Here is a 70,645-nt window from a genome sequence, read left to right as displayed (position 1 = left end):
GTGGAAAACATATTCATGTACGAAGGGGGACATGTGATGGAAAGAGAAAGGGTAAGAGGTGTGAGGAGGGAGAAAACATGTCATCAAGAGTTGGTTGCCCTCCAGGAATCCAGAAGCTTCTGCCAACCTTTGATCCGAGCGGAGAGAAGAGAATGTACTGACATGGTCGCACACTGTTGGTGTACAAATGTTTGTTTGTGTGTGTGTGGAAACACTCAATCAAAATAAGCTAGGAAAATCGTAATCATTTTTATTGTCTGAGACGCATTCTTTGTTGATTTACAGCTCATTCAAATTTTTAATATATGATCAGCCACAGTTTGCAGTGAGCAAGTTTGGACATGGGAATGATATAGAATTTGTGTAATGTGTTGTTTTTTTCTTAGAGATGTATTATTTTTAATATCAAAAATTAAAGTTTATTATTATTCCATATGCACAGAAACAAATAAAACTTTAAAATACTTTGCTACCTCATGTGTTTTTTCCGTCCAACAATTTCAAACAGGACCAACAACAACACCTGTGATATAGTAATAAAAGGGGAAAAAAAGAAAAACATTGAATATAGCTCCCTTGAGCAGAGGTGTTTACATATAAAATAAATAATAATACTACTCCTTCACCTTTAAGAAACACAAATATGGATGTTTTAGGAAAAATATGGTTGTTAAACATATGGACAGTCAGGAAAACTGAGGAGTGCTACTCACTGTTATTATTATTTGGCTAAAGCTGTCTAAAACTGCAGGTGGCGTGTCCCCACAGCTGTCAACCACAGGCTTTTCAAGAGCCAACAGCAAACAGCCAACTGAGCTGCCAGTATAAACTTGTTAGAGCTGTGTTTCTCTTTAAGTAGCAGAATGGGGAAAATAATATTTTCCACCCTGAGCACATAATAACTACTTATAAGTATAAAGTATTACTATTTCAAATGTAGCAGAAATAGCTTTAATGTTTAAAAGAAAAATAGTTACATCATGTACATTTATTGTTTTAAATCATTGTGTTAAAAGCGTGATACCATGAAACTGGTACTCTTGTAAAGATTGTATCTCAGCCCGTCTCATAAACCACAGTAAACAAAGGTATGTTTTAAATAAATAAGTGACGCATAAGCAGAATCTTGCTGTGAAATATGAGAATCAAACAAACTTCAATCAATATGAACTTGATACTTTTCTCTGCTTTTATCATTAGCTGCACCTTCTGGCTGACTTTCAGTCCCTCCTCTGAACATATTTATTTGTCTATTTTATCTCTTCTGACTCAAGGGCCTCATCACTCCTTTGTCACTCTGTTGTTTCTCTGCAAGGAACAATGTATGGTGTTTCGATTTGATATTAATAGCTGCCCTGGAGACAGCCATGTTGACTGAATCCACCCACTAGAGCCCTTAATCCTAGTGTTTTATCAGAGATTCAGACACGCTGCCTTCACTCCCTATCTTTAAAATTTACCCTCCCACTCTGCTGCCTGCTAAAATACTGCTCTTCTCACTCTGTATTGTCACTGTACCATCCAGTCTTCAAACTGCAAATGAACCCTGAAACTATTTCCAGTGTATGCGTTGGAATGCTGGAATTGAGATCAGCTGTTCTGTAACAGACAAGTTGACATGCTGCTGCTATGCCAGCAGCATGGAGCTCATTGCGTCGGCAAGCTCATCATGTCTGTCGCTACAAGTTAATTGGGACCCAACAGACATAGATCATCTTTAATAGTACTGATGTGGAATGTTATATGAGCTTACTTTGGCATTATTTGAAGACATAAATCCAGTTTACACCAGTCATTTTGATGCACATTTATTCCCAGGCTTGGTTAATGCATCTACTGGGTACATCACTGTGGCTCTAAAAGTTGTTTTTGGGAACAATGTCTCCCTGTTTAAATCCATCTTGTGTCAGATCAGTTTATGAAACATGCTGCTGCCCCCTACTGGATAGTTTGGGTATTAGATATGGATGAATAAAACTAAAACTAAGATGGAAATAATTGGCTATTTGCTTGTTTTATCCACTTAAAAACATTAAGGAGTGAACTGAACCAACTTACAAGGCTACTGCAAAGACTTTAATGAAACATTTAATGGTGGTGATACTTGGCTGAAGATGGATGTGTGGTGAAATTCACGGCAGTCATAGTGTAGAAACAACATTAGACTCACGAAGAATAAAACATTCCTTTCTCAAAATACATTAATTTGGATGAGTAGAAACCATATTTTGGATTTTATATTTGTTTATGTAACACAAAACTTGATGCTACATTTATTTATTACATTGATTAGCCTATTAAAAGCTGCATGGATGCATTTCCCATTAGTGCTCAATTACATTTTCTACTGAAAAACATTTGAAAAGAAAAGCTGAAGCAAAAATAATTAATCACATCTTAAATGTTTAGACAAATACAATATAATCAAGAAATGTTGTTTTATTGTAATGTTTTTCTCATCTGATAGCATAACAGGCTACCAGATGTAGCAAATATTACTTCAACAAAAGTTAAAACCCCCAGAAAAACCAAGGCTAGGATCATTGTGCAAGCAAATATGGCAGATTTGAGTCAGCATTATTAAAATTGTACTTTCTTAAAAACTGAAATATTTTAATTTTACCATTTATGCAAAAACTATGTTTACAAAAAACATCTTTTGAAACCTTTTTTCCAATTAGCAGATGTCACCTCTGATAAAACATACTGTTCAAGGATATTCACTTCAATAACATCCTGTTGAAACTCCAGCAATTATTGTTAAATGGTAATTTTCCACCAATATTTTAAAGTAGCTTTTAATTTCCGGTTTTTAATTAAAAAACAACAGGAAATTACACTTATACTTTTTAAAAATCTTCCACAAAATAAATGCACCCCCCTCTTTTCCATTTCAAAACAACAGATTTGACCTTTTACTTATTTGACACCCAATACATTGCATCAACCATAATGAGTTGTCACTTGAAATGTAATAAAAAAGCTCAAGATCAGATTGTTTGTGTCTTCAAAGTGGCAGGATTGTAACCGTTTCAATAATGGATGTAGCTTAATGCAGGAAATCTGTTGAACTGGACACATAGAGGACAGGCTTCAAATATCGATGTACTAGTGGGTCACCATCATTGTATTTAATGACATGTGGGTCTGTGAGGACTTGACTTAATGACGGAAAATCCTATAAAACTTCCTGTTTCTTGGGCGCTGGGTAGCTCAATTATTAGAGTGTACACCCCATGTGCAGAGGCTGTTGTCCTTGATGCAGCTGTCCTGGTTTCGATTCTCGATCTTTCCTGATTCCACTCAATAAAGGCAACTATATATATATATATATATATATATATATATATATATATATATATATATATATATATATATATATATATATATACAGTATATACAGTATATATATACATTTTCTATGGTTTTTTTTCTCTTTAGGTTTTAAAATTTAATTGTAGAGTCAACCTGCCTTACCTTATCCCAAATGTGTACCACTAGATGTAGTCACACTCTAAACTGAATAAATTAATATTTTAAAAAGGGAGACTGTAAACATTAATCTTTTGTGTAGAATATAAACATAAAACAAAAAGCAATGCAACACAGCGATGAAGGAACAACTTCAACGACTTGTTTTCTGTTTGACTTTGTTCATCTCACATTGTTGAGTTCGTTGAAGTTTGCAGACATTTTGCTTCTGGGAGTCTCTTCTAAGGCCCCAATACAGCAGCACAGTCAGGCTGGGGTCTTTGATTGGATCAGTGCAACTTCCTTGATTTATTTTTTCTCCCCCGACAACAAATCTGTTGTAGATTTGCTGCTGTGTTTTGTTATGATCTGTGCTTTGGGTTTCATTTATATGTTTCAGCATTGATCGTTCTTTCTTGTTTATTTACTTTGATCTTCCTATTTTAATTTATTCCCTTGTGTTAGTTCATTTGTTCATTTGTTTTGCCTCTTGTGCCTTGGATTGAGTTCTCTGAGATTGGTGCTATTATTTAAAAAAAAAAAAAAAAAAACACTTCATAAGATCCAAAACTCTCTTTCCAATGATTTTCTCAATATGTTTTGCAAAGAAATATTTGCAGTTCAAAGTATGAAATCAACTTTAAATTAAAAACTTATCTGATACTGGGTGGGATCATTTGCAGGGCGCAAGCAAGATTCCCATCAAAAGAGATCAAATGACTACCTGTAACTCACAGGTACACAAATAAAAATGTATCAAATTGTGCAGCTGGTCTGATTATCTTATCTGTGTCATCAGCTTGCTATTCTGACCCCGTCCCTTAGGGCAGCTCCAGGTGATTAACACACTTTGTGAATGTTGGAGGTAGACATTGTGAAGTGCCAAGATCAATTTTCTCACCGCCCTGTCACTCAATGTTTGTTCGGCAGTGACTCACATCGCTAAATAATTTAACTCCTTCCCAGCAATATAAATAGGCTTTGTGCCTCAGATATAAGTCAGTCTGATCCGCTCCCTGCACTCCTAGTGACATTTAAAAACTCATTTTAAACATGTAGCTAACCAATGTTATTTAATTCCATCTGTCTTTGTTTATTTTATGCTTGCTAGGGAAAAGCTACGTATATTTCAACTGTTTTTCTTCTTCTTTTATACATAAAATAAAACTGTCATTGACATTAAGCTTAGAATCGGAGCTAAATTTAGAAGTGCTAATTTTCTCCATGAGGGGAAAAAAAACAAACTGAATTGTTGCCGGAGTTGCCATGGTAGCTAGTGTGGTGATAATATTGATGTTAAAAGTAGAAAATACAAAAAAATGTAAGAAAAAGAAGAATCTTCTCATTTCTCCAATAACAAAGCCTTACATTTGCCTTAATGAATATGTCAAGATGAAATGGGAAGAATGGAAAAGTTTTTCCCATATCCATCCAATTTCACATCTCAGGGATGAGAGGTGGTGTGATGTGTATGTGGAATGCTGACAAATCCTTCAGGATACAGAAATCCTTTGCTGTGATCCTTAAAACTCTTAAAAAGAGTTTGAACTGCTCCCATTAGCAGTCGGTGAATCCCTCCTCTCCCCTCCCAAAATGCACATATTCTCCAAGACATTTTGTTGAACACTGCCTTTAAAATACGAAGACACAACTTAAACAAGAATTTATTAAACACTCACCCAAACAAAACTCATGCACATATGTTTTATATAGTTCTCCATGCTTCTGAGTTTACCATTAATAAAATATCTGAGCCTTTGCAAACATGCTGGCAGTGTGACAGGCAGGCAGGAAATGCTGTTAGTGTGAAATCCTGAGGTTTAGTTTGTGCGTGGTGACAGTTTGCCATTCTCCTCTTGACGGGACCACTGGGCCCTAATTGAAGTAGCAGAGCTGGGAATCATGACCGTCGCTGGGAGATGTTGCAGGACAGTGATGGGCTACCCGGAAAGGAGCCATCGGACGGTAATGAGGCTCTCTGCCTGCAGGCGCACAGAGAGTAAAGGTAAAATGTAAAAATCATTTCATATAAGAAGTAAATTTTCACTCCAGGAAAGAAGGAACGAATGAAGAATCATCTACTTAAAGATACAAAGTATTAAAAACGTAACTCATCTTAATGGGAAGCTGGATTTACAGCTATTACAAGGATTGAGAGTTTTAATTCTGTTCCAGACAAGTCTAAATTTGAATAAAGCACCTAAGGATTTTTACAGCCTGAAATGTGGATAAATATCTTCCATCCTCACCATATGTGCCAGCTTTAGCTAAAATTATTTACGAGATACTGAGGGTGTGATTCTAACCTGTTTTCTGAAGTACTGAGACACTCACAGTTGCTGCTAATCGAGGTGCCAAAAAATAAGAAACAGTCTGCAGGCACATATGCGCAAGCATTTACCCACACAACAATAAACACACTCTGCCTCCATCTGTGATCACTACGCTGACCCTCTGTACCAATTGGTAATTAAACTCAATTTGGGAGCCAAAAAATGGATAAGATACTTAAGGGAAATAAAAATGCAGTGACAACTATAAAAAAAAAACATCAACCCACTACAAAGTTCTGTAATGCTTTGTGAATTACAGTGGGTGTAATTTGCTTTTCAAGATACAGATAATGATGAAAATGCCATGAATGTTAAGAGGGATGCATTAAAGTTAAAAAAAAGGAATGCATTAAACTTTAAAACATGTGGTCTGGAGTTTTCAAGTACAAATTAGCTGCCACATGAGTTTAGAAATTAAATTTAAAGAGATTAGTCTTCCATGATGTTATTGCTTTGTCATCGCTGTGGAGACAAGTAGGGAAACAGAGCGATGTGTGGAGATGTCTGCAGGTGTTTTAATGATGCTTTCAGATTCGTTTCCACCTCCTTCAGGACGGCTTGTTGTGCTCTCGATGTGATCTCTGCAGGATGCCAACTCCTGCTGAGTGAAACTAGCAGAAATTTCCTCGGTCGGTTGAAAGTTTGTCTTGCAGCAGTTTAATGGGTTTGCTTCCAAAAACAGCCTGTGAGAGTTGCCTCAGGTCATAATGTGCCGCTAACAACCTGGTTGGGATGAGCAAACAGTTCTAGTTACCAGATTTTATACACTAAGAGCCAGATCAACCCAAAACTTTTAATAATATTTTAGTAGCTACTTTGTAATGAAACCAATACTTTTTATTGCGATAACTGGAAATACAGTGTGCTTGATTACATCGAGTTACTCAAAAGATTTGCTCCGAGTTATGGTGGGAAACAACTTTTCAAGGGTCCACTGTGAAAAAATTCAGTAACAATATTTTTGCATGTCCTCACCTTTCACAGGCATCAGCCCTCTATTTGCAACAGCAGCAGCTCCAATGCTAAGATCCAGGGTTGTTGAGTTGTTTTAGTTTGATTTGCTTCTAGTTTCATTATTATTTTGTGTTCTTACTTTGGTTATATCTGTCTTGTTCCTGTTTTTCTTTAGAGCAGTTCTTCTTAGTGTTCCTAGATAAGTTTATTTCTTGTTTATAGTCAGTCTTTGTTTCTTAATTTCATTATGCTTTTTTAGTCCAGTTGTTCTTTAGTGTTAGATTTATTTCCTGTTTCCCTGTGGACTCTCTCTCTTTCTCCCTCTCTCTCTCTCTCCTCAGTCTGCCAACTGCTCTCCCCTCACACCTGTAATCATTTCACTAATCAGCCCAGGTCTTTTGTTCAGCATTCACCCTCCCCAGTATTTAAGCTCCTCTATCTCAGTCACTCCTCCCCGGTTCCTCATGTCTACTCCTGTCACTTCACTGTTGCCTCCCTGGTTTCCCTGCATTCTCCTTGTATCTCCAGCGTTTTACTCTTGGATTACTTTGTGTTCAACTTCTGGCTTCCAGAATTTTTGTAAGTTTTGTTCTTCATTTTTTCATTAAATTTACCATTGACCCTGTGTGATCTTCTAAGTAAACTGATTAGAAAAACATCTACATCATAAAATATTGAGCTTTTAAATATCAGTTTCCACAAGTATGGACTCATAATTCTCCAACACAGCTTGATTTTTTTTTTTTTGCTGTACATAGTCTTGCATACACGATCTGATACCTGCTGTATCATTTCTTTTTGGACCTTTATGCAGTGTTTAGTCTTCATTTATTATCTTTTGGGTTTTATGGCTCAAGTGTCTTTACTGTTAAATGTTAAATGCTCAGAAAATGTTTGGAAAAGGTTTTTTGTGATGCTGCCTATTGTGGCCAGGACTCTCTTGCAGAAGAGATATCTAACCTCAATAAGTTTTCTTGTTAAATAAAGGATTTAAAACAATATATAAATAGAAGTTTTGTTTGCTCCAATAGAAGTGGCTTTTTTCTACACCATGCAGTTTCAGAACGGATAAATCATGGATCTAAGAAGTATTTGGATTACTTCTGAAACAGTTACTCACAGTTAAATTGCTACTTTTCTTACATCCTGTAGCAGGTCGTTGTGCTACAGTGGTATCAGCTTGTGCATAAAATTGGACAGATTTTAGGGAGCATTACTAAAGTGCCTCTTTTGTTTTTCAAAATAATCTAAAATATTTGTTCCGAATCCAATCTGGTGGAGATAACCTCTCATGGTGGGGGAGGACAGCCACAATTTTTCAATAACTGAGTGATATAATTTATCTATAACCAAACTTTTTCACTCTGTATGATTACTGATAGCATTTGCTAGCAATTGTTAACATTGCTCAACATCATAGTTTTTCCAGCTTAGTGATTGAGCTTTCTTGGGGGAAAAAATATAGTTTTCTTTGCTGCTTATAGTTTTTGTTGACGCAGGTTGATATTTCATTCAGCTGCATCAAACATCACATAATCCCTGCATTTTATTTTTACAGCTTTGGTAGAAATCTTAAATTATGAATGTAATTTTACTGATGTTTCTAAGTAATGTGCAACATTGTTCATTCTGAGTTTGAGAACAAACAGAAACCATCAAGTGAAAGTGAATATGATTCATTTATTTTGATTTAAAGTGATTTTTCTTTTTAAATGGCTAATTGACCATGTTTGCTTCTGCTGACCTCATGTGTTCCTGATGGTCTTTAAAAATAACTTCTATGTACCCAAGATGTGCATTTCCACTGCACAGCACACCAAGCAGTACATGTCTAATAAACGTTTACAACCTGAAAACCTCACTATGTAAAACGGCACTAATTAGCACACTGTTTAAATTCACTATACCTCCGTGTCTGAGCTTTCCTCACCCATCTCAGTTCTCCCAACACCCTGTCAGTGGAAGAGGCCTGAGACACCCCCATCGCATCTCCAGCTCTGTAATTAAAACTCTGTAATCTGGGTGGATCATCTCTATTTTTAAAAGCCCCCCTGTCAAAGTGTGGGCAAAGTGACACAAAAGCAGGCATCGAGCGGTGAGGAGGAGGAAGGGAGGAAGATAGTAGCATCACAGCGGCAGGTGATCACCGGCTCGGTGAGATGAGAAAACTGATAAACTCCGGTAATTGGCAGATTGTCCTAAAAATAATTCTCCTCCTATTATCTATTGCTGTCCATACAGTTCATGAAGATTTCAGATAATTGTATAATTTTAGTCACAGTATTGTGCAAAAGTGTTTTTTCTCCTTTTTATATACTTATGACTTTCAACCATGCAGTAGTCTGTTAAATAACTCTTCGTTTTTTGTCATTTTAATTACCTTTTTCAAAGTTCTTCATACCTCAATCTTAAACTTACTTTCATACGTTGCAATGTTTTTTAGTCTTATCTTTTAGGCTGGCAAGGAAACCATCTTGTAATCTTGTACCTAAACCTTTGCCTGTGAGTTTATTTATCTCTGGTCAACTAGTTTTAATGTAATTTATAAAATGTCAGAACATTTCTTAAATCAAGGGTATTGAAGAATATTGTCTTTCTTTTGCTTCATAGATTAAAAGAGTTAAGAAAAACAAACAAATCAAACTCTAAAACTTAAACATTTTGTAAAAATAAAACTAAAGTATTCCATAGAATATATCAAAGAACAAAAACACGAGACAAAATAGTTTTCAGACTAATACATAAACATCCTTTTTTTTCTACATTGTAGTTTAATGAAGACTCCTGCTCTCACATTTCTAAGACTTGGATCACTAAACTAAAAATGTTTTCCTGCTGTTTTTGTAATTGTGACCCCCCACCAACATCTGCACTTCATTATTATATAATGGCACCATCCCCCTTAAAACTGTTGTGTGATTATGTGGCTTTGTGATATACATGCCAGGTTTGTGCTGAGAGTTACTTTATTATAACATTTTCGGAACACTTTCTGTTCCTTGTTTCCATTTATTGTCGTTTTGATCCCAATTTTTGCCATTTAACTCTTATGACATATGGTTAGGATATACAAACAAGCCAAAATGACTCCAAGTGCCGCCCTGCTGGTTTACTGGAGTCACACAACACACCTCCAGGGAAAAAGTAAATTGGAAAATCACTGGTTGTCAAAGTGGGTATGATGTCCCCAAGTTTGGAAGGAAATGAGGCTACAGACAGAGAGTTTGGGAATAATATCTTAGCAGCATACATAAGTGAGCTTGGATTTTTGTCTGTGGGATCAACTGTTGTCTTGCAGCTACATTCTTCTGAGGGTAAAAACATAATTTAATTTGAGTATAATGATGCTCGCTAGGAGTTTTGTAAGATGCAGAGAGCGTATTAATTATGTCAGTAAGCTGAAAATTGGGTCAAAGGAAGCAGAAATCTGGATGAGATTCAACCTATTTCAAAGTGATTCAACTATTATTTCTAAAACTTAAACTAATGCCTGATCTGTTCTTACAACATCTGTTCTGGTGACCATCATAACAGAGTCATAATATGAGATATAAATTCTCCTCCATGTTTTTGGTTTTCAATTCAAGCAACATTAAAAACAAAGCCTAAAGAAATTAGAAATAGTTTCAAGGAGAAAACAAAACAATGCTGTTCACTTTAAATCTAAACAGAGGAGATCTGTCAAAGATTCTTCTATTTTACAAAATCAAATTTGAACCCTGGGACCTAAAGTGTCTACCATCAGGCTGATGATGATGTTGTTTGCTTTTCTCAGCAGTGTGTTGAGATGTCGCACAAACAGGCACAAAGTGTTGGTCACAGGATGAACTCATTCCATATAGGTTCATTTATTCACTCACACCAGGGGTGGTGAAATTAAAGCTGCACTCTGCAGCTCATTCTCCTTCTAACCACACTAGTTCTACTTCCCCTCCCCCCCAGAAAACCAAGCAGTCTGACATCACTGTTTTTCCCAACTTGTTGCACTTCTTTTGTTTTTCCTTGTCACCAGGTCTGTTTTTGTCAAACACAGTTGACAGAAGGACAGCAAATTATAAGTTAAATCCCTTCACATTTGTATGTAACTCTGACTCAGTCCCAGCCCTCCCCACACTCCCCGCCTTTGCCCCTCACCCCCTGCGGCATCCGCTCAAGAACATGGCCATTACCTTTTCTCGTTCCTATGGCAACACAGCCCCGTAGCCCTTATATGGGGTACCAGTGTGTGTATGTGTGTGTTCTGGATCACATGTGTGTGCATGTGCATGCAGAGTTAGGGTTTGTTTAGATTATGTCACCGAAGAGTAGCACCATTTTTTTTGAGGTTTAATGTCCTCACCTTCCATTCGCCACCTGTCACTGATGAATGTGTGCAGGCTAATGAGCTAATGAGACACACGGATACACAGAGGATGTTTGAAGTTTTTGGTAAAGATCACACACATGTTACAGTCCGATTTTTGATTGATCTCTGCAGCAAACACTCTGATTAGGACAAGCAGACAGTTGGAAAGTCTTTGTGCTTCCTCACCGGGAGCTGTCTAATGTCACTGCAACCCCCCTTTGGGAGGCAGAAGGCTGAAGCCCGCTCCCAAGCAACGTTCTGCGATGCTGAATGTTAAAAAGATAAAAAGAGATGAGCTGACAAGAGAGACACTACAAAAGCAAAATGGACTGAAGGACAGGGCAGAGAGGGTGTATGTTACTCTGTATTTAGTGGTCCACTGTCTGCCATGTAAAAAGGGAGTCAGAGAAGTGATGGGTGATAAGAGTTTAAGAATGTCTCCTCTGACTCCCTTTTTTCTCCCTCGTCTCCAGCAGGAGCAGCACAGACTGACAGACACCCTCCACCACTTCCTTTCATCGCTGTGGGCTAACTTCCTTCTGTCTATTGCCTACCACCAAGTCAACTAATTAACACAAGTCTGTGCACAACCAGAATTTATTATTTTGCAATAACTAAGTGTAAATGACTGGCGAGGAGCATTAGGGCCGAGTAAAAGGCTTTGTAATGATGCTGTAAAACGGCGCACCATCTGATTTTCAGTGGAAATCAATGAGATGAGACATCCACTGTCCCTGTGGGATGACTTAGCCATTACAGAAAAGCATTTTAATCCAATTCGCTTCAAACGGAATGAGCTCCAGTTCTTCTGGGTGTTTACTTTGTGTTTATTGTGGGTTTGATTAGTCCCAAGATGATCTTCTCCATCTAACGCAGCCAAGCTGGTGTCTTTCCCATCAATCTTATCGGCTCCTCCTCTCTCGAGGGGGCAGACTTAATCAGACACAACCTGTTCTTGAGTCCACGTTCTCTATTTTGATCCGTTCCCCACCCTCGCAGGCGGACATGTGAGTTCCCCTTAACTGGATCTGACTTGGTAACAGGATGCAGGACTGGTCCGAGCAGGATCTGTATTGTTCAACTTCCTTATGAGAATTAGATTTAACCTGACTGCTGAAGGTCTGCATAAACAAAGAGCCCTAACTTTATTAAGCTTCATTTGAAAGTTTCCTCCAGGTTGGAGGCTCCGTTGATTTAATTCAGAAGAGTTTATGATCTCCTTAGCGAGGAATGAGGCACGGAAGAAAGACGACGTCTTTCTCGGCAGCGATCGGTCCACCGTGCCTGTGTGCCTCCTCTTTTTGTCAATACACAAACACAACAGAATGTGATTGTTTGGCCACCTGTCCAGCTAAAGATCACAGTAGCAATGCTTTTCTCTCCTGTTTGTTTCAATGCGGGCATCTGTTTACCCAGAATATGATTAGAGTCTTTTCACAAAGATACACATTGTCAAGCAAAACCTGCAGACACCAAGGTTTTCATTTGCATATTGTTTGTAATGACTCATACAAAACGATCTACGGTTGGGATTTAAAGTAAATAGCCACAGGTGCATTCATTTTTCTCAACAATTGTGCAATAATAATAGACAAAATGAAAGGAAAAAAACAATGAATTTCCAATGCAGGATTTTACAGAAATACTTTATAAAAAAAAATATTTCCACAAAATGAACAACTTTCCTTCTTTATGTCAAAAGGAGTAATAAGAATTGACAATACATTATGAGAATTACAATAAACAAACAAGAGTTAGCATGAAGAAGCAAGTTTCAAGGTTTCTTATCTCTAAAAGTAAATTTCAATAACATGTTCAACTTGAGATGGAGAAGCAACATTGAGAACCGCAGCTTTGAGAGGAATGTCAAGCAAAATCCATTCAAGAATATGGGTGGACTGACGCTGGAGTCAGTGCATCAAGAGCCACTGCGCACAGACAAATTCTACACATCAGCTGCAAATGTTGCATTCCTCATGTCAAGCTCCTGAAGCAGACATAGCCTAATGTCTGGTTTCAGTGATGAGTTCAGAGAATCTGTGAGGTTTTGTCAAGAAGAAGAGAGAGAGCAGAGCAGAACCAACAAAGAAAAGGCTGCAACCTGATTTCCTACAACACTCTGCAGAAATTGATGAAAAGAAGAGCACATAGAAGTAAACATTATTTTCATAAGCCTATTATATCTGCTCAAAATAACATATTTTTTTATTTATCTAATGAATAATAACATTTTGCGAGACAGTGATTTCTGGGTTTTCATTATCTTCAAGCCATATTCATATTTATCAAAATGACAAGTCTGGAAATTTTTTCAATTAGTGTGTAATACTTTCTGAAATTACTGACAAAAACAATTAAATTTTTTAAATTGTATCTTATTTTTTAATGTACCTGTAGATTAAAACTCCTCAGAGTGGAGGATTCAGGTTGTTAGTTCTTCATAACTAAATCATGTGATTTGTTGTAAATGCTCCCACCTTCGTTTGCTGCTCTGCACTTCTTTTCCTAGTTGTAGTTTAAATCCAGTTTAAACGTTGAGACATGGTGGAGCTAACTGGTTTGACTGGATCCATTCTTTTCAGTTGTCTTTTTTTTTATTTTATTTTTTAATTCCCTTTTGGGATATGTTTTCTGGACTGATGAGACAAAATGGAAACTTTCTGAAAGGTGTAACATCTGAAGTAAACCATTTCAGAAAGAGGAAGTCATGCTGGAGATGATGGCTGCTATCAACGTCACTTTCAAAGGAACACGCAACAGGAGTTAAAAAGAAAGAAAATAATTAATTCCTTTTAACTGCGATGCATTTGTTTTTCCTTTCGTGTTCTTAAGTCCAATTTGATTAATTCATCGCGTTCTCTATTATAATTTTACTTAATCCCATAGTACATAGCAGCTGGTGGTAAAATGGATTTATTGGCTTCTGCAAGCCTGTGCTGTCAAAGAAAAATATGAAAAAAAGCCAACAGATAAAAGCCACCAACAGAGGAAGAGACAGAACCGCCGGAGTGAGACCGCACTGACACACTGACAGCTGAAGTTTGAAACTGGGCAGGTAGAGAGAAAAGAAAAAGCACAAAAGCATTAAGCACATTACGCCAAACCTGGAAAAAATCCTCACTATAATCTTTATTGATAGCACAGCTCTGTATTACAATGAGCAGTTGCACGACAAGCACAAAGATATGATTTGTGGGAGTGAAATTATGTAGATTTTACATTTTATTTGGTTTAAATACGTTAATTAGAGTGGGGATTTGTGAGCGCCAACTTTTCAACGCCACCATACTGTGGGAAGAATGAGAGAAAATTTGTTGTTTGTTTTCTCCTCTGCCAGAACATAATGGATCTGTTTAAAATTTCATGAGCTTGCTGCTGATTTGGACGAAGATTGAAAAATATAAAATAAAAAATTAAACAACCCTGGCTGCATCTGTGCAGTCAGGGCTTCAGAAATCCTCCACTGTGGTAAAAGTTAGAATTTGATCCATCTGACACCTGTTACCGGGTCATGCTTCTCTTTAACGTGTCTTTGTGAGCATACTGGAGGAATAAAGGAGTGTTTAAATCCACCTGTGGGAGATATGAGATACCGTTTCCGCTCCCCAACTTCGCTGTGTACATGGTTATCGCTCCCTCCTTTGAATACAGCGCAACCCATTAGAAATAGATTGAATAGGGCTGAGAAAGGCCATTTCATCCTTTTGGGAGCTGCCTGAGCATAGACAGGAGATCCTTTGTTCGTCCGATCAAAAATACTGAGGAAATTAAAAATGCTTGTGTCCGAATTGTTTTCTGATTTGATAGCAGGGATGATTAAGATGCATAAAACACAGCATTGAAAAAACATATTCCTAAGGGATTGTTGTCCCTTTGAAACAGAAAAACAAGGTTTCAAGAGAGAACTATCTTCGTTGTTTTTCTAAATGCCACTCCAGCTCTAATCACCCTCATTTTGCACATGATTTAATGGTTGTTCATTATTTCCCCCCAGGGCTCGGCTGTAAAAAGGTCACTGGTGACACTGCTTGTTGAAACGCGTGCACAGTTACAGTAAAGAGTCAGATCCTGAAACCCTGCAGACCTGCAAACAATGCATGGCTGATGTAAACAACGTGGTAATGCACTGTTCCAGCGCCGATCATTAACGTCTTCGCAAATTACGGTTTGTTTCCTGTCATGAGGTCATGTCCTCTTCCATAAACTACAATTACTTGTAATTACATTATTAGTGATTATCCAGATGAATATGAATGACAGCTTGTGAATAGTGCTTCATACTGTCTCCTTAACATATATCCGAATCATCCTAGGTGAAGGCAGGTCTCAAATGTAGACAAGACTATGAATATTTTAACAGGCATCCACCTAAGTTGAGAGAAGATACATTTATGGGAGAAAGTGAAAATGCTTGCACGGAGCATTCATCAATAGTTCACATTTTTTCCAATATTCTTGTCTAAATGCAGGAAATTAGTGGCCTCAATAATATTGGAAACTAATGGATTTATTAATATGCAGATCACCACTACTAGCATATCAATGTAGATTTGAACATTTATGTAAAACGTTGGATCTTTATTTTAGAACCATGTTGGCTCAGATTGTGACCTTATATTCATTAAACGCCAAGAAGCAGGAAATTATCACCCAGTCTTTGTTAAACTCATAATAGTATTTAACAGTGTTATTAACTATTCTAATTACAAAATGTGATAACTTGTTGCTCTATAAAAGTGGACTGTTGGGCTAACATTTTGTGTGATAAATGCAGAGATAAATCTTATAAAACTATTTATTGATGTAATGTTAAATTGTATTTCTGTATTTTTAATTTTTTTTACCTCTTTCCTGTTTAGTGAAATATCGTCTTTCTTTGCTTGGTTTTATTCTGGAACAAAAGACTGAAGATCCTGTAAAAATACTCAGGTCAGGCAACATGCTGAGGGACAATCTCATAAAAATGAAGATGTGCAGATCAGGTTAAGTCGAGGGAATGTAATTTGCACTGAAGTGCAACAGGATAAGTCCAGTAAGTGTAGCTGTATTTGCCTAAATTATGGTCTCTTTGATTTTGGTTTTCTCTGATCTTTCTATTCCTCGCATCACAATATTATATTTTGTAATGGAGGCATTTTTTATTCACATTTAGTTTAAATCTTTTTGTTTCTTGAACTTTTTCTCCTGTATCTATATATATAGATATATAAATCCCCTACAGGCCAACGGGGTTTACATAGTGTTTTGATGCTCCATGCTCATAAAGCAGACTCTCTGGACTGAACCTGAATTTATTTTATTATTACAAAAACTGTAAAATGACATTGTAGGATGATTATGCTGTTACTATGTAGTTTTTGTAGTTGAGTTGTGATGACGAAGAAAACAAGACTGCTGCATTTTGGAAGCTTGAGAAATATTGAATCAGACTTGCAGTGTCAGTATGTCTGGATTATGGTTGACTTCATCTGTTTTTTACACTAGAGACCTTAGGCCCAGTGATAACACTAAAATGGTGTGCGTCGCACCACAAGTCTCTGTAAGTCAGTCCTCCAAATCCTTCACCCATTCATGACTAAGAGTATCTAAACCCACACAGGGGACTGCATTGTCTCAGTGCCTGGTTTAGTGTTTAGAGCTGTGATAAAATATATTCTCTTTCAAACAGCATCCAAGCTTCACTGTTTCCAACAAGCATTTATCTTCAAGGCTGCCAGCTTTATTGTTTCCAAGAAGTATTCATTAGTGCACGGGCACAGGACCAGAAACTAGAAACTTTAACTTAATCTTCCCCAAAGGGAGCACAAACCCGACACATATGATCTGTTTTCAGATCTAAAGCAATTGCTTGTAACTTCCACACTTTTTAAGCGATCAAAAAAGACACAACTTTAAATATCATTATCCTAACTTTGGCTCTTTGTTGTGCCTAATGCATCATGCGGAAGTTTATTTTTCTTAGAATTTGCCAGTCCGTTGAACACCAGCGTCCTGAACAAGCATGAATGAGCAGGTGTGTGAATGCATGGGTGTATTGTAAGGATTCATGCACCCCAGCTCTCCTAACAAGTGCTGAAATAATAATGAGAACTTTGGTTGCATCAGTGTGGTGTGTCCGATGGAGAAGAAGAAAGAGGGAGATCACAGAGAAAAAACAGAGCAGAAATGAAGCCAGAAAGTCAGATCTGGGTGTAATCTTACCCTAACAACCAATATTCACTCACTGACATTTTTAAAGGCCCCTGACCAAACAAAAGCCAATGTAACAAAGACATAAAGTTGACAGAGTCTATCACACTTTTTGAGAAGTTTATGTTCAAGTGATGAAGACTAACCACTCTTTTGTTTTTGTTTGCTGTGGAACATTTATCTCCACGATGGGTTTGGGGCCTGTGTGAGTTTATGCCGTCAAGGAAAACAAATCAGCTGAACTCTTAAATAAAAAACGTAATTACACAATTGGTAAGAGCACTCACTCTCTCAGCTTTGAGATAAGCTGTGAAACAGAATTAACTTTTATTACTGCTCTCAGGTACATTTTAGTAGAACTGGGTTGGTCCCCCGTTTTCCTTCAGAACTAATTCATTGTGCCGTAGATTCAATCAAGTGTTGGAAAAATCAGAACCATACTGACATGGCAGCGTCTCAGAGTCACTGCAGATTTGTCGGCAGCACATTCATGATGTTAATCTACCATTCTACCACATTATATGGCTTGTTAGCTATTAATACAAGATATAATTATTCTGTGGCTTCATTTTGTTTATGCCAAATTATGACCCTTCCATCTGAGTGTTGCAGCTGAAACAAAGACTCCCAGTCAAAACCAAACAACTTTTTACAAATTATTGTTATTGTCCAGTTGCAGAGATCCTTGTTGAGGTCAGACTTTTTTGACTTTTTTGTCCACACAGCTACTGGTCACATCACTCAATATGTTCTGCTTTTTGGACCATTCTATAAAAACCCAAGTTATATGTGTGGTATCAAAAGTTTTCAAAAAGATTTAGTTCTAAGTAATTTATGAAAGAGGCTTAAAATTAAAAACAACTGCATATCCAAACAACGCAAAATGAAAACTTATAACAATTTGAAGTTATTTAAAAAGACATTCTGCTTAAAAACAAGAATCAGTAACAAATGACGAGACAGGACAAGTGAATTTTCATATTTAATTGCATGCTGCAGTTTCAACGATTTGGTACAAAATATATCATGCAGCATAGGTCATTTTTAAAAGTGCAAAACGTGTCAAAAATCACCTTACAGATCAGTCCGCGAGCATGCCAAACAGTTACAATCACTTCCATCAAGCTGTCACGGAGATCATTTTTATTTTCATTTTTTTCAAAAAATAATCTACAAAATATTGGTAGTTTAATGTGTTTTCACCCAAATGAGACCAGGAAGAAAATACTTTGTTTTCAAAAAAATACCTACATCACGTCCACGGATTATACTTCAGGCGTGGAAGGAATAGAAATAACAATCATGCTTGCAGACAGATTCAAATAGAAATCCTTTGAAAGAGAAGGGGGAACCAAAACGAAACACGAGGTAACAGCTTGTAAACATTGTTGTTACTTTGTTCAAGTTGGCAATATTAAAACCACTCCATATATGTAAGAGTCGTTGTAAACGTGTAAACAACTGCCTGGAGTTTTACGCACAAACTTTACGCACAAACATTGGTCGTTTAGGAATACTTTCCTGTTGTCATTTGACGGAAGGAAAAGTAAAGTTCTTTGCATATCGTTAATCTTGACACGCATCAAGCATCTACGACGGGTGCGTCCAGATCCAGATCCTAAAATCCGCACCTGATCCTCATTCTGGGTCTCCCACAGCGCCTGAGCTCTGTCCTCTAGCCGAGCCCAATCATGACAGTTTCCACGTCTTTGGAAGGTCTCCGGTCCTTTACCAGGAAGTTAATCATGCTTTCTGACTTGATCATCAGGTTGCACCCGAGGAAAAAGATGCCAAACATCACGGTGAGCGAGAGGACGCATAGCACCGCGATCTGGACCACACGCATGACAAAGAGTTTGCGCTCATCCTGTAGCAGCACCAGCGACCCTCCGCCGTCATCGGTCATCACGGTCTCTGAGCTGTTACTTGAATATGTATCCAGAGCCCCGGCAAGGGTCTGGCTCCCATTAAACAGCACGCCCTGGGTCATGTTGAAAAGAGAAACATTCATGCTTCCTTGCGGGTTATCAGCAGCGAAAACAAGGGACTCCACTTCAGTGGCGCACGATCTCAGAACAGAACTTAGAGTCCAGTGAAGATGTTGGTTTATGTGAATCTTCAAACAAAAACCAAGAGGAAGACACAACTACACGCTTTCGAGCTCCAACTCTCCTGCCAGACATTGAGATCAGCTACTGCTTTCGTGCGTAATGACCGCAACCACCTCGCCAACCTGCCACAGTCGGATAAAGTCGCACCACCTTCGAACAAAGTAAGTTTTTTTTCAACTCAGTGAGTGTTTTTTTTTTTCAGAAGTTACATGAGTTTTCAAGACAGTGAACGAAGATCGACACAATGTTTCCCTCCGGTGTAACAAGGTAGTCCCTGTGAGCCTGTGCTCACTGAGAGCGCTCCCTCCGTGGTGCGTTTTAAAGTGATGATGAGCTCCCCGCGGAGCGCTCCGCCACCCCTCACCGCGGGAGAAAACAGGTGGGCTCCGACTATCAGGTCTGTGTGTGGGCGTGCGTGGGGGTGTGTATGTGTGTGTGCACGTTTGACAGTGAAAGAAAGAGCTAAAGAAGAAACAAGGAAAGAAAAAAAGAAACCAACAAAGAAAGAAAGGTAAGAAAAAAATTATACATACTTGTCACTAATTTTGAAAAAGCATTTTTTATAGTTTAACTGTTTTTTATTGTTTTGTATTTCATCAAGTTGAAGCCACAGACTTTAATGTATTTTATGACGACTGCATGTGATAAACCAACAAGCCATAGTAAGAAATTGTGGAGGGGATTGGCAATCTAACATGATTTAAACTTTATTTACACAGAAATATTTTATATTTGATCTCTTTTTATAATAACACTCCTAAGTAAAACTTAATTCAACCCAGAGCAAACCACATGTGTGGGAGCTAATCTTAATCATAAATGTAGATGCTCTCTGATGGTCGCAGAGATTTGTTTGAAGAAATATTTATCAAAAAGTATTATGAAGACCGAGGAAGTCAGGAAACAGGTTGTGGGTGAAATGATTTTATAAACAACACATGTTGGTATCTCAAGCTTTGAACATCTTACAGAACTCTGTTAAGTCCATTATCTGGTAATGGAAAGAGTATGGCACATCTTCAAACCAAGCCATTGTAACCTGACAAGATTAGTAAGAGAAGCAGACAAGAGGCGCATTGTAGAAGTCTAAATTCAGTTTTAGTTCATTCAGACCTTTAGGATAAATTATGTTTATATTTCTTATGATAATTTGTTTTTTAGGATAAAAATGATTACTAGTTAAATCTCTGTTGCATTCTAATTTGTTATATTGGACTTATTATAAATTTGCATATCTAATTGCAGTTAGGATTTTAGGGTGTGACCATACAGAGTTAGTTGGGTAGTTGGAGTGGAGCCACACAGTTTTTTGACCTCTCTTTCATCTCTTTTGTTTATTCTTTATTATTTTTTGTGGAAAAGTAACATTTGTACCATTTTTATTTTTGAATTTAAACCGTTAAACTTTATCCAGAGGATCCAGTCTGGTTTTTTTGTCATTTCGTCATCAAGTGGACTGAAAGGGAAAGACGGAGAGTGTCAAGCTTATGGCTTCGTTATTTAGGAACCTACATGCATTATAATCCTGGAGGAGCTGCAGAGGGCCACATCTCAGATGGAAAAACTTGTTAAGATAAAAACTATCAGTCTTGCACTCCACAAATCTGGCCTTTGTGAAGGAGTTACGAGAAGAAAGTTGTTGTTGATTCAAAGCCACAGAATTTTCCAGTTTACAGTTTGTCACATGTAGAAAGAGGCTCTGGTCAGATGAGTTCAAAATGAAAAGTTTTGGCCGACATTCAAAACAAGTGGCAGAAAGCTAACATTGTGCCTCACCTTGAATATACCATGCTCACTGTATAACATGGTGATGGCAGCATCATTCTGAGGCGATGTGTTTCTTCAGAGAAGCTGAGTTAATGAGAAAATGGATGACACCTTTTAACATGGCAGTCCTGTTAAAAGGCTGAAAAAGTTGCAACAGGAATCCAGAGATACAATCGAATCCACCTGAGTATCCCAAAAAATGACATTCACAAATGGAATGATGACTGAACTTAAGTAACTTTTAAAAGAAGAATTGGTATTTTTTGGTTTTGATTCAAGAGAACTTGATGTAAATGCAAACTTCATTTTCAGTTATTTATTTGTCTACCCCCAAAATAAAATCATGTATCATTTTCTTTCAATTTGACATCTGTGCAATACTTTGACGCTCTGCTTTATAAAATTCCGGTAAAATATTTGGGAGTTGGTGGCTTTACGTTAAAAGATCTGAAATAGATCAAAGGCTTGGAAAATAACTTTAAACGCGTTTGGCTAAAATTTTGTGAAGCAATATAAACCTAAAGATATGAAAACAAACAAAATTTAATCCACATTTTAATTATTATAGGCCTCATTTTGTTGAAAAGAATTTCACGGATGTCTTGGAATCCAAAACAAATTATTAATGCGAGCTTTAATTTAGCAGTTAAGACTTGAATAATAAGATATTGCTGAACAGCAAATATGTATAACGGCTCCTCTGCCTTTTCAGTGCCAATTGTTTTCCTTTCCAAGCTTCTGCCTGAAATTAAATTGTTGAACAGCAGACATTTCCATAATTACTTTTTGGAAAGTATCACTCAGAGATATCTTTGTCTATAAAGTGCTGCAGGTTTCTGCAAGCGGTCACGACACCCACACAGTTTCAGAAATAAAAATGAACAACATGTAGTGTAAGTAATGCAATTGTCATCATCAGTAATGGACTTCTAAGCTTGATGTTAAGACATTTTTGGGCATTGATGCTTTATTATATGATGGCTTCATATGATATAAAGTCTGAATTAGCAAGCTTTAAAGCATTTTGTTTTGCTTATTATATTTGAAGGAACAGTTGTTTTAAAAAAGAATGATCCCAAATAGCTACATTGAGCTTGTTAAAATCAAATGCATTTAAATCAGAATGAAGTTTTGGGCTTTTTAAAAACCACTATTCTGCTTTTCTCTTCAGTCTTGAGATGAAGGTAAGATGATGCAAATGGAGGAAGAGAAGTTTTTTCTGATTAAATAATTGCGCTTCCTCTAGCTCGTGTTCATTACAACCATAAAACTACAGCAGTAATATTGGTAAAAATAAATGTCTTTACCCATAAAAACTTCAAATTGAACTACAAATTAAAACTAATTCATCTCATTTTGTCTGTTTTTGAATCTCCACCTAAAACTTTCATTATAATTTATTTATGTCTTTAAACCAAACATCAGAGCACAGGAACAGTTGGAAAACATAAACAGATGTCAAACTGAACTTCATATTAATATAAATTGATCTGAAGTTCATGTTTGCAATATTTAAAGAAACAGCTCCGCCAATCATTCTGAAATACCCCTGTATGACCTACGAGCTGGCTCTGTCAGATTAATCTTCTGTTTGTTCAAAAACAAAAGGCCACGAAATTTAATTTGGGATGCTCTTGACGTCTGCGTAAGCAGCTTTCAGCCAAGCATGTGTACAAACAATGATTAGCTTCTTCCACAAGTACCATACTTAAGCCTGGGGGCGGATTGTTGTTAGATAAATTTATTGATGGCTGCAAATAGAAGAAGAAGAAAAAAAAAGAAAAAGTATGGCTTTTATCTGTGGTGAAATTAAATCATTCAATCAATCTTTTTAATTCATTTTGGCAAATTTATTTGAAGGACATAAATCAAGTTAATAATGGGTGAATAATCATTCACTGTGTAGTAATTACAGACTGTTGCTTGTACTTACAACCAAAACCCCTAAGAATATGTAAATTGTTTGTAACTGAACCCTACTATGACTCATATCACAAACACTTGGTGGTTATTTTACCATCAGGCTCTGCAGAGCATAAAGTTGCGGATTTTCACATAACTACTGATGATTTGTTGGGGCAAATGTATATGTAGATACTGTAAAAATCATATGAGGCTGCATACATGAACGAGTGTCTGACTTGTTCCTTAGCAACAGAAGACCTGTGAGCTCAGTGACAGATGGTTGGGGAAGTTATTTTAGTTTAATGGAGAAAGACAGGGAGGGAGCAATGACATGCCTTTACTTTGGAGAGATGACGTTTCCAAGACACATTGACTAAAAGGGAGTGGCACATGAAATTCCAAAAGAAAGAGAAGGGTTTTCAGTGTGATTATAAGCATAAGAGGTGATTGTTTGCAGTAGTCCGCAGGTAAAAGAGAAGCCAAAGGATGTTCAAACTGCTCACATGTTCCACTTATTTATTTTTTTTTCTGTTTTTGTAAACAAACACAGGATAGGAGCTGAGACCATAAGCAGTTTTTAATATGGTACACATAGGCTGCTGCAACAGAAGGGGAAATGAAAAGGAACAAAAAATATATAACTTATGTGTCAGTTGTTAAAGTTTTCTATTGCTTTTTTCTTGTCATTTTTGTTTTAATATGTCACTAGAAACACTCCAACACCAAACATAACTTCTCCAGAAGTGGCATTTCACCACTTCAAAGTGTTGAAAAGAATACTTACAAAATAAGATATTGCCAAAAAAAAAACAAAATCCAAGTGATAAAAGTTTTTTTATACTATAACTGTCAATGACTAATGTGGCTAACTATTATAACAACTACATTCAGTTTTAGTGCTGTTGTCACCAAAAATACTGGCAATTAGTTGTCACTACAATAAAACTTCCTCCAGCTATGAGTCATCCTGCTAGTTTTCAAAGTGTTGTGGCTGTAAAAAGCTTAAGCAATATAATCCTATTAGTACATTATCGTCTAAAATGAGTCACGGCACTAAATGAGTTGTGCATGTGAAGTCCCTTCCCAGTGTGAAACCCATGCAAGCACATAGCTCTTGTGTCAGGTTGCCATTATTTGCTTTATTAGACAGTATTTTTGAAGGCTTTCAAACCACAACACCTGTAAATTCACCTTCCCCACTATTATGAACGCATCTTATGCAGCACCTGATATGGAATAGCAAAATTAGTATCTATGTTGATGATATTTATACAGATTTCCCACTATAGATATCAATGACAGCAACTATGAGCCAACAAAACACTTCACCAGTTAAAGATGTTTCTACTTTCACTCTGAATTGTTAGTACGTCAGAACTTGCTTTCCTCAAAGCTTAAAGCCCGCTGTTTGCATTTTGAGTCATATTTTTCACTTGTTCTAGAGGTACTCCTATTGAGGATTTCAATTATTTTAAATAGAAACATAAACAACTACTGAAGATACATGTCAGAAAGTTAGATTTTGAGATGAAGAGAAACACAAGGCGAAGACATTTGTTCGGAGAAATGATTTGTTTCCCTCTGTTGTCCTCCCTGAAGGTGCCATCAGTACAGCCAGACCACAGCTCTTCCTGTCAGATCCGGGGTAGACACGGGGGTGGCCGATGAGCAGTTCTTCTGTCCTCTGAAGTTGATGCGAAGGGGAAAATTTTCCACTCAACATGAGGCAAGTGGCAGCCTAGCAACACAAACCAAGCAGAGACATTTGCAGCAACAGAGAAATGCAGCTTGACCCCGCCCCCTGCTCCTCATCTCGGCTTCTTACCCACAAATACATTTCTGGAAAGCACGCCCTGTGTGACGCTCACCTGACATTCTTCGAAGCATCTCCTTTTCGTTGAGGGATTCTTCCCACGATGACCCTTCATTAGCTGATCAAAGCAAACTCCAAACCTCAAAGGTTCCTTTGTGACCCATTCTTCTGCTAAAGAAGACATATGGGGGCAATTAAATGCCAAAGCAAATTAGGGAAAGTGAACTGTGATGGGTATTTTTTTTTAGAAATCACAGAAAATGTCAAAGGCCAAGTTTTGATCTGAAGGATTTTGCCACCTCTGGGAGTCCTAATGAGATAGAGTTAATGCAGCCATTAATTAGTCTGATATAAACTGCTCTGGCACCACAGCAGATTGGTGCCTTGCATTGACACTGCACTAAACAGACATCAGTCATAAAGTTTCTTTAGGTAGAAAATGACTTCGCTGCAGAGAGATTTGCACTTCTATTTCAGCCGGCCCGCTTCAAAAGGCTCAAATGAAAATCTGTTTGTTTGAGAAACAGATTACAGAATTTACAAATCTAATTGAGGATTTTTTTTCTTTCTTTCTTTCTTTGTTGCTCAGGCGCAGACACGCCCGCACACGGAGCCAGCAACCATTAAAGCTCATTTCCATTTAGACACATCTTCAAATCACAGATTTTTCTCCCCTGGCTCTTTGTTCGCCCTCTTTCATCCAGTTTTTCTCTTTAAGTCCTTTCTCTGAATCCGCACAGTGCTGTTGCATGTGAGGACAACGCTAGGGTTTTATCAGGAACAGAAGAACCCTCCTTTTTAATTTCCTTCCCAGCTAAATGTTAAGTTATTAATGTTTATTTTCTCCTCATATAAACTTTCATCCCGTGGGATTAGGAAATGTACGCCTCAGATCCAAAGAGGGGCTGCAGAAGGAGGCAGATCAGATTGCGGTGCGTCACAACACAAATACACAATGTCTCAGATCAGTGACGGCTGAGCGCTTCTTATAAGCCCCACAGACAAATCACCTTAAAAAACCTCATGTCACCTTGCATTTGACCCTTGAACCTGCCAAAGCGGAAAAGCATAAGCTGGCTGTGGTTAATCAAACGCTGATTTTTGTCTGAGAGTGATCCTGTTGCGATATTGGCTTTTCAGACTCTGTGAAAAGCTTAAAGGGCTCCAGATAGATCTGTAATGCAGGTCAGGACCCTGTCCATTCTTCCCACATGCCTCCCCCTATTTCCTTCTTGTTCAGTCTTAATTGGCTGCCGTCTGACCCAGTCTGTAGCTTTTTTTATTCAGGACAAGCAGAGCATACAGTACCTCTTCCCAAAATGCCATTGATGTGAGGGGGTGTTCGCTACAGGTGGCTTGTGGAGCCAATAGGTCCAAATCAGTCATTACTGAAGAGAGATTTTCATTGCTCACAGTGTATTATCTACCTGTGTATTATCCCCGTCCACCTACCCTGAAAGCTTGATGCCAGCAGAACAGATAACCATTATAGCTTTCCTACTTATTTCTCTATTCCTGTCATTTCTTCTTTGCAGCAGTTCTTGGACAAGGGTGGCAGTAACTTAGCAACAGACTGGAGAATAGGAGCGGGCTCATGGATAAAGATTCAATAAATGGACAAGTGAAGAGATAAGAAGCATTGTCTGCCTCTGTGAGCGCCGCCACATGCACGCAAACTCTTTCTAAGTTAATTTCTGTGCAACAATTTGAGATTTCATCCAAGTTTCTGTCTTTTTTTACCCCCAACATCAAATAAATCAAACTTGGATCAAACATCGGGTGCTCCTCGCCCCCCCTACCACCGCAGATCTTGAATAATATACAAACACATAACTTTTTAAAGTTTTTAAACATTACAACCATGAACTTATATCTATTTCATTGAAATTCTAAATGACAGACCAGCACAAAGAAGTTGTATATTGTTTTTGCTTTCTTTTTTTTCTTCTAAATAAAAATCTAAAACTTGTGCCGTGCAAATGAACTTTATTTTCTCTTTTAGATTACTTCTTCACATTATTATAGAAGTATCAGAGAAAGGGGGAAAATAACCACATAACTAATTATCAAGGGTGCAATGGCTGATAACACATATCTTACGTTGTCATAATCTATTGAATTTTACGTTCAGTTTGCTTATGTTGCTTATTATTTTTGTTCCATCTTGTGTTTCATTAATTTCTTTGTTCTTGATCATTTGTGTTACTTTTCACAGTACCTCTGTTCCCTGGCCTTTTACACTTGATCTCTATTTGCATATTTACCCTTCTGTGTTGCATCCAGTAATCAACTTCCTTCTGGAGATACTCTCCAGTTTCAGTCACACAATGTTGTAGTCCATTTTATAGTCCATTCTGTTCCTTAAAGTATCATTTTCAATCACCTCCTCTGGTCTTTGTCTCTGCATTTGAGTCATCTACAACAATCATGACAAATATCCATAAGTGCAAAAAAGGAACATTTTTAAAGTTTTACCCCATCCTCCAGTGTCTCTGGGTTTCTTTCAGAGAAACTTCCAGGAAATCTTCCAGGAAAAGTGAGTTCTTTAGGCTTTCTGGGAGTCTTTTAGTGTTTTTCTTTTAAATTTGGGTGCTTAACAGTTTCATATTATCAAAAGAAATTTACTTCAGGCAAAGATAACCAAAGTAAATACAAAATATAGTTTTTCAACTTTTTAACTCGTTTTTCCTCAACAATTGTCACATGCTGTAAGCGTTTCTGTCCAGTAGAGGGCAGAGCAGACACACAGCAGACATACGGAAGCTCATGTAAAATGAATGAAAGTCAGTTTTACACATACTAAACCAACACCATCAAGTTGAGTTAAGACCATTTTATGAGTTTTGGTCAATTCTCAATTGAATTTCTAAGTAGAATAATGGCTATAATCAGGGTGTGATCACTTTCCAATAATATCAACCTGTAATAGTTTTAAAGGACAACTTTTGCAATAAGGGAGGAGGCACTTTTACATGGAAATAGCTTCTCTATATTTTCTAAGAAGAGTGATTCACGTTTATCTCCTAGTCCCAGACATGTTGCATTCTGTTTCTGTTGCTATTGGCTACATTATCATGAAAATACTGATGTTTATCAAAATACTGATGTTTATCGCGTATAATTGTCAAAATAACAATAATATATATTTACAATTCTTAAACCTCTTTTGAACCTCCTACTGAAAAGAATTTAAAACTACTTTCACCCCTGACCTCGGCAGCCTTTGAGTTTATTTTACAAGTAAAGAGAAAAGAGATGATCGAAGTTTTCATACAAATGCCTATAAATAAAACCATGTACGTCTAGAATTATTATTTCATAACAAGTTGCCAAATAAGTGTGCTGTTTTGCGTCTGAGCATGTCATAAAGGCTGCGGTTCCCCTCCATTCTGATGGGGGGAAGATCTTCAGACGCAACTCTTACAAAAGTTGAGAAGAGAACCAGGAACAGCGGATCTGAACGCTCTCAGCCATGGGTTCCTTATTACCCTATTTAGTCTATCTGTTTCTCTTTGCGTCAAACGTTTGCGGTAAGATATTTGACTTTTTACTGCATATTATTTCTTTGACACCTTTTCAAGTTCTCACCTGCTGAGACGACTTGGCGCTTCCCCGAATTTCAAATTATTATAATTTGTAAGTGTTTAAATTAAAGGAACCCGGTTGCTGGCGGGTACAATTATAAAACGTTGTTTTCTTAATGAATATTAAAGGGGGTTGGAGGTTGAGAGAGTTTTGGATGACTTAAACAGGGCGACAATGTTCGATGCTCCTAAACTCTTCACTCTTCCTTATAAGGGAGTAAAAACAGCCGGGATGCTCTTCCCAGGGCGAGGTGATCTGCGATTATTAGAGCCACAACAAAATAAAACTTCACTTACTTAGCGGATATTATAAAGAACGCTTTTGGTTTTATTTCGAGTCGGTGGTATTAAAACGGGGAAACAAAGTTACATCAAACTTTGTGGGTCGTCAGAATTGATTTTAAATTATTAGCCTCTGTAACTCTCCATGACTTTGTGAACAGCTGTATTTATTCATTTATTTACTGCGACTCCACTCAACATGGAAGCTGATTTAATGTCACATATTGGCAAAAAAGTATCTGGTCACTCCTCCAAATAATTAATTTGAATGTTTCAGATGATCTTCTTTATCACAGATTTTAAAAAAAAACTCCAGCTCCTATGATTTATGCTTTTACACATTCCAGCCTAGGACTCTGACAGGACGCCACCTGTGTCATGTCACAACTCTAGTTACTCTACTAAATGTTCAACCGCTAACTTGTGGTATTATAATTGCTTTTTGCCTGTCCTGTCCAGCTGTGTGTGTGTGTATATACATATATAGACAGAGAAACAGAAAAAAGCAAGTGAGTGAGTGAGAGAGGTGGGGCAAAAAGTGTGAAGTAAGAGAGATTAGAAAAGATGAGAGAAAAATGCTAAAGAGAAAATAAGACCACATCCTAGAAGTCTGCTTCTACATCTGCAGAAAGAGAGAAGTGGTATTATAAATAACTGCGAGCTGGGTCAGAGGAGACTGAGGTGCATAATAAGCAGATATCATCAATGTTCTACAAACTTGATACTTAGAGTCACCCAAACTTCATGTGGCGTTTAGACTACTTAAGGATTAGAGAGGTTTGTGAAATGGGCTTTTGTGTAATTCAAAGCATGAGATGGATTGGGGTTAAGCATGCCACCATTAGACATTAGAGACGTGTCTGCTGGAGTACAAATTATGCCTGTCTGTCTAACCATCTTATGATAAATTAGTGTTTAGCAATTGCCAGCTTTTAGACACATTTTGGACAAGTACATTTATTCAACTTTGTGCGAAAAAATTTGGGGACGGTATGACTGGCCTGCACAGAGTCCTTACCTCCTTTAGAGCAGAAATTGTGAGTCAGTCTTTCTTTTCCAAACTCAGTGACTGACCTCACAAATGCACATCTAAAGAAATAGTCAAGATTTCTCATAGATACACATCTAATCATTGTAAGAAATTCCCAGATGATTTGAAGTGGTTATGGTTCTGAATGTTGGCCAAACTCAAATTAAACCACTTTAGTAAGGATTAAAAATGGGATCTTCATATTTGTGAAGACAGAAGAGCAAATACTTTTGGCTATATGCTTACTGAAATGCTAAACTGAAATATTATCATCATAAACAAAAATAGACCAAATACTAAGGACACTGTCAGATGAGTCTGATCTTTTAAAAAAGCTGATTGAAAACTTCTGCTTTCTCATTCATTTTTATCAGAAGGTTTCTAAATATTCTTGAAGTGCAGTCGCTTCTATCACTTGGTACGACTTCACCTCTTCTATCACAGTTCCCCTGATCCCTCTGTAGAATAGCTGTAACCAAGTATTTGATAGAGTCTCAGGTATTCATATGACTTCCAAATTTTTTTCGCAAACCAACCCAGTAGGTGTCCCTAAAATTTAAAAACAAAAGGCTGATGTTGAAGATTCAAAGAGCAGTTTGTGTTTTTTTCCCCCATATACTCACACATTTAATAAATTGAGTAGATAAGAGGAGAAAACAAACCTTTTCAGATCTTTATGACTTTATGAAATGTTTCTTTGCTTTCACTTTCACAGGTTCCAACATATGCACATCTCGTGGAGTCACCACTTGTCGAGAATGTCTTGTTGTTCATCCTAGCTGTGCATGGTGCTCTGATGAGGTAAACATGTACACATTACCTTGCAAAAATGCTAATACTCTGCTGTTTTGTATGATGGATAAAAACTAAGTTTTGCAAAGCCATAGAGCAGATGGAAAAACACGTGTTGTTTTTTTCTGAATTTCTTTTTAATCAAAAAAATCTGAAAAGTGTGGAGAGCTTTTGTGTTTAGTCCCCTTGTCAAAATAGATGTAGAGGACAGAGGAAAGAGTTGAGGCGGATACTCTAATCAAATAATAGAAAGCAAGAAGTTTCTTGTAAATATGCAAAACGCTACAATGGTAGAAAACATGTGGCCTTAATCCACCATGTACAGAGTGAAACATGATAGTTTTAGCATCATGATGTGGAAATGCATTACTTGAGTGTTGATAGGATGATGGATAGAGGCTGTAGGTGTGGCCAGATTATAGTTTAATTACTTATTGCCTGATTGATTAGCTGAACACGGGAAAAACTATAAATGAAATTATTAAATAGGTGGAATTAAAAGTTAGATCCATGATATGGAAATCTTCCCATCTGGTCCAGCTCCTCATGTGAGTCTCAGTATAACTTCCCATCTGTCTCAGTCACTGCTCACACAAAGGATCAGCTCTTGGTCCATGATATCAGCACTCAGGTGTCTGTAGTAATTCACACACACACAACGTTAATGTGGATCCTGCGTGCCTTATAAGCTTTGAGTTAAAGTCAGGGCCAAACAGTAAGAAATACAAGAAAAAGAGAACGTTCAGGATCACTGATTAATTCCTGGTTACGAGGCTTTTGGAAACATCTTTCAGGTTACAGTAACCAAAAAGAATATTAAAAAATCAGAAATAGATACCCCTCAGTTGAGTCAGAATAAAAGTCATACTTTCCAGTTTCATTTCATCTTGTTTTATTTTTGACTCTCAACACCAAGTATTGGATGCATCTGCTTTTCAGGTGTTTGGGAAAGGAAGATCCACTTTATCTCGCTGTGACCTCAAAGAAAACCTAGTTAAAGAAGGGTGCAGCGCTGCAGCTATAGAGTTTCCCACCAGCAAGTTGGAAATTCAGCAGAACAACCCTCTCAGTGACAGGGCTTCGTCTACAGCTGATGTAACTCAAATCAGACCTCAGAAACTCCAGCTGACATTAAGGATAGGTATGTTTGTCTTAAAAGCCACATAGAAATGATAAAACATTTGCTAAACTTACCCTACTTTCTTTTTTCACCCAGGTGACACCAAGCGTTTCACAGTGAGTGTGAAACAGGTGGAGGATTACCCTGTGGACCTCTACTACTTGATGGATCTCTCATATTCAATGAAAGATGATCTTTTAAAGTTGCAAACCCTGGGCAACAAGCTTGCTGAAACAATGGGCAAAACAACTAGTAAACTGCACATGGGATTTGGAGCATTTGTGGACAAGACCACTTACCCTTACCTCATTACCTACCCTAAGGGGGCAATTCAAAATCCTTGTGTTGGGTAAGTGGTATCATTGAGTGTTTGTGGTTTGCATAGGAGATGAGTTACAATCATTACGTTTTCTCTCTATAAGTGTGGGCAATGGAAGAGGATTAGGGCGTCTCTATAAGTGTGGGCAATGGAAGAGGATTAGGGCCACCAAAAATAAATAAATGAAATTAAATTAAGTTGACATGAATCTCTGAATTCTAACCTTAAACTCAGAATCAACGTTGAATTTAAATTGCTTATGCACCACCAGGAAAAACTGGTCTCAAAACTCAAACTTACCAAGCAAATTTGGAACAGGTTCTCGATGTGTATAAAGTGCAGGGTTACAAAACAAACAAGAAAAAGTTATGTGATTACCTAATTAAACAATGTTTGTTTAGTTTGGATTTACACAAATTTAAATTCTGAGATTAGTCAGAATCCTTTTTTTTTTCTTATCTCATTGGTCCTAATCCTCTTCCATGCTGTCCACACTGCAAAAAAACAAAATCTTAACAAGTATTTTTGGTTTGGTTTCTCGTGCAAATATCTTAATACACTTGAAACTAGATAAATCTAAATAAAAAGTAACTTTTCAGCAAGACTTGTTTTAAGTAAATAATTCTCAAATTAACTTATTACATGGGGGGAAAAAGTCTTGTTATAAGTGAAATAATCTGCCAATGAAAGTAGTACTTTTTCATCAATATTAAGGAATTATTTACTTAAAACAAGTCTCTACAACTTGCTAAAAAGTTACTTGTGAGTTAGTTTTGTCTTATTTCAAGTGTACTAAGATATTAGAACTAGAAACTAGACCAGAAATACTTGGTAAGATTTGGGTTTTTGTAGTGGTTTGAAAACTTAAATTTGAACTTTCTAACTTCTGTTCTGTGTCTCTATGAACAGAATTAACGACCAATGCCAGGCTCAGTTTGGTTTCAAGAATGTGTTGTCGCTGACAGAGAAGGTGTCTCGCTTCACTGAGGAGGTGCAGAAACAGAAGGTGTCCAGAAATAGGGATAGTCCGGAGGGCGGATTTGATGCTATCATTCAAGCAATGGTGTGCAAGGTAAGATTAAAAAAATTACTCTTCAGACACTGTTGTTCAGACTTCAAAATTGTGATTAATTCAGCTTCATGTCCGATATTTTTTAGGACAAGATCGGATGGCGTCCAGATGCCTCACATCTTCTGGTGTTGACCACTGACGCCAAAACTCACCTGGCCCTGGATGGACGCATAGCTGGCATCGTTCAGCCCAATGACGGAGAGTGTCACCTCGACGATAACAATAATTTCAACAAATCCACTGTGCTGGTATTTAAGAATAACTAAGATGATAAACAAAAGTTGAACAATGAATTATATTATGAACTGTTGTAACCCCTGTGTTTTTCAGGACTATCCTTCATTGGGCCTAATAACAGATAAGATGTCTGAAAACAACATCAATTTAATTTTTGCTGTGACCAGTTATGTCGTACCACTTTACCAGGTGAAAAATACAAGTACAAATATTTTAATATTACAAGAAATAAAAAAATATATATTTATAATCAATATGTTATTGTTTTAGGAATACAGTCAGCTGATTCCAGGCACAACTGTGGGAACGCTATCTGATGACTCTGGGAATGTCATTCAGCTGATTAAAGAGGCCTATGAGGTACAAATATATTTTCATGGCAGAGGTTGTGCTACAAGTGCAATAAACACATTGCTGTAAAAACAAGAAATTCCCACCTTTCTTCTCTTTGATGTTTTTGTCACACTTCAGCGTTTCAGATCTAAAAAACGCAAAATGCAAATGTGGCCCCACATGACGAGCAAATTGCAACCATTAATAACCCAGTCATTAACTGTATATAATAGCATTTTCTGGAAAACTGAGTAGCAACACCCAGGTCTGATTACGGCCTGTCCTGTGAAATCAAGAACTCAGTTAAATATTCTGACAGCATGAAGCTCTCTGAAAGATGCCTAAAAGCAGTACTTCATGCCAAAATCTAATGAAATTTATTTGAGATACACTTTACATAGACAATAATGATAAACTAACAGGAAATCCTCATATGTGCAGAAAATTCGCTCTAAAATGGAGCTGGAGCTCTTGGGAGTCCCAGAGGAGTTGAATCTCTCATTTAATGCTTCTTGCCTCAATGGAGAGGTGATTCGTGGACTCAGGTCCTGCTCTGGTTTGAAGATCGGGGACACAGTATGTATTATTTACAATTTTTAGACCATATACAGTACGTTGCATCAGTTTACCTGCATTTGTTTTTAATTAAATAAATTTTTCTCCCTAGGTGTCTTTCACTGTGGATGCTCAGCTCCGTAGCTGCCCCAAAGAGAAGAGCCGCACTTTTACCATCAAACCTCTGGGCTTCAAAGATTCGCTGGAGGTGACAGTAAACTTTGCTTGTGGCTGTGACTGTGAGGCCAAGGCAGTACCCAACAGTCCAGTGTGCAGCAATGGCAACGGGACCTATGAGTGTGGAGTTTGCCAGTGTCACCCGGGCCGACTGGGTTCGCTCTGCGAGTGCTCGCAGGAGGACTATCGTCCGTCCGACGATGCCAACTGCCTCCCAAGTTCTAACAGCTTGATATGCAGTGGAAGAGGAGACTGCTTATGTGGACAGTGCTCCTGTCACTCAACTGGGTTTGGTCAGGTCTGGGGAAAGTACTGTGAATGTGACGATTTCAACTGTTTGCACTTCAAAGGAGCTCTTTGCTCTGGTGAGTATGTGCAAGTTTTCCTTTAAGTGTTTTAGTAAAGTGGAGGAGTTGTCCTTGAAGTTTTTAGCAATTTACGAGGTTGACTTTTAAACAGCTGACAGTCTTTTGACAGATAATAGTGAATCTAATTTACTCTTAGCTGATTAGTGTTGACTCATGGCTCACCCTTACACTGGAATAAGTTAAAGAAATCAACCATACATGAATGGTCTTTTCAAGGTCCTAGCAAGGTCATGATAAAGTTTAAAGATTTCCTGGGCTATTACCACATCCTGGAATGGTCCTAAAGAATCCAACCAGGGCCTGGTCCAGGGAGATAGGATATGTTGTAGGATTGTCAATGGGCTGCAAAACATCATGCATGCACAAACCCATATCAAAGGACATTTAACATTCCCCAATAATTGGGATACCTTGAGAAAGGGAGAACATGAAAATGCTTTGCAGCAATAAACTGAATCTCATTATGGGTTGTTCTTGAGTAGCGTTTACATGTTTCCTTGTGTATCTGGTCCACAAACATGACTTTCTTTTTTTTTGGTCTATATTGAGTTTAGAGATACGTGTGGTTGTGCATGGTTGTCTATCCTGTGGGTTTCTGTATGGACTGGTGATCTGTCCATACTGTAAGAACAAATGGTTGTACACCATGAACGGATGGACGCATTCTTGTCTTGCTTAGTCTATAACAAAGTCAAAAGACACTACAGTCACAGCAGGTTCCACTCAAATTACCATTCATATTTTAATGAGGGCAGAGCCACCTGTAAAAAACTCACTCAGTCACTGGGAGAAACAACTCAAACAGAAAACAGAAATAGCTTAGAATTTAAATGTGATAATTGAGGTGAAAAATGACTGAAAATAATAAGCTTATTTTTTACCAACTGACCCTAAGTTCTTTAAAGCATTACAATATTTACACACTTATAGCTTGTTCTGATTAAATATTTCTACTTTTATCTCAGTAAAATTATGGAAAAACATTTATGGAAAAAAACTCACTGATTTATTTACTCATATCTGAGCTGAGATTCATTTTTTATTTTTTATTTTCGTAATCTGTAACCCTGTTGCAAAAGCATTTCAACACACTCCCCCTAACCTCACTCATATTTGAATGGTATGGTAGAAAATAACATGGTGACTTGTTGTATCTTAACCAATAATTTAGATGATGTTTAACAGAGTGTTATTATACTGTTAAGACTTTTTTTGTGTGTGTCATTTGGGAGTTTTGTGAATCAGGAAAGATCTAGCTGCTCTTCCTTTCCTTTTCCCCCTCCTTAGATTTTCACTTCTTCTCTCTGCTCTGTAAACACATCTGGATGAGTTTACATCATTTTTCTTGTTACCTAGCTGGAAAAATCAAAGGGTTCACATTTTAAATGTATATGAAGTCGTTCTTTGTTTACAAATACCTGTAAATAATTACATACCTGCAGTAATTGAGTACATGACCATAAACAGCACAACTCTCTGTCAGAAATCCAAAGTGTTTATGTGAGACTTCAAGTGTTTTGTTTTGGGAAGTCAGTTGCTGGTGCCAGGATATGACTGTGTTCTTGCTAAAGAGCTTCGTGTTGTGCTTTAACGTCCCATGACAAGTCTGCACAGCTCAGTGCTCAGCTGAAGACATAAAAGTTGCATTTACCTTCAGGTATGTGATAATAGTTTGGGGTGTGTATGGGTTGAGCATTAGCAAATCAGGAATTTCCTCTTTGACTTCTCACAACAGCATCGTTTTGCTGATATTTTTTAATGTTGAAAGCATAAATTGTTAAGCATAGAGTAGCTATTTGATTTATAAAAGGAGTTTAAAATTAATAAATAGCATTTAGTTGAGCCTGCAACCAAACAATACCCAAACCAATTTCGCACATACGTAACATCAGCTAATTTTAATTAGAAATAAGCTAATGATGCTATGATAACCACTGGTTTACATTTTTGTAAGCCAACTGGGGCTTTTTATTTTCCAGATCTCATTCAAAAACATTACTTATAAAAACGTATATAATTATATAAAATTATATAATCACCATCATTTCATTAAATAGTTTGACTGATTTCCTAATGTCTCAATTGCTTGTTGCAATTCCTATTACTCATGAAATACAAACTAAATTCATGTGATTGTGGCTAAAATGGATATTTTTAGTCATAGGAGCCACCCCAATAATTTCCCAAAAATAAATTTAATAATAATAATTTTTAGTGGTCACCATCTAGACACCCCGTAAAAAAAAGTTTGGATTTCTTAAATGAATGCCTGCACATTTGACTGCATCAATTCCCTTCAGTTATTTCTAATTGAAATATGTGGTTGTTTGATAGGTACTATTGTAACAAGAGCTCTTTAAAGTAGCATTTCTTGTTTCTGGTGAGCTGAGATGCTTCCTCAAACATGAGGTCATCTTTTAAAGAGCCTCCACTAGTGAGTGGTCTTTGCTGACTTTTAGTGCAGCTCATTTACGCTCACAAAGCTGTAACCAGAGGAAAACTATCCACTGTGCTTTGGAACAATGATTTTATTTATTTAGTGTTATTATAATGTTTCCTTGGTAGAACTGGTCTCCTTCGTTACCAATTCAATTTTTGGCTCAGGGCAAAAAGAAAACATCATTGATATTTTTTGTGGCAGTGTATTTTTTCCATTGCTGAGGGCAGTGGGACAGAACAGGAGAAAACACGCATTGCTCCGGGGCCCATAAATATTAGGAAAGAGAGCAGGAAAGTTTGCATTCCGCTGCTGGCAGCTCCTCTCCTCCCTTTCTGCAGAGTGAAGCTCTGTTTTAGTGCCCTGTCTGCTTTCCTGTTCTTGTCTTTTTTTTTCTTCTTTTTTTTTACTGTGACAACCCTCTTCCTTAAATTTCTTCAAAATCCCAGCATGATGTAAAACCTTTAAACTAAGTGTAGCTCTGTTTTGTGCAAAAACATGCATTAACTTTTTCAGGTGACAGCTCTGGTACTATCTGTGTTGCATTTTAATCTCTTAATTGTTACGTGGAAACAGCACGCCAGATTAGGTGGTGGCTTTATTTAGCTATGTGAAATTGTTAACCACAGTCACCACAGGTAACCATGACAATAAAAAAAACACTGAAGAAGAAGCTACAGAAAATAAGGTGTAGGCACTGTTGTTTTGTTAAGTTTACAGCAGAGGATGGTTACTCTTTGAGCTGTTGAATCAGAGACCCTTGGACTATGTGTAACATTCCAGGATCAGTGACTTCCCGCATTGTGATCCAGCTGGACTGTGACTCACACATTATCCAGAAAGAAATCCTGTTTGGCTTTCTTACAGTCTACAGATCTCTGCAATTGTTTCTGAGGTTGCCTAACGTCCTGATGCAGTGTCTGCCATTGTCCAAAAAGAAAAGCTGACTACGAGAGTCTGTCAGCAAATAATTGCCGCGCCGTAACAACACTTTGTGCTTCCTATGCTTTTGCGCTCTGAGGGTGCATTTTATATGACCACCTGCCCAACAATGAGCTTAGAATAAGTAATAACAACAAAAAACCCACGCAACGAATTTTATGAACATGTCTTTTTCCAAGTGGACACAATTAGCCAGCAACTTCTTAAACTCATTAAGGAAAGAAAACTCATTAAAATGCTGATTTTTCTTTGTTTTTGGAAGAACTAATTAATTACAACCAGTATCTTTGTTGCCTTTCATGGCTGAAATAACAGTTAGGTTCTCTTTGTTACTAATTGGTGATTATCGTATTACAGATTCAACTAAAACATTGTTCGTTGGTCTTCATATTTGCTCATGCAACATGTTTTCAAAGACACACAGGAAAGAAGCTCATTAACACAAAAACAATAAAACTACACTCTCAGACGTCTGAGAAAACCGCAGTGACTAACTCCTAATTTCTTGATGGCTCAGCCCTCTTTAGAGCCACAAATGTGTATTAAGAAATATAACAATACATAATCCAGCACATTTAAATACAGGGTACTTAAGAGAGTCAGTGATTAACTTTACAATTATGCAATTTGTATTTCGTAGGTTTGTTTGTCTAGCCTCACCCATGAGATTAAAACTTAAAATGGGCTGAATATAGTGTAGTGTAGAAAAGCCTATGGGACTTACTGCTACTAATGGGTGAAAATGCAAACAGATCAGAGTCAGGAAGTGGATAACCACATCGTGCTATTTTTACCATTCCATTTAAAACACGATGAGTGACAGCTCCTGCAGTGCTACACATAAGAGTCTGCACAACTTGTGAAGATAAATGAAATGCTTTATTATAAAAGATTGTTTGTCTGTATTACAACTACACATGCTAAAATGCTTCCATTTTCTAAAAGTGAGTTTTGAAGAATTTTCCCTCACTGAGTGACTCACTGAATGCAGAGGCAAGATATGGATCTTCTCCACCCATTTGGCTATTCCTGTGCAGCAGCCATTTCCCGATGATGAACACACGTTTACTGTAATTTAATGTCTTGTTCTGTTCTTTCTCCCAATTTCAAGTGGATACTGGCATTTGTGTCAAAATGTATTTATGAATCAGAGAAAAGAAAGCCATATTTTTTTAATTATAAGATCCCAGACGCGCATACACATAAAATAAGAATGCAATAGTTAACTTTATTTTATAGCTATTGCAAGAGTCAAAATGTGTAGCAACAGATATTTTTTTCATATATATTTTCCCTACCAAATAAATATACTTCTAGAGCTGTGCCACCCTCCATGGCAACAACTGACATCAAATGTTTTTGCTAGCTGGAAATGAGTCTTTACGTTGCTGAGAAGGAATTCTGATCAACTCAACTTTGCCAAGTTGTTTTAATACAGAACGATTGTAGGGTTCCTTATCATTAATGGTATATTTAAGGTTTATAACAGGAGCCAAACCGTCCCTGCTATTCCACTACTGCTACAAGTTATGCTACTTTTATATAAACAAAATATTTAAAGAATTTTTACACACATTCACCAGGGGTACAAGTAAAAGTGGAGAACTCTGTATCTACCTTTAAATAGAGTTTCCAAGAAAAAGCAAGATGTCTTCACTGTTCACACAAAAGTAGAATAAACTCGCAGATGAACCAGAAATAAAATGACATCAAAACATATAGTTATTTTGTCAAATTAGCTAAAATAATTTCAGCTCATCAAGCTGAATTGAGCTGATGCGTCTGTTTCTGTTTCCCTCAGATCATGGGAAGTGTAACTGTGGGTTCTGCCAGTGCGACGCTGGCTGGAAAGGAGACAACTGTAACTGCACCACCCGCACGGACACCTGCGTGTCCAGCTCAGGGCTGCTGTGCAGCGGCCGGGGTAACTGCGAGTGCGGGGTTTGTCAGTGCACTCAACCCGGTGCCTTCGGAGACACGTGTGACAGGTGCCCCACCTGCCCTGACGCCTGCACAATAAAGACGTAAGTACATGCCACATTGTTTTTGCTATAACATCTCTAAATCTATGAGTTATATTTGTGGCCGTTGTGTTGTCTTGTTTTTTGTGGGGTTTTCATTTGCAGCATCATTGCTCTTTGGACTTCACCTTGCATGAAACTGTTAGGTGTCGAGAACATATTGCACGACATACACAACACACAACATGTTGCACAACAACATTTTAATAGCTCTGTGATAGTTTGAATTTCCTTTGTAAAACTACCACATGCTGCAGCTAAAGCATTGAAGTTTAAACTGGCCTTATTGTATAAAGCTGACGGTGTTCCATTGTTGCTTGCAGGCAGTGTGTTGAGTGTCAGCACTTCAAAAGAGGACAGTACATCAATGACAGCAGCTGCAACAGAATCTGCAAAAATGAAATTCAAATTGTGGACCAGTTGAGTAAGAAAATGAATGGGAATGGGGGTGAGTGCTGAGAACTCTCTCTGGTCCCATTTTTTACGTGACCCTGGGCTGTTGTGGTCATGTTGTGTTGTTGCATTCCTTCACTTTGCATGAATTTCACCTGATTACGGTTGAACTATCTTGCTGACCTATACAAATCGCTGTTTTTAATGAAAAACATTGTCTCACGTTATTCTTAAATGGTTCTGTTCTTTTTTTTCTCCTGGTAGAATTCCAACAAGGCATTGCAGTGAACTGCTCCTACAAAGACGAGAACTGCATTGTGCACTTCCAGTATTATGAAGACAAAACTGGCACATCTATCTTGTATGTGGTGAAAGAGCCAGGTACTGTGAAATATTTTAGTGTTTATTAGGAATTTAAACTGTCAGAGAAACAAAATTATTTCCGTATTTTTTGGACTATAAGCTGCTACTTTTTTCCCACGCTTTGAACCATGCGGCTTATAGCCCGGTGCGGCTTTTCTGTGGATTTTTCTTCAACCGCCAGGGGGCCCTTTAGCAGGAAGTGAATCATTGGAAGTCAAAAGTGGAAATCAAAGAAGAAATTGCTCATTTTTATTTAGAACAAGCACATGCTAGCAGCAGGTACGACAGGAAAATGTTTTCAAACTCATATGATGCAGCTTTTAACTTGAAGGCTATCGATCTGGCAGCACAGGAGGGAAATAGAGCCGCTGCACGAAAGCTCGGCGTGAACGAGTCCATGGTTCAGCGTTGGAGACAGAGTGCTGCATCCTTAATAAATCCAGCAGATTTATTAGGAAAACTGCTTACTGTACTGTACGTTTCCAGTTTTTTTTTTTCTTTCGAAAAATTTGGAGGTGCAGCTTATAGTATGGTGCGCTCTATAGTCCGGAAAATACGGTATTTAGGTAAATCAGGACAGAAGATTTTGTTCCTGTTTATCTCTGGCAAGGAACAGTGTGTGCATATAGGAATGTGTTATTATATAAAGAACACTTCTCAGAGTTAGTTACACAGCTAGACGGTGCAGCGCCACAATAATGAGAGAATACAAATGGGAATCTGAAAGTATCTGTTTCTCAGAGTGTCCCGAGGGTCCTGACATCCTAGTGGTGCTCTTGGCGGTGGCTGGAGCCATTCTGCTCTTGGGTCTTGTTGGTTTGCTCATCTGGAAGCTGCTGGTTACCATCCATGATCGCAAAGAGTATTCCAAGTTTGAGGAGGAGAAAGCCAAAGCCAAATGGGATACGGTAAGTATCAAAGATACCAAACCATGTAGAACCTCCCAACCAGGGGTGGATCTACTGGAGTGGCAGTTGCCACTCCAACTGAGAGCCTTGCCACCCCATAGATATTTTTCTAGATCTGCCCCTCCTGTGACAAACACACTTTTGAATCAAGTTGATTTTTTTTTCATGTTCCAGGCTAACAATCCTTTGTACAAAGGAGCCACTTCCACTTTTACCAATGTAGCGTACAAAGGAAACTAGCATCTGGATCCAGCGAGGAAATAATTCAGGGAATGGTGACGTTGATGGAATGGGAGGAAGATCTTTTACACTGTCATTAGACCGGCTACTCATGTATTGCTGTCAACAGTTCAATGTGATGATTCTACACAATGTAAAACATTACAAATTATTAATATGAGTCACAATCTGTTCGCTCTTAGGCTTTTTGGTTTTTAAGAGGGTGAGTTTTATGCATATTTTCTATGGACTACGTTAAACTCAAGCTTTCAGGTTACACTTAAGTGAACTGCTGTTTAAATTTTCCAATATGTGTGTTTATTTTTAGGAAGGTGTTTTCATCTCTACAGTAGTTGTTGGGAGTTTGTTGTGCTTTGTGTGAAAATTGTTGTTGGGCAAATTGAATGTAAAACTGCTGTACTTAATTATTAAACCTTGTTTCTGTTGCATTTATGAATTAGGCTTACAATGATGCCTGGGGTGTGGATTGTATTATAAATATAAACCAGTAGTGGTGTATCATTCATGCATGAGCAGTTTTTTGCTTTTTATGTTTTGCGTTTGCACAAATGCGTTGCTCAGCGCATTATAAATTCATATTGTATTTAGTATTTGGGCATTTTACATTTTTTAAAGTTTATATTTAAAGAGCTTTTGGGTAATTTAAATGGGAAATAATGCTACAAATCTGATGCATTTTGATTTTATGTCTGTCTTTTGCACAATTGAAACTGCTTTCTCACTGATGCTTTCTCACTGTTTGACAAGTTTTTTTCTTACATTTGGGGAACTTATAGCGTTTGTGACTTGTAAGATGTTCTTTCTAAAATGTCAGGGAGATTTTTTAAAGATCAAACACTAGATGATCTTTAAGACTCATACTTGTCATCCACAGCGTCTTAGAATAGAAATAGTCAGATTCTCTTTGTTTACTTAGTACCAATAAATGTTTTTGGGGAATTCTGAAAATTGATTCTTTATTCATTCACTTTGCTCCTGTTGTCTAACATGTGCCTATTTTCAACAACATTCTCTCAACATGCTGCATGACTTTTGTCATTTTGTAATGCTTCCTGTTTTCTTGAATACAGATCTATAGTCAGCCTCTGCGTTCACATGCATGGACTCTCTTGATAAATCGGATACAGACTGATTAAACTTCCCCTCCATTAAAAACTCACATTATTGTCAACATCATGTTTGACATGAAGGAAGTGCAGCCACAACAAAAATGGGAAGTGTTTTTTATAATCAAGCTGTTCTAATAATTGGTTGTTTGATGAATACCTATTGCGTATTTTAATCCTTTTTGTAAACAAAACTTAAATCTATAAAACTCTCTCAAACACAATATTGAAAGTTATTTATTTGAACTAGACCCTAATAGTGTTGACGTTTAAGAAGATTATGTACATTTTTAGTCATTGCAAAATAACTTATGCTACCAATAACTAATGTTTAGAATAATGTCACAGAAATTAATCCAAAATTGTTCACCAGGTTTTAATAGCAAAAATATCTCCTGAGGAAAACAAGATAATTTTCCTGGAATTACGACAGACTTGCCAACACAAACCGATACTTTGGAAACGAAGAGAGAAAATTATCTTTAATAACTGGCACTGGAAATATTCTCAGTATGTGTCTCCCCCTAGTGTAGAAAAAGTGCTAATGCACACATTATAGTTTTCCTTAGCGTGTAAGAAAGTAATAATGCAAACAAAGATGTTTATTTGTATTGCACCATTCAGACTCAAGGTAATGCAAAGTGCTTTGCAGGAAAGTAAAATAACATATATCAATAGAAATACATTAAAAACAAACTATATTAACAATAAAAACATATCACATGAGAAAGAAGCAAAGTTTTTGACAGGAAGCAATTTACTCAGACAATATTTTTAAAGTGATAAATGACTGATTTATTTAAGAAGACTAATTAATGAAATTTCTATCTGAGTTAATCAAACTGTGTCTTTTGGTTGCTTTGTGGACTGGTCCAGATTTCTCTTTTCAGAATAAAGTACATTTTTCATTTAATCTAAAAATCAAATTAGAAGAGTGAAGGTTCACAGAATCCACATTTATTTATTTCCCTATTTATTTACTTACTTAATTTTGACTGAAATGACTCTCCATACCTGTGCAATGTTAAAAGCAATGTGCTTTTTTAACTGATTAATATTAGCTGTCAGCATGTTTCAACCCTTGATATCTTTTCCGCTTGTTCCTGAATGCGTCACTCCCTTCTGCGTCAGATCCATCATGGCGGCGCCCCGCACCGTGGACGGAGTGGAGGCTGAAAACACTGAAATCAGCTTGACACTTTCAAATTCTTCCCCTGAGGACTCCAAAAGGCCTCAGTTCGGGACACGCTTCCTTACAGACCCGCGGCAGGTCTTCCAGCACAACGCATGGTCGGTACCACAGACCCAAATAGGATGGAATGGGTTCTTGTGTATATTTTGAGTGGAGGAGACTTTTTCAGCATTATCTTTAGCTTTGGTTGAGTTCAGCTTTTGCAACGTTGCGATTTTTTGTTTATTTATTTTTAAATTTTGTAAGCAAGCCGACTCTTAGAAAATACGACTGTTTATGTATAAAATTACTTCCCCCCTCTACTGTGTGCATTACGGTAAAAGGGCAGTATGGTTCCCCGCCGTTAGCGTAAAAAAGTTCTCTCGATTAGAGTGAGCAGAGATTATTTTTGTTTAGAAATTATTTTAAGAAATTAAAATAGAATTTAAAAATAAGATCATAAAAATAAGACATTTTTAAATGTCAGAAAATCATTATCAGCAACTTTGGATATATCTCCAAAAATCAAGGTGATGGTAATAAAGTTACCATATTTGATGGTTAGCCAATACATTTTCAAAATTATTCGTTGATCAAATAAATAAATAAATACATATTTTTTTAATCTATGAAGGTGAGGTCACTGAGGTTCAGTGTGAGAATTCATTATGTACTTTACCTTAATGCACTGTGTACGGGCGAAACTACTCTTTTAACAGAGAATTGTTGATGCCACTAACACAATTGTTAAATTCTCCTTCAAATCTGCATCCAGACATAAAAAAACATATAAATTAAGCCTAATAAAACACATCAAAATATCAGACACAATTTCTTCACTGTCAGTTACTTTATTATTCATTCACAAAGTTGGAATAATAATGTTTTGTGGTCTCCAGGGACAATGTTGAGTGGACTGATGAACAGGAAGAAGCTGCAAAGAAGAAAGTTTCAGAAAACAATCAGCCTTTGCCTCTAGAAAAACAAGGTTAGATTATACTTTTGAAAATTATTATATGTTTATGTTTATATATTAGAATTAAATCATGATTATTTTTTATTATTCTGACCTTTGAGAAGGAGATGTGTGCTATGTTGTAGGAAGTGTGCTTTATTTATTATTTTAACACTAGCTTTTCTGCCTTTTACTTCCAGAGGAGTACAACAGCCGGGCCAGTGAATACTGGAATGAGTTTTACACGATACACGAGAATCGCTTCTTTAAAGACCGTCACTGGCTCTTCACAGAGTTTCCAGAGCTTGCCCCACAGCGTAACCCGAACCACGAATCTCAACCAAACAACTCGGGCATGGACAGCAGCCATCAGGACGGATTTGAACAAAAACAATGCAGGGATTTTGCAGCTTTGTCTGGTGACAACTGTGACTTTCCAGGATCCTCTGCCACATATCGCATCCTGGAGGTTAGAGATCATTCTAGCAGCAAGTTGGTCACATTTTACCCATATAAATGTTTTAAATATAGTTTTATTTAGTTCAGGAAATTGTCAGATTTTGTTTTTCAGTGATGTTCTGTAGATTTAAACACATTCTTAAAATGGTGGGCTTGAATAATAAAACCCATGTCCCTTTAAACAGATCTAGGTATGTTTTAGTAAAGCTGTTCTGTGATGCATGGGACACAGACAACTTTTGGAAGAAGGTGTTATAACCTGTATATAGCTGCTACAGTTGCATTCAGCTTTTATTGCATGAACTACAAAAATGTAGAAAAGCTTTCCTATAATTTCAGTCTGTGTTTTTCAGTGGGAGAAAACAATATTTGAAGGGAGCTCTAGAAAACTAGAGGGCATGCCATCATTTGCAACTGCTACAAAATTGACTTTTTTTTGTTAGTGGGTGTCTTGGCAGAATAATCATCCAAAACATCTGGCCAAGAATACAAGATCCACCTTCTACCTTGGCCATCTCAATCCCCTAAACCCAAATCCTGTTGGATGAGCGGAAAGGAAAAGTATGCAGGACTCAGGACCTGGAAGGAACCAGACAGATTGTGCAAAGATCCTTTCCACTCTATGTTCCAGTCTTGTAAAATGTTTCCCAGAAGTGTCAAAATTGTGTTGTTGTTTTTTTAAGATTAAGTCTGAAAAGCCGAGCTAACAAGTATATGATTGAAATATGTGAACATCTTTTAAACATTAGACTTCTCCCACTAAATGAGTGTAATCCAATTGAAATTATGATTTTCTTTCTTGTTCTTTGAATATAAGATTCTCTAAACATTCAAATAGCACACACATTCAAACAGAGCCCATTTTGTTGCCATTATTACATTTGTTCCATTTGAAATGGTTAATTCTCCTGAAACATAACATCATTTCTGTACAGGTTGGTTGTGGTGTGGGCAACACAGTTTTCCCAATACTCAAGACCAACAAGTAAGAACACACAAGAAAAGTTGCATCATGTCTGAAAAAGACGACGACTCACCTTTTGCAGTCTATATAACGGTAGCTTTGCCTTCTGCAGTGACCCTGGACTTTTTGTGTACTGCTGTGATTTCTCCAGCACTGCTGTGGAATTAGTGAAGGTGAGCTGTTTTGACTCACAAAACAGTTTCTTCTGATCTTTAGTGTGTAAGTGACTAACTCAAATTTTCTCTCGTCATCAGACTAATCCAGAGTACGATTTGAACCGCTGCTTTGCCTTTGTTCACGACTTGAGCAATGTCGAGGCCAGTTTCCCGATCCCTGATGGATCCCTTGATGTTATTGTGCTGATCTTTGTGCTGTCGGCTCTGCATCCCGACCAGTATGAACACATATTGCTTTGCCTAGTTTTGTGCTTTCATTTTTGCGTACATCTTTAGGATATTGCAGACACTGTGTAAGTGTTCCCCCTCCATCTCAGGATGCAGGCCTCCATCAGTAGATTAGCAAGTCTGCTGAAACCAGGTGGTGTGATGCTGCTGAGGGATTACGGACGCTACGATATGGCACAACTGCGTTTCAAGAAAGGTCAGTCAGGTTGTGTCAAGGTTCAAAAGGTCTGGAATTGCTAAAGATTTCTCTTCTACTGGGAAGAATTTGTTTAAAATCAGTCACGCTCTTGTCATAAACTGTTAGCAATCAATAATACAAAATGCCACTGTGAATTCATCCATGGCTTCCACTTACTTGGGATGGGGTCATGTGATTAGCAGGTCTATAAAACCTGGACATCACTTTTCTGAAGGAAACAAAAGGGGTTCCCACATCAAAAGGTATATAATTCCTCCAATATAGATAAACATTCAAATGGATTAGAAATAGCTTTATAACAAACTAAGTTCTGGCTGTCACTCAGAGATGTCAGAAGGTTTTAGTTTATAAAAGTGACTATTTGTCTTTCTCTGTTTTTTGACTTCAGTAGGCTTTAGCTTCTTTCTGTATGTTGGGAATCATGCAAAGATTTCCTGATTACTTAGTCAATTAGTTTATTTTACTGTATAACATCAGTCTCCCATGATACCCCGTAACATCAGTGACCCAGATGTTAATTTTTCTTTTTTTTTCATTTACATTGAATCTATTTCCTTTTTTATCAGTAGAACAGTTTCAAAAATGCTCTTGGTCTCTGGTTATTTTTGAAGAAATATTTCAGATTATTCCCCATTTAAAACACTTCATTCCTTAACATTTTAGGTCTCTTTAGGACTTTTCTGAGCAATACCCATACCTGCTTATCCTTGCAACCAAACCTTGAAATGTTTACTGTTTAACTGTTTCATCTTTATAACCGTTTGTGGGTTGTTGTTTTTTTTTCTTAGGGAGATGTCTGTCAGAAAACTTTTACGTCAGAGGGGACGGAACACGAGTTTATTTCTTTACTCAGGGTATAAATGACTGGCTTTATAAAGTTTTAGTTTTTTTAATTGATATTATCCCCTACATTCTTTCAACATGAATATATTACATTTTTGTGCCTTTCTGTGTTTTAGATGAGCTTCATGAGTTGTTTGCAGAGGCTGGGCTTGAAAAAGTGCAGAACCTTGTGGACAGGCGGCTGCAGGTGAACAGAGGGAAACAGCTCACCATGTACAGGGTTTGGATCCAATGCAAGTACCGCAAGCCTTGTTGAGAAATAAGGCGAGACGAGAGGAAAAATCCTCCAAAGATTACAGCTTTTTCCAGAAGACATTTTCAACAATGGGATAGTGTTGTTTTGTTGTTTTTTTTCCCTTGAACTGGCTGCCATAACCCTGATATACATTTTTTATTTACATGTTCATCTGGAAAAATACTCTTGGTCGCCAAATTGATGACTTTTCTCCTGATGAGTTGTCTAATCTGAAAAAGAACTGGTAAACGCTGTAAAAAGACACTGGTTTTAATCTGCAAATTTTTCATAATACATTGCATGACTTTTTTGTATTTGACATTTTTGTACATGCTAAATTAAAACTGTTTTACCCAGTACTGAAAAAATCGTGCACATTTAAGTAATAAATTTTATATTATGTCTGCAGCATGGTTAGGATGGGAACTTTCTGATTAATTTATCACTAGTGTGGGGGTGGGCACTGCTAAATTTTATTGTGTGGAGGGGGTTTTGTTATTGGTCCGGACAACAGATTTTGGAGCAGGCGTAGACTGAAGGAAGGTGAAACTACTTAAACGATCTCACGAGAAAATATGAGATTTTCCTGATTATTGTTTACATTGCAAAAACGTGAGATCCGAACCGAAATGATCCGGATTCAGCTGAAACGCTTCCAAAAGCACAACTTCCGAAAACAGATGTCGTTTTGATCCTTTTTGCAGCTCGGAAGGAAACTGGTGTCGAACTTTGTTTTGATCGAGCTGAAAAGCCAGGACCCTAAATTCACCGCACCACTGGGGGAGATAAATATAGGGGGTAACTACACTAGCTCAAAGACATTATTTATACCTGCCGAAAAGCGCAAATTCTCCAGGGTCGCCATTGTGTGGAGCGAGATACACCAGACCACAGTGCGGTATGACCCTCGGAGCGAGGGACATGATGGGGATCCCCATTTAAGGAGCGCAGAGAGGCGGGTTTGGGAGACCCGGAGTTTTGTCGAGGCCTCCGCCAGAATCCTCCGTGGTCTACCTGAAGCTGCTCAGCGGGCGTCCGCGTCTCGATCGTCAACAACCAGCACGCGAGGGACGTGGCTTTGGATGCGGCCTAGTCTGGGAGGGTCTGCCGAGCACCGGTGAGACAACGCAGACGGTTTCACCGACAACAGCCCCAGAAAACTGAGAAAATCTTAACTACAGTGAGTATCTGAACGGGCTTTCAGACAAAAGAATTTCGTTTGAAGGATGTTTTGCTCCAGTGAGCCCAGATGTCGTGGCAGATGATGCTTATTTTAGGGATAACCCTAGCCCATTGGAAACCTAACGCCTAACGGTCAGTATTTAGGGGGAAAAATAGCTTTGTGTTTTAAATATACTTGGATGAGAATTTGTCGAAACATTCTTTTCTTGCTTTGGTTTACCCTTTTAAAGAAATTCTATCTAAACATCATTAGCTAACTGTTAGCCGCTCAGATTGCTAACTGATGGTCAGCATCGGTAGCTTCTTGACTCGTTTACCTAAAGTTAGCTAACCAATATTTCACTAATTGTGCTCAAAATTAATAATTTGCTTATTTTGTTGCACGTAAACAATGATTTTACTATTTACTTATAGAATCCATACCTTAAATATATTTACTTATAGATGCAAACTGTAGGTAACAGACATACATAGCAACCAGTTCTGGGCGTGTAATTTTAAACCTCCGCACCGGTCAGCAAACTGGCCACTTATTGTCCTTTGTGGCCTTTTCTCCATTGCTGTGAGTGTTCCTTGGCAGTCCCTCCATTGCTGACCTTTTATAACAGCGCCATGAAACTTAGGCCTGTCATGTCAAGGCGTTATCAAGTGATTCCATAAATTTCCAGGCAGTGACTTTACACATCTGGGCTTCGTCTGTGATGCATGTGAAATATCAGTATTTGTTTATAGTTGTGCTCTGCGTCCTCTGGGTGTCTTGCTGAACAGCAGTTGTTAAGTGGCTTTTCCTTCATGGATATAAATATCAACATTGTCAAACTTATTGATGACTCAGAACAGGAATTTTCCACATCCATATAGCTAAACACAGCCATGACTCATCACAACCAGTGTCTTTTGAAACTGTCATCCTTCTTCCATCTGAATATTCCAGGCTCTTGAATGCCTTCCTTAATTTGCACTCTTGTCTCCACAGCCATGATGGAAGAACTGCACAGCCTGGACCCCCGGCGACAGGAGCTGTTGGAGGCTCGCTTTACGGGGGTTGGAGTGAGTAAGGTTTGTATGCACCAGATGTCACAAAGGTTGAGCTGGGGAAATGCTTCTCTAGTCACAGATTTATACAATTATGCGTTATTGTTTTACTTTACCGCCATTATCAGTCTGATTTTTTTATTTAGTATTTTAGCCTGAACAAGCTTGGGCTCCTGCCTTTTCTTTGTCTCCGGAGAAGCTTGAGCCGTGTCTGTATTTTTTGGCGGCTTTGACATGGCATCGCTTCCTGGCTTGTGATGTAGCGATTGTATATGCGAGCGACTGCCTCTGCCAACAAGGCCACAGACAGGACGGGGTTGGTAGGGGGCAGAGGAAGAATGCGGAAATAGTTTTTGACCAGGTAGAATGAGAAGTGGCTTTTTTTTCTTTTCTTTTCCTCCCCGCACCCTCGCTACGTAGATGGAGCTGTCAGTCTTAGAAGAAGGTGATCTTGGAACAGTTAGGGAGCCGGAGTTGGTGCCAAGAGCAGGCCCTGTGCCAACCATAGGCAGAGCTGAGCTCAGAGCATGGCATGGGTGCTGCCGCAGAGAAAATGGCGACGCCTGCTAAGGCATCATGCCACAGTCGCCCTCTCCTAGATGGGTGAGAGTGAAGACGTATGGTTTGGTGACTTCTTCAGTGTCACAGAGTGGCTTATCTTTTCCTCCTCGACCTTGAATAGCTCGATGGCGCTGCTGTTCTTTGTGTAAAGCACTTAGTCAGCAGAAAAGTTAAGGACAAAGGGATCAAACATCTTTTGATAAACAGGCAGATGTGGCGAACAGTATCTGCTAACTGCATGAACAAACAACCATAATAGTTTTCTTTTTATTTGTGTTTTTTAGATTTAAAAAGCATCTTCTTGGTGGTTCCCTTTATAGTAAAAAAAAAATAGGGTGATTTGAAAATGCGTTGAGGAGGAGAAGGTAGAAAAATGGATGACATTTTGTAAAGGTGGCAGATGGAGCGAGGAATGGATCCCCAGCAGCTTGCCTAATGTTCAGCCATTTTAGGAGGGTTCAGCGAGGGAGCTCTAGTGTGCTCAGAATGACTAAGTGTCTCGCTCTGATTGGACAGCGCCTGCTGAATTCTGATGTGAATCATTTGATTGACAGGCATCACCTAGGGAACCGGCGTTAGTACCGATGCAGGTCTCCACAGATTTGGGATTTTATGGTGATTGCGTGTAGCCAAACCTCTCCATCACTGTTCTTGTCTCTCAGCATTTTTACCGTATGTTTTTGTCTACCTTTTTCAACAAGTTCCCACATGTTGAAAGTAGTAACAAATGGACATACATCTAACATTTTTTGTGTGCATTTAAGTCCTTCCTTTTCTCTTTTTGTTTTCTTTTTTTTGACAACAGGGCTCAGGTCAGAGTCAGAATGAGTCATCCAATCAAAGTCTGTGCAGCTTGGGTTCACTTAGTGACAAAGAGCTGGAGGTTAGTCTCTCTTGCATATTGACTGGATTTATTTGTGTGGACCCTTCCGTTTACCCCACCTCACACACACGGTGTGTTTATGCTGCTTTTTTTCACAGACTCCAGAGAAAAAGGCAAACGAGCAGAGAGTCAGAAAACGCAAAGCGGACCACTTTGACAGCAACCAAGGTACCATAATCCCCATTTACAACCCTTTCATCATTTCTTACACATTCCCTTTTATTGAACCTTCCTCTTTTCTTTTTGTAGGCAAAGCAGGAGCGAGGGGGCTTAAAATTAGCGATTATTTTGAGGTGAGTGCTCCTGTCGTGTTGGATTCACCCGTATAACCTTTCGTTCCTTTTTTCTAACCCCTTCTTTACTCGCCGTTCCATTTATCTTCTTTCTTATTTTTCTTGCGCGTCAGTTTGCGGGAGGTAGTGGTCCTGGTACCAGCCCTGCTAGGGGAATTCCGCCAGTGGTCCGCTCTTCCCCACAACACTCTCTGTCCAACCCTCCCGTCACGGTGAGCGTTGTTTCTCTCAGTGGTGTTTTTAATGCCTTTTTTATTTCACAACGCTCTTTCTTTTCATTCTCTTTATTCCATGCTTGTTACTAACACCAGCGGGTGAGGTCTGTTCACGAGTGAGAGGAATCAGATTTGTGTTCACATGTTCTAGTAGTCATTAAGTAGATGATTGATTACAAGTTTCCTATTAAAAAAAAATACAGTGGGGGGGAATAAATACTTATGATATGCTTTGTGGTAACATTCCACCAAATCCTGATAAATTATTAAAGTGAAGGTGTTTTTTTTATGTACATTCCTTTCACATCAAAATAAAACGTCTTCATTGAACTATGTGTTTTCCTCCCAGGTGCAGCAAGGAAGCCCTTCGTCCATCAGTTCTGTCAACATGGAGCTCTCCACATGCGCGATGAAGCCCGTCGTTCTTCACATGCTCCACAAAACTACACAGGTACATCACACACTAATTGTGTGATTACCTGTTTGTCTAATTAACTTGATTATAGTTTACGAGAAGTTGCATGGTTGCCATAAACAGTGAATATACTCACCTCCAAATTTTTTTTCACATTTTATCACCCAACAGCAAAACCTCAATGTATTTATTGGAAACTTGTGCAACAGAATCTCATAAAATAATGCATAATTGTGAAGTCTGGGAAGTAATACGTGGTATTCATCTTATGTTTCCCAAATGAAAATCTGACAAGATGCGGCTTGCATCTGTATACTTCTTCCTATCTCAGTACTTTCTAGAAGCATGTCTTGCTGCAGCTGCAGGTTCAAGTTTGTTGAAGTATGTCTCTATCAGCTTTCCACATCTGGAGACTGGATTTTATTTTATTTTTTTACCCGAGTCATATTTAATGTTTCTTTTTTTTTTTTTTTTTGAGCGAAACCATTCCATTGTGAGAATTTGATTTGATCGAAACTTTGTCCCAGGGTGGTGTCAAATGGGTTCGGGTTGGTTTCCTCAACAAATTATTCATATTTTGGAAGATTTTTTTTTAAAATGATGGTATAACTGATTACAAAATGATTTACATTTTGGTAAGTGGTTTAAAGGATCTTCGGCTCAGGACTTGTGGCAATAAAGATTATAAATCCCAACTTGGGGAACATTTTGTTCCCAAATGTCTGGAGGGTAAAATTGAAACAGTTGAATCTAGGAACATGTATGTGTAAATGGGAGATTTGTTTGAGCTCCGACATTTTTTTCTCTTGTTTAAAGGTGAACCATCACCCCAAATTATTTATTTATTTATTTTTCCTTTGGAATCAATCAAGTATTTTTGAATTCAGATCAATTGTATCTCATGTCTTTTGCCATCCCTAAAGGGGTTTCCCCCCAGTATTGCCCTATGTTTCACTCAGTCTATATTCCCCTCAATGCCTGTCCACGCTGAATAGAAAACGTCCCTCAAAGCGTGATACTGCCACCACCAGGTTTTTCAATATGGAAAACATGTTTGACATTCAGCTTTGGCATTCTGCTAAACATAGCGATTTGCTCATAGGCTAAAAATGGCTACATTCTGGTCACTTCTGGCAAGAGCCCCTACCTTTCACATGTTTGCTTTGTCCCTGCCTGGCTTGTGGCAGACCGTGAGTGCCGCTTATGACTTTCAAAGGCTCACTATTTGTCATTCTAGTATTAGGGGTTTGTGGATGATTAATTGCTGTTGAGTCTCCCAGCTGAGCTGTAGAAGTCTGCAGCTCCTCCATAGTGACTGTGGGCTTCTTGATGGGTTTTCTGCCTACTGTTGTCCTGGCTGTTCAGTTAGTCGTTCGGTCACGTATTCAGAAAAAAAAAGTAAGTTGACCTTAAAAACGCTAATTGCCAGTCTTAAGTTTTGACAAAAGTTTAAACATTTTCATTGTGTCATGTGATTCGAGGTGATTGAGGCTAACTAGCTGCTAATATACCTTTACAAGCTATTCATCTAGCTAGCTTTTTTTGCATCTATTATGAGTTATTCTAAATATATCACCAGTTGGCTGGACAACGATTAATTTGGACAGGCTCAACCTATAGAAGCCAGCCCTATATTTTTATATATATTTTTTTTCGGTGTTAAATTTCATTCAAGGTGGCATTTAAAAGGTCTTAAATATCTTAGATTTGACTCTGACTATGCAATGTCCAAAAAACATTTGATATAATTTTATGACTTAACCCTGCTTTAAACTTTTCCACAACTTCATCACTGACGTGTCTGCTGTGTTGCTTGGACTTTATGATTCGATTTGTTCATTAATGTTCTGCAGCAGTCCTTTGAGGCCTTAATCAAACTGCTAAGGCCTCAAATCAGGTGAATTTAGCAGGCAGATTTTATTTAAGCGCATTTGATTCGAGGGGGATGGATACGCAGGCTTTTTAGTTACGGGCCAAACACTTTGAAAACCACGTATCATTTCCTACATTTTCACAGTTTTTGCTACTTTATATTGATCCATGCAATGTAATCTAATCAAATGTACTTGAAATCCTTAACAAAATGTGGAAGAGCTGTACATTAATGATTACAACTATAAACTGTAACATATGCACTTACTCGGAATGAACCCACCATTAACGACGGCTTTTGTGCTCCTTAGTCCGACCTTACTTTAGAGAAACTAACAGCCCTGGAGAACAGCAAGAACTCTGACCTGGAGAAGAAGGAGGGCCGAATAGACGATTTGCTGCGGGTACTAATCTCATTACACTTCATCCGTGCCACTTTGCTCGCTTTCTGTGAAGGTTTTCCACTCACGCACTTGTCGATTCTCTGCATATGTGATGAACTGTAATAATCCTTTTCACCTTGCTTATTTCCCGCCTCTCTGTGCGTTCTGTTCCAGGCGAACTGTGAACTCAGAAGACAAATCGATGAGCAGCAGAGGATGCTGGAACGATACAAGGAGCGCTTAAACAAGTGTGTGACCATGTCCAAGAAGCTGCTGATTGAAAAAGTATGAAATTGACGAGAGCTAGGGGCGTTTGTCTGAAAACGTTGCTCCTCGGTAGAAGTTGATTGGTGATGTTTGGTTCGTGTTTTTCTCTGCCGCTCAGTCCAAGCAGGAGAAAATGGCTTGCCGGGATAAAAGTATGCAGGATAGACTTCGATTGGGCCATTTCACTACAGTAAGACACGGCGCATCCTTCACTGAACAGTGGACAGATGGATATGCGTTCCAAAATCTTATCAAGTGAGTAGAAAAACACAAACGTTGCTTTTTTTGTTGTTGTTTTAACTTGAAAAGAGAATCAAAACTAACTCTTAAATTTGCTATTGCATGTTTAGTAATGAGAATTAAGATGCAATTGTTTAATGATGTGCATTCCAGACAACAAGAGAGGATCAACTCTCAGCGGGAGGACATCGAGAGGCAGAGAAAGCTCCTGGCCAAACGCAAGCCGCCTTCCATGGCCCAGACTCCACCGCCGAGCCTGGAGCAAAACAAACGCAAAAGCAAGACCAATGGGACAGAAAGTGAAACGTACACCACTTTTTCTTGCTTTTCTTCTCCTCAACGTCAGCATTGTCTTGTTCTAAACGCGTCGACATGTTTGACGTTGCGCTGAGGTTTGTTCTGTATTCTCCCAGGTTATCGCAGGCGGAGTACCACGAGCAAGAAGAAATCTTTAAACTAAGATTAGGGTACCTTAAAAAGGTAACGCATGAATGTGTTGTTTTAAATTCCTCCTAAGCCTGTTATATTAAGCAATAAATCAATTAATCGCATGATGGATTAAAATGAGCGCCATCACTTCCATTTGGACAAGTTGTTGGAAGAAATGCTCCCCTTTAAAATTGTTGAAAAGCCACTATTTTGAGAAACATTTTGTTTGCACTACCTGCCACTTTTGCTTGTTTTCTCTAAGCTGAATGATTATTACTTTTTGAAATGCAGTGTTGGCTAGATATTCATAATCCATTTTAATTATTGTTGTTCTGGTTGATTTGTTTTGTTTGGAATATTTAAAATATTTCTCCAGTTCCAGTTAAGTGTTTTTTAAAGATTAAAGTTTTTTTTTATCTTGAAGTAGGTGTACTTGCATTACTGTGCCATTATCATATTAGTTAAAAATTGTTTCAAAATGACAATATTATCATTTATCGCAATAATTTCTGGGACAGTTTATTATTCAGCATAATTTGTTATCCTGGCAGGCCTAACCCCATCAAGTTTTATTGTGATATTTTAATAATTTTCTTGTGAGGTAATTTTTCGGGGGGATTTCTTGTTTGTATTTGCAGGAGGAAGCTGAGATCCAGGCAGAGCTGGAGAGGTTGGAGCGAGTGAGAAACCTTCACATACGTGAGCTCAAAAGGATCCACAATGAAGATAATTCCCAGTGAGATTTCTTTTTCAGACATGGATTGCAAAATGCTTTGTTGTTTTTTTTATCCAAGATGCAATTGCAGTATTATTCAGTTTTCACGGGCGTAGTTGAAGCTTAGATATTGACCCAAATAACCCTTATATATGCTAATAATTTTAATACAATTTTCTTAAAATTTTTTATCAAAGGTCAGAGCGTTTTCTCCAAACATTCTGTTGATGCTTGGTGTTTTGTTCACTCACATGATCCCAGGGTATCAAGTGTAAATAATTACTACTGGTAATTATATTGATCATGTTAATATGTAAAAGAATGACATTTAAACAAGCTCATAAAAAATTTACAGATATTAAATACAAATAATTGTTTTCATTTAAAGTTGCACTTTTGGCTGAACTTCAATCCTCTTTTGTTTAAATCCAGTTGAGCTTTTGTATTTGGCATTTTTAATCAGGCTTTTTAATATGAAATTACATAAATGAAAAGGGCTTTTTTTTAACAACGTTTTAAAGTGCTAGAGAAAATGGCCCCTTACAGATTTCTTTTATTTAAATATTCAGATATAAATGCATTTTATATCAAGATAACTTGAACTACAAACTGCAGTTTTCAAATAATGATTTCATTTATTAAGGGAAAAATATCCAAACCAACTTGACCCTGAGGAAATAATAATTGTTCCCTTGTTGCAATACGGATTAAGTGTGTTTCACCTTTAAAATTGAGATTAATTCAATTCCTTCATCTAGTTTACGCTACATCTATCATTTACTCCTCTTGCTAGATTCAAAGATCATCCTACGCTAAATGACAGATACCTTCTGCTCCATTTGCTTGGGCGAGGAGGTTTCAGTGAAGTTTACAAGGTGAGACGAAACATTTCTTTTCCTAAATTACAAGAGGAACGATGAGCCAGCCAGTCTGTTGTTTTACCTGCATTTTGTTACTGTTTTGCCTTTATTTAGTACTGACTTAAACTACTACTGAAGCAGTAGTTTTTAAAGGCTGAAAGACTAACAAAATGATCCTATTTGTCCTATTCTGCTTTATAAAATCAGAGCAGTTCACATTGTGATGTTAAACTGTGCCTGTGCTGTGCAAGCTTTATTTGGTATTACATTAGGTTGAAGTTACTGTTTTGCGGTTAATCACTGTGCCAAAATGGCAGGGTTCAAGGAATTTGCTGTCAGGACATTTAAAATGATTAATGAACGCTGCCATTTCAACGTGAGGCAAGAGTCTTAGTGCAGCTAAAGCAAAACAAACCCATATGTACTTTCTATCTAACTGGAGATTTTTTTATTTTATTTTTTTATTCAGGCCTTTGATTTAACAGAGCAGAGGTACGTTGCCGTTAAAATCCACCAGTTAAACAAGAACTGGAGGGACGAGAAGAAGGAAAATTATCACAAGTGAGTGTTTGAATCGTTCTCGTAACATTTTTTCATGGTAATAAACCGTGCATTCAGAGGACCAATGCAGACTAGGAAAAATATGGAAATGTAGTGAAGTGAATTTGAGTGTTTCTCACATCTGGATAAGTATGGAAAAGGAAATTAAGAGTATGAAAGACATTTATAGTTCTTAACTTTATTTTTGTCTAAATCTTTACTTGCTGCTATGTGTCCTTTCTTGTTTCCTTAATTTTTTTCCATTACACTTTCTTTCTTGCTTGCTTTCCTCCTTCTTTTTTTCAGGTTTATGTATTCTGCCATATATAGAAATATCCGGTTACAGATTCATTGTATTTTTTTTAAATTGGTAACAATGAATGTAAAAAAAAAAAAAAAAAAAACCTTGGAAAGTTCAGCCTGGAAATGTATGGAATTTCTTTTTACATGAAAATGTCTAACAACCCTTTTTTATAGTTAATAATAAAAGGTTTTTTTGTTTTGTTTTTTGCTGTCGTTTTTTTCCAGACATGCGTGCAGAGAATATAGAATCCATAAAGAGCTGGATCACCCACGGATAGTTAAACTCTACGACTACTTTTCACTTGACACTGACTCGTAAGTCATTGGAACAGGCATGTAACTGTTGAATTTTTCTGTTGTCCATCTGTGAAAGTTGCTGAAGTCCCGCTGACTCTCTGAGCAGGTTTTGCACAGTGCTGGAGTACTGCGAGGGCAATGACCTGGACTTCTACCTGAAGCAGCACAAGCTGATGTCGGAGAAGGAAGGACGCTCCATCATCATGCAGATCGTCAACGCCCTTAAGTACCTCAATGAAATTAGACCTCCCATTATCCACTACGACCTTAAACCTGGTCAGTCTTCACATTTGTTACCTTTTTCTTCTAGTTTTAATTTTGAGGCACATGTTTGAAATAGAAGCACATGTATAAAACTAAATTACTAGGAGTCGCACTAAGATGAGAAGTCTGTTTATGTCGAGGCAGTTTTTGAACTTATTTGTTTTTAAGATTTAATATTACCCAACTGTTCAGATTGTTAAAAAAAATTCAGATTAGTCGATTAATTTCATTTTTTATTGCAAACGTACAACAAATGTCAATTCAAAGAACTTTGGAAGAAAAACAGAAACATTTTTGCAAAATCAGATCAATCCAAAAATGTAGATGAATTAAAGTTTAATTACAGCATAGCTCCTTCACTGGTTTTTTCTAAAAGAGACAAGGCTAAATAGCGTGGCCCGCCTAAGTGCATCGTCTATAGTGAGATGACAAAGTTTAAAAAATGTCAACTCATGTCAGGATTTTTTTTTACCCCTTCTTAGGTAATATCCTGCTTGTGAATGGCACTGCCTGTGGTGAGATTAAGATAACAGATTTTGGCCTGTCGAAAATAATGGATGACGACAGCTACAACTCTGTAGACGGGATGGAGCTGACCTCACAGGGAGCGGGAACTTACTGGTAAGACTGGTTCCCAGACCGACAAACTGGGGGTCACCAACTCTTTAGTGACTGTTTGCCTTTTCTACCACACTTTTTCCTTCCACTCAACTCTTGGATTACGGTATTATTCTGGGATTACAGCACTGTGGAAATGACAATTTGTGGTTTACCCTGCTAGTTGGGAGTGTTATTAAAATTTGATGAACTTTCAAGTCGGCAGTCTTTCCTGCTATTATTTAGACCAGGGGTGGGCACTCCTGGTCCTCGAGGGCCGGTGTCCTGCAACTTTTAGATGCATCTCTACTTCAACACACCTGAGTCAAATAATGAGGTCGTTAACAGGACTCTGGAGAACTTGACTGCACTTAGGAGGAGATTCAGCTGTTGGATTCAGGTGTGTTGGACCAGGGAGACATCTAAGAGTTGCAGGACACCGGCCCTCGAGGACCAGGAGTGCCCACCCCTGATTTAGACCAAAACATTTATGTTTTTAATTTTTTTTAATGGCCTTGTGATATTCTGATTACCTAAAGAAAAAATAATAATAAAGCTATTTTGCGTTGGCTTTGAACCATAAACATCCAAATTAACAGAATTAAATTCAGTTACTGAAATAAATAAACTTTTCTATTGTATTTTAGTTGTCGGTATTGTCAAGTATTTGAAAATAGAAAAATGGTTGCAGGTGTGTGTTTTGTGAAATTTATGCACATAGAAATTAATTCCTATTTTATCTCCAGGTATCTTCCGCCGGAGTGTTTTGTGGTTGGCAAGGAGCCACCAAAAATCTCCAATAAAGTTGATGTTTGGTCCGTGGGTGTCATTTTCTACCAGTGTTTATACGGCCGTAAGGTAGGAGTCGCAGTAAGACGAGAAATCTGTTGGTGTTGAGTTCAGTTTTTGAGTTCGGTTATGATTCCGACTTTATACCTACACCTTTTTCTACCTTTTCCGCCGTAGCCTTTTGGTCACAACCAGTCTCAGCAGGACATCCTGCAGGAGAACACAATCCTGAAGGCCACAGAAGTTCAGTTCCCCCCAAAACCTGTAGTCTCACCTGAAGCCAAGGTATTTATTTTCATAGAGTCACCGAAGCCACAACCAAGAGTTTCTTTTTTTCATAGTTTAATAAGTTTTATCATTTTTTTAAATATATTTCATAAATTTTGGGATATTTTTATCTGTATAATATAGCTAGAAAAATTGTATTGCGTTTTAAGATTTTCATATCAGTCGATATCGATAATTATTTATTAAATATTTTTGTTTTAAATTCTGAAGTACTACCATTGTTGTTTATTTTTAAGCAGTTATGAGGCACTGTGGCAAAACCTATAATTGCTGCTGCGCAAGTTACTCTAAAGATTGTTGCTAGGTAACCAACGAGTGAGTTAGTTGATTCCACCAACCTTGCTTAGCTAGCTGTGAGAGGTTCATCAGCTGAAGCCTTTCCCTTGCCTACACTCCCCAGAATGCTTTGTGGTTCTGGAGTTCTGGAGTTCAGTGAAATTATTTGATTCAGAGTTGAGTAGTGACTGGTTGCATTTACTCAATACTTGAGTAACTTTTTTGAGAAAAAGTACTTTTAAGAATATTTTTACTACTTTGTACTTTTTACTTTTACTTGAGCAAATGTATTATGGAGTAACGCTACTTTCATTTGAGTAAAATTTCTGGGTTCTCTACCCACTAAATGAAAAACAAACTCATTTTAATCAAAAAGTCACACACCAGCAGTTTATGTTAACGTTTTATATCGAAAGAAACTGATTTGGAATAATATTGTTTTGCCTGATTTTGTTATTTTTTTGTGACTTATATGAATTATTTTCATTTTGGTTCCTAAAATATCAAAATTTCCATTTAATTTTATATTTTGGTCTGTCTGATGATGTAGTTTTTAAATATTAAATGATTAATAATTTGATCAGTTACTCTGTACTTGAGTAGACTTCTTACCAAATACTTTTTTTACTCTTACGTGAGTCATTTCTTGGATGGCTACTTTTTACTTTTACCTGGGTAAAAATATGTTGAAGTAGTGCTACTCTTACTGAAATAAAATTTTTGGGTACTCTGTTAACCTCTGATCAGCTGTACTATCTATTTATATTGATCGTGTGTCTCTTGCGATTATATATATTAATTGTCCACCCATACCTGATCATTATTCCCACCTTCTTATGGTGTTTTTCTTCAGGCCTTTATAAGGCGCTGTCTGGTCTACCGTAAGGAGGACCGCATCGATGTTCACCAGCTGGCCAGTGACCCCTTCCTAATGCCCCACATCCGCAAATCAGTGGCTTCCTCGGGCAGCTCCGGCACGGCCGTGGCCTCCACATCCAGCTCCTCCAACAGCAGCGCCTCAAATTGAGCTCATTCCCCTTAAATGACTGACCGGATCATTCGATTGGACGGGGTAAGGCTCCCCCGTTCTAACAGCATCTCACCTTGCCATGGAGAGTTGGAGGGAAACGGGTCGGATGGCAGCTTGGGGTGGGTGAGAAGTCAAGGAGGGGTTGGGAACAGAAACTGTCGCCCCCCTCACAGCCCTCCGATGTCCGTCCACCCCAGCCCACTCGTCCTGGCATTGTTCCGGGGGTCAAAGCCCTGGGTGACTCGCGCTGCGAAGGGTCGAGTTTTCGGCACTGTGTTGGTGAAAAGTGAGTTTAGTGTTTCTGATGTTCCTTTTTCTGCTTAAAAAGAGAAAATAAAACCACTTATTGAACCGCTTCAGCTCGGCCAGATGGAACGGACTGCAGAAGGCCTCATAATCATATGCTCTCACACACACACACACACACATCTGTGCATGAGCCTCTCTGGTCCAAGGTAGTCAGAACCTCACACACATGAACATTTTGTTTGCTCTTATCTCCCTGAAGCTAAAAGAGCGAGCGAGCCAGTCTGGGCCGTTGATTCTGTTTAAATTCAGACCCACGTAGTTTCTCCACGAGGGATGACGAAGCTGTCGCTCACATCTTGTCAGACTCCTGTGACCAAAGCTTTTAACTTCCAGCTGGTGGCAGTGTTCCACCTGTTTTTATAATGAATGGTTTTAGAGCTGTGCTACTTGACATGGATTGGAAGCTGCTTGAGGATTGACCCAATTTTTACAGAAAAGATCTGTTCATGTAATTTAGTTCATGAAGAAGACAGTTTTCATGTTGCCTTTAATTAGAACTGTTACTGTTTTGGGCAACCCACAACCCCCTGCCTCTGTGCTCCGTTTTTTTCATAAACACATATTTATTTAGGTATGTTTGAATTTATTTTTGGCCAATAAAATGCAAGGGACTGGTTTATCTAATAGTACTGTTGGGGGGAGATTGGGCCTTAGCAAACAGTTGCATAAACCATTAAATACTATTGGTTAAACTGTGCTTGTTGTTCTGTTCTTTGTGGTTCTGTTTCCCTCGCTGTCCTTTGTCAGAGTTTCTATTTATTCACTTATTGCTCTTCAGTTCTCATAAATTTTAATATAGTCAGCAGGACCAAAACAGGCTTAAATTAAAAACAATAGGAGCATTTCGGATAAATGAATGATGTTGGACTAAAGCTTTCGTCAGTGAATTTCTATAGTCTTGCAGTCAAATGGGTAAAAAAAAAAGCTTGAATTCTGTCGAGAGCATAAGTTTGGTGCAAATTTTGACCCTTCTGCGTGTGAATCTAAAGATCAGCATATTAAAACATAATCTTCACTGAGTTTTAATTTCATGATTAGTGGAAAAACTTTAAATTGGAGGTTATAGCTGTGGATTTCAGTCATGTCTTCTTTATTATGTATGCTCATAAAGCAACTCTTAGTATAGAAATAAAGCTTGGATTTGTTGTAACCAGTCTATGCTGGCATAGAAATGCAGTTTTTATCATCATGTTGTGCAATACTAGAGGAAAAAATCCATTCAGTCCACAATGGGATGAAAAATGAAATAATACAGTGATGATTTAGAGAAAAATATTTTCTGATTATATGACTGTTCCTTAAATTGGAGCAACTCAAGAAGTGATTAACATTTAAATTCTGTCGTTTCAAGGGGGGGGGGTTGTAATAATTTTCATATTTTGTTTTATATCTCAAAGAAAATATTGGTAATAAAACCCCACTTCCATTATATTGTTGCTCTGATTATAAAAATGAAACTACAGTTTCAGTCAAAAATAATTGGCTTGCTTTGAGTTAATAGTTAACTAGTTTTTGAGGTTTGAGTCCATAGCTAGCTATGGAAAAACTATTTTTTTGCAACCAAAATGGCTTTGAATGTGAAGAAGTGAACCTGAAGAATCAGCTTTCCCTCAAAAACTTTAGGGATGTATGTTCAGCTGCTGTGAAGAAGGCCTAATAAAATCCAAGAATGTAAGCACCATAACGATCTATTTCTGTAGTCTGGAGGATTCCTGTAGCCACCGGTGTAGAGCTTGTTCAACACTGGAAACAAGTGGGTGTGAGTGCATCTGTTTCTGCTGTGGTAAAGAATTTTAAACAAGCTTAAGACAACAAGGAAGCACCAAAAATAATGAAGGAGTGCAGTAGATGAGATCACATTTTTACCGATTGTTTGGAACATCCTGGAAATCATTTATCCAAAGGAGAAAAAATTAGGGCTGTTTTGTGCCAGCACTGAAGCTTCCTGGTCCAGCCCATGTGCCTGGCTGCTTCTCATACAAAGGAAGAGGCTTTCATGTAATTCTGAACATAAAAAGAGCAACTTCTTCCAACACTTTAGGTACATCTAGCTAAAGAACATGAAATTTGGACCTAAGAAGCTCTTCTGTGTCAGGTTCAGACCTGGGTAGTTTCAACTCCACTGAGTTTTCTGTTGCTTATTATGTTCATGTCGCACATGTGGGAGTTTGGTACCCCCAAACACAGTGGAGACACCGACAAAATATAACCAAGCACTAGTGGTGGTGAATGGAGTTAATACAGAGTTCTTCTGCTAAATTAAAGGGCTATTGCTCCGTTTTTAAAGGACTTTTGAATGTTTGGATTTCTCTTAAACATCTAGATGAGTCAAATATAAACTGGATTAATCTATACCAAACAGGAAATGTTTCTAAAATCTTGTAAAACCTTTATTTTTTTAAAAAAATACTAAATGTCCAACTAATGGTACTGAACCATCACAATTAACTCCGTTATCACAGAATGCCCATCAGTTGCCTGCAATGCCAAAAATAAAATGTTTGCCCTCTTGGAGATTTTTGGTTTTTATTTTTTCGTCTGAGTTGAATATTTCAGATCAACACAGATTTTTTACATCAGCAATTATCTGAGTAAATAAAACAAAAGCAACAGTTCTACAGATTTTGTTTATCAAATGGTAAACAATCCAAACCAACATATGTATGTAAAAAGTACATATTTTGGTTGCTTAGCTTTAATAACTACCATCAAGCACCTGGGCTAACTGCCAATCAGACTTTTACGTTGCTATCGAGGATGTTTGATCTCTTCTTCTTTGCTGAATTGTTTTAAATCGGCCACATTTTATGGTCTTCAAGCTCAAACAGCCAGTTTGATACCACATCACCTCAATCAGCTTTAAACTCTAGACTTTGACAAGACAACTCCAAAACTTTCATTTTGTACTTTTTTGGGTCACTGAGAAGTGGAAATGTGCTTCGGGTCATTATCTCGCTGCATAACCCAAGTGCATTTAAGCTTACAAATTGAGGAGTGGATGTTCTCCTTCGAGATTTTTAATCAACAAGTCCTTTGTGAATTTTCTTTTGCCTGATTTAGTTATTTTTTTGTTACTTATATGAATTATTATCATTTTCATCTTTAAAATGCCAAAATTACCACTTAACTTTACATTTTGATATAGCTACTTGACTGTGTACCTTTTAAATATTAAATGATAATTTGATCAGTTACTCTGTATTTGAGCGAACTTTTACTTTTCCACTCTTACCTGAGTCATTTCTTGGAAGGCTACTTTTACTTGAGTATAAATATATTGAAGTACCACTCATTTTACCTGAGTATAATTTTTGCACACCTCTGAGTATAATTTTGTATGTTCCGCAACTTTATTAATTAAAGCAATATAGAAATCAAGAACAAACATAACTTATCGACAAATCCGAACATCAGGTGGCTGTGCAAACTATTTTTTTTATTTTTTATTTTAAAGTTCTTTCACTGACCTGGAGGCCCCCGGACCTCATGTTGGGAACCACTGTTGACTCTACTCCATTCATTCCAGCCTCATCTGACTGAGAGGCAGAGGCAGGCTGAGCTTTAGCGGCCAAAACTCTCCTGCAGCTCCCCTCCATCAGCCGTCCCCCTCGGCCAGTTGCTGCTGCTGCCCGGCTTCGCTTCCCTCCCTCTTCTCTTCTCTTCGTTTGAGTTGTTTTTGTTGGGTCTGTCTTCCTGCGGCTGTGAGCATGCGAAGCACCGAGCGACACCGAAACAAGATTGCTGCGCCGACATGGACGAAAGGGATACTTATATTTTACAAATGCACTTTATATTTATTCATCTTTAGTCTGGGACTGAAGAGGAGCGACACGGGTGAGGAGAAACAAAAACAACAACAACAAAAAACGCTTTTGACAACACAAGTTACGGGTTTGTGAAGATATTCAGGCTAAATGACTTTTTGTTTTCATTTGCTCGCCTGACTTAAAAAAAAAAAAAAACAGCATTCAAAATGATATTTAGGATTTTTGCGTGCGTGTGTGTGTGTTGTGGAATGCTACGATCTAAAAGTCCGAGCTTTGAGTGGAACCAGATGTGGAGGCAAATGAGGGGAGCAGGGAACTATGGGGGCTCCGTTTCTATATTTTACAGTTTCCTTTGAATCTAAACTCCCGATTGCTTTTGTTTTTGCTTCGTGTTCCTGGTGGGAATTTAGGTTGAATTCGCAAAGCCACAGACTGTGAAGTGACGCTTCATTTGGCTCCCTGCGGGTAGATGTGACCTTTACGTCCTGACTGGTGCAGGCTGCAATTAAAACAGAGAGAGAGTCCGAGCAGACACCAGGACACTCCGGAACCAAAAGAACCTCATTGACAGGGTTTGAAATTTCTCAAAAAGCTTAAAAATGATGTGGAACCAAACAAAAAGACAACGTTTTGTTTTTTTTTTTTTTGTTTTTTTTCTTTTTAAATATTGCACGCTCTAAATATATTTTCCTTTCCATCATCATGCATTGACTTTACAAACTGACAGCAGACTTTTTGAAGGCTTAATTTTCCATATTCCTCTTGAAGGAACTGCAGGTCAGCTGGTTTGTTGAATAAAATCTTTTGGACTTATAACAGTTTTTTTTTGCTTTGCTGTTTCTCCTCTCTGATTTCATTGTGGAGAAAAGGTTTGTCACATTGGCAGCATGCACGATTTATGGGGAGTTTTAATTATTTTACTTGGCAGATCTTCAGTATTTGCCCAATGTGAAGTAAAATTTCTGTAATTTATCCAGGGAGAATTTGTTGGAAAATATCTGGAAATGTCCTCACTTTAGTCCAAAACGTAAACGAACACTTTGATGAATGTCTGTGAATCAGTCATGGGAAGTTTCCGTTCTCCTCGTCTTATTCTGGTTTGTAAATCTGACACCCTTCTCCCGAGGTGCCACTCTCTTTCTCTCATGCTTCTGGAAAACAAAGCACTGACAAAACAGATTTTGAGAATACCAGTTCCTATTTTGTCATATTGACTAGAAATGATCTTTTGTTTTCTTTGCATTCCAGTTACGTTTAGGATAAGCCTAAGAACAGAAAATGTTTGAGAGAAGTAAATGAAAAAAAAGGTCTGTCTTACAATTTATGATCTGGCATCAACATAAGGTTATATTCAATATCCAGCTATAATAAAGAGTTAATTATAAAGCTTCTTTTTTTAAAAAATGTATTATTCAAAGCTTAAACTTGCAGTTGCTTAGTCAGCCAGCTAAGTTGCGTAATGTCCTCAATGACGGAGATTCTGGGAATATCTGACACTTTTGGAAAACGTTGCTGGCTGCTCATGAATGCCCGTTTCATCTTCTTTTCTTCTTTTGGTAACTGATGTCAGCGTTGCAAAAGAAGATCTTGGTGCCGGCGGGGTAGAAGAGGAGGATGAGATAACAGCAGGAGAGCTGTTGTTGCTTCACTTTCACAGCCCTCGACGGCTTAAGGTTAATCTGCAAGGAGCTTCCTCACATCAAACATCCAGCCATGTCCTCTCCAGTGTGGATTAAAGCTCCTGTGGGAATTTTCTTCTTGACTTCTTGAACTTCGACTTCAGGTTATAGTGCTGTTTGAAGGCTGATCGGTGTGCACATATATGCACAAAAGAGTTGTGTAGGTTGTGGATCAGGAGAACGGGAGTGAATTTAGACTAAATTATGTGTAGTTGTCAAGGCAATCATCACTGTTTTCACAAAGCAGTGATGAACTGAAGAAGATCAATCCTGAATTCAAGGTTTTTACGGTAATGTTCAAGCAGAAAGTGAAAAATAGTGAACGTTATCACTTAAGTCCTTTTGGGTCTTGAGAATGTAGAGCATACATTTTCACCATACTTTGATATTTTATAGTCTTAAGTAAGTCATATAATATGATTATTAGCAGAACTTAGAGGCCTTGATTGTTCATTTCTCTTCTTCACATGTTTGTATTTGGTGGTAACCGGAAACCTTGTTTGGTTTAAAACATTCTCACTACTTTTACTATTCAAATAACTCCACATAGTGACTAACAAGTATAGCATCGTTGCAGTTTTTTGCTAATTTCCTCAGTGAAATAATTCACTTGTTTTTATCTTCCTAAAACGTTTGCACACTTCCTAGATGTTTCATTCATGCATGACCAGGTCAAAGACAAAGCAATCATCAGTCTCTGTTGCTCAGACTCAATGCAAACAAACGTGGCATTTAATTTTTTTGTGGCCAATCACATCAGAGGACAGACTAGAGTCATACAGTTTATGGATCAGTACCATGTCCCTGTATAATGAGCCATACTATTAATTACAGCATAAAGCTATTTTTCTCCCAAATTGGCAAGAAAGGTTGTAAATAAAAGTAACACCCTATACATAAATAATACTAATAAAAAATAAAGACACATTAAAACATTAATAGGAAACTACATGGATGTTTTGTTATTGTTTACTATATTTATGGCCACATATTGTGATCTCCTTGGGTTGTTTATGCACTTGAGTAGATGCAAATTGAAACAACAGACTTTTTCTCCTATTATTTTATTGTTTTTCATTATGATGTTAAAAACAATCAGCAGACAAAAGTGACATTTTGCTGTTATTTAACTTGTTTCCATTATACTAAAGCACAGCAAACCCATGAATCACATTGTCTTGTTCATTCTATGCTTTTATTGCCCCAACCACCCCCAGGAGTTGCATTGGCTCCCATTCAAACAGTTCCCCTTTTTTTTGTGGCAATGAAAAAAGAATACACAGATAAGAAAATTTCAGAAAAATGCTGATTTAAAAAATGGCAGCTACTGAGAAGATTTTTAATATTATTGGTGGTCTTTGCTTCCATTTTTCCAGTTTGATCCAGTTCTGGTTTATATTACTTGATTTAAGGCATCAAATTTCTTTTTAATTAATGAAATCACCTTCTTATTTGAATTTTTTTTTATTTCTCCAACTCCTTAATGAAACTGGAATGCTATTTTGTCTCTTAAAGGCAACACATTTGGTTTGACTTTAGGCTTGTGTGGGGAACACAGTAAACTGGAAGTAAACAAGTCTGACGTATCTCTGTCTCTACAACCAAAGCCTTGTTATGAAGCCACAAGGTTTTTTGGGGAGTATTTGTAAACAAAATTTTTAAAAAATGCAGCAAAAAATAATATTTTTGGTGTTAGAAAAATATTTGTGGTAATTTGTATTTTTCTGCACCTTGCCCAACAGACGTGCATACACTGGCTGTAAGGAGCTAAAGAAAAAGGACACGCGTCAGTCCTGTCTTTCAAATTACAGGGATTCGTATGCAAGGCTTGATGATCCATTGTCTCTATGTGCATAAAAACAGAAGAAGATGTTATTTGTTCTTGACTGGGTGGTAGGAAGCCAAGGATTTGAGCTGACCGGGGTAGCAGTCAGTCATGTTTTTTACCTAAAAGCGCAGGGATCTTTCACAAACTCACTTCCGGACCCTGCAGGGAAGGAATGCTGAGGGTTCTTCTCTATTTTGTCTCAACATCAGCTACAAGAGTGGAGAGTTCTGTTTATTTTGGCAATTTTCCTTTTAAACAGTTTTAATTTAGATTCTTGTGTGTGTGTCTCTCTGTCCCAGATAAGTCTCACACTTATCTGCTTTAATGGTCTTGATTTGTTGATTACCGGTCCCTATAAATGAAACTAAAGTAGTTGGAGGAAAACATCTTTTGCTTCATTCTCAAGAGTCTTTATGGCTCTTGAGAATGAAGAGCCGCATAGTGGCTCTCTTTCCTATGTCTCTTTCTTCGTGGAAAACTCTTTTTGGGTTTCCCACTTGATACTCAAAGAAATTTCTTCTAAAATCGTTTTTAAGCACTGTGTCGAAACATATTCTCTATGAGAACCAAGTGTAAGATTATCACTGACTAAAAAGTTTCTAATTCATTCGGCAGTCCTAGTAATAATAAAAGCATTCATCCTCAAAAACCACCAGCAGTTGCTTTCCCAGCAGTCAAACAAGTCAGAATTGCACAATATGAACCGGGCGAGCAACCGTGCTTCAACTCTTAACATGGTTATGCGTATCGGGTTGTGTTACATAATGTTTACACTGAATATTAGAAGCTACTTTAGGATTGCCACAGGATGAATTGTTACTACTTTAAAATGTACAGATTGACATCCAGGACTGTAACTAGTTCAAACCCAGCTGGGCATCCATTGTTGGTGATAACGATCCGGTCCCTGACCTCTTAGCTGTTAACACAA

The 70,645-nt window shown here is 37.7% G+C and overlaps 6 protein-coding genes across 8 annotated transcripts in view; 5 read left to right on the top strand and 1 right to left on the bottom strand.

Annotated features, from left to right (window-relative positions):
- tcap (titin-cap) overlaps positions 1–462 on the top strand; it is a 1,637-nt gene extending 1,175 nt beyond the window's left edge. Inside the window, exon 2 of the mRNA XM_005796763.3 lies at positions 1–462. This exon is cut by the window's left edge and continues 828 nt beyond it. The gene's annotated coding sequence lies outside the window, so the exon portion shown is untranslated.
- A 17,805-nt stretch (positions 463–18,267) lies between these two features.
- On the bottom strand, positions 18,268–19,697 carry LOC102222072 (reprimo-like protein). Its single transcript, XM_005796681.3, has one exon. The coding sequence runs from the start codon at positions 19,301–19,303 to the stop codon at positions 18,968–18,970; it is 336 nt and encodes a 111-aa protein (XP_005796738.1). The 5' UTR covers positions 19,304–19,697; the 3' UTR covers positions 18,268–18,967.
- Positions 19,698–28,253: 8,556 nt separating this feature from the next.
- On the top strand, positions 28,254–43,009 carry LOC102221802 (integrin beta-3). Its single transcript, XM_014475199.2, has 15 exons — positions 28,254–28,418; positions 30,500–30,585; positions 31,516–31,717; positions 31,793–32,045; positions 32,925–33,087; positions 33,174–33,335; positions 33,418–33,513; positions 33,595–33,684; positions 34,099–34,233; positions 34,325–34,754; positions 39,938–40,160; positions 40,481–40,605; positions 40,815–40,931; positions 41,655–41,821; positions 41,996–43,009. The coding sequence occupies exons 1-15, from the start codon at positions 28,361–28,363 to the stop codon at positions 42,059–42,061; spliced, it is 2,373 nt and encodes a 790-aa protein (XP_014330685.1). The 5' UTR covers positions 28,254–28,360; the 3' UTR covers positions 42,062–43,009.
- Positions 43,010–44,298: 1,289 nt separating this feature from the next.
- Positions 44,299–48,805, top strand: LOC102219720 (methyltransferase-like protein 2-A). Its single transcript, XM_005796761.3, has 9 exons — positions 44,299–44,457; positions 45,238–45,326; positions 45,494–45,762; positions 46,688–46,737; positions 46,829–46,889; positions 46,971–47,110; positions 47,210–47,316; positions 48,108–48,173; positions 48,279–48,805. Exons 1-9 carry the CDS (start codon positions 44,306–44,308, stop codon positions 48,416–48,418), a joined length of 1,074 nt encoding a protein of 357 aa, XP_005796818.1. The 5' UTR covers positions 44,299–44,305; the 3' UTR covers positions 48,419–48,805.
- Positions 48,806–48,903: 98 nt separating this feature from the next.
- tlk2 (tousled like kinase 2) lies at positions 48,904–63,137 on the top strand. 3 transcript variants are annotated; one of them, XM_005796679.2, is made up of 21 exons: positions 48,905–49,577; positions 50,556–50,638; positions 51,981–52,058; positions 52,157–52,226; positions 52,308–52,351; positions 52,465–52,563; positions 52,916–53,017; positions 55,165–55,257; positions 55,411–55,521; positions 55,622–55,758; positions 55,897–56,049; positions 56,157–56,223; positions 56,811–56,908; positions 57,681–57,762; positions 58,217–58,308; positions 58,816–58,905; positions 58,994–59,163; positions 59,634–59,772; positions 60,495–60,606; positions 60,715–60,822; positions 61,955–63,137. In XM_005796679.2, the coding sequence occupies exons 2-21, from the start codon at positions 50,558–50,560 to the stop codon at positions 62,126–62,128; spliced, it is 2,100 nt and encodes a 699-aa protein (XP_005796736.1). In that variant the 5' UTR covers positions 48,905–49,577; positions 50,556–50,557; the 3' UTR covers positions 62,129–63,137. The 3 variants fall into 3 exon arrangements, with proteins under 3 accessions (XP_023204822.1, XP_005796736.1, XP_023204823.1); XM_023349054.1 differs by lacking the exon at positions 55,165–55,257 and having other exon boundaries at positions 48,904–49,577; XM_023349055.1 differs by lacking the exon at positions 52,465–52,563.
- Positions 63,138–65,978: 2,841 nt separating this feature from the next.
- mrc2 (mannose receptor C type 2) overlaps positions 65,979–70,645 on the top strand; it is a 25,305-nt gene continuing 20,638 nt past the window's right edge. Inside the window, exon 1 of the mRNA XM_023349265.1 lies at positions 65,979–66,274. Coding sequence (XP_023205033.1) covers positions 66,148–66,274 — 127 coding nt within the window. The 5' untranslated portion in view covers positions 65,979–66,147. The remainder of the gene's footprint in view (positions 66,275–70,645) is intronic.

The sequence above is a fragment of the Xiphophorus maculatus genome, chromosome 16 (genome assembly GCF_002775205.1).
Source record: "Xiphophorus maculatus strain JP 163 A chromosome 16, X_maculatus-5.0-male, whole genome shotgun sequence".
Classification (NCBI taxonomy): domain Eukaryota; kingdom Metazoa; phylum Chordata; class Actinopteri; order Cyprinodontiformes; family Poeciliidae; genus Xiphophorus; species Xiphophorus maculatus.
The sequence above is the reverse complement of the archived record's forward strand: the minus strand, read 5'-3'. Positions and strand labels throughout refer to the sequence as shown.

What these genes read in the sequence shown, in the direction of transcription:
- LOC102222072 (XM_005796681.3), bottom strand. Translation starts at nt 19,303, where the DNA reads ATGAATGTTTCTCTTTTCAACATGACCCAGGGCGTGCTGTTTAATGGG.
- LOC102221802 (XM_014475199.2), top strand. Translation starts at nt 28,361, where the DNA reads ATGGGTTCCTTATTACCCTATTTAGTCTATCTGTTTCTCTTTGCGTCA. An exon ending in CTTTGCGTCAAACGTTTGCG is followed by an intron (nt 28,419 to 30,499) that starts GTAAGATATTTG and finishes TCACTTTCACAG; the next exon opens with GTTCCAACATATGCACATCT. An exon ending in TGATTAAAGAGGCCTATGAG is followed by an intron (nt 33,685 to 34,098) that starts GTACAAATATAT and finishes TCATATGTGCAG; the next exon opens with AAAATTCGCTCTAAAATGGA.
- LOC102219720 (XM_005796761.3), top strand. Translation starts at nt 44,306, where the DNA reads ATGGCGGCGCCCCGCACCGTGGACGGAGTGGAGGCTGAAAACACTGAA. An exon ending in CTGCTGTGGAATTAGTGAAG is followed by an intron (nt 46,890 to 46,970) that starts GTGAGCTGTTTT and finishes TCTCGTCATCAG; the next exon opens with ACTAATCCAGAGTACGATTT. An exon ending in ACAACTGCGTTTCAAGAAAG is followed by an intron (nt 47,317 to 48,107) that starts GTCAGTCAGGTT and finishes TTTTTTTCTTAG; the next exon opens with GGAGATGTCTGTCAGAAAAC.
- tlk2 (XM_005796679.2), top strand. Translation starts at nt 50,558, where the DNA reads ATGATGGAAGAACTGCACAGCCTGGACCCCCGGCGACAGGAGCTGTTG. An exon ending in GAATAGACGATTTGCTGCGG is followed by an intron (nt 55,258 to 55,410) that starts GTACTAATCTCA and finishes GTTCTGTTCCAG; the next exon opens with GCGAACTGTGAACTCAGAAG. An exon ending in CCACTACGACCTTAAACCTG is followed by an intron (nt 59,164 to 59,633) that starts GTCAGTCTTCAC and finishes ACCCCTTCTTAG; the next exon opens with GTAATATCCTGCTTGTGAAT.